The sequence below is a fragment of the Salmo salar genome, chromosome ssa13 (assembly GCF_905237065.1).
Source record: "Salmo salar chromosome ssa13, Ssal_v3.1, whole genome shotgun sequence".
Lineage (NCBI taxonomy): Eukaryota > Metazoa > Chordata > Actinopteri > Salmoniformes > Salmonidae > Salmo > Salmo salar.
Window position 1 is genome coordinate 29,119,068 of NC_059454.1, and position 72,089 is coordinate 29,191,156.

Genomic DNA, 72,089 nt, shown 5'->3' on the forward strand with positions numbered 1-72,089 from the left:
TAGAACTTCAGAAGCCTTTTTAAAACTCAATGCACTACAAGTTTTACATTTCCCAAACAGCGACAAGTCAGCCATGTGTTGAACTGTAGTTAACATCCTGTTCTTCTAGCTTCACAGGAAGTGGCCTCAGGCCCGGCTTCCAGTAGTTCACCTCTGAGGCAAGTATGCAGTGGCTATGTCTTAGTATAGCGCTTAGGCGAAATTCAACTAAATGAAATGGGTAACACAAGGAGATATCTTCCCCCTTACATGTAAATCTAATATTCCCATTACCATTAATGTTTTACCCAAATAGTTATTCATGTTTAATTGAGCGATAATTAAGCATTGTTCAGGGCTCTTGGAAGTGTGCGTTTTATGATTTTGTGAGGTTGCATATTGAAGTAATAAACCATGTGTCAAACTCATTCCTTGGAGGGCCGAGTGTCTGCAGGTTTTCACTCCTCCCTTGTACTTGATTGATTAATTAAGGTCAAGGTCACTAATTACTAAAGATCCCCTCATCTGGTTGTCTAGGTCTTGACTGAAGGGAAAAACCAAAAACCTACAGACACTAGACCCTTCATGGAATGAGTTTGACACCCCTGTATTAAACCAAACTATGAAATTGTGCAAAAAATACCAATCTGGATCATTTCTGTTACAGAAGTCTTCTCAGTCCAAAGCTTAAAAGACAACAGGGCCTGATTCCAAAGGTTACATTTCATGCCAGAATGTGACCCTGATTACTTTGGCCCCATCCATAAACAACACATGCCAGAATGATACCCTGATAAAGACAGCTTGGCTGTCGAAACGTTGGATATTAGATTTTTGCATCTGAGCTCCTAGAGTGTGCGGCTTTCTCTTATTTTTTAGTTTTCTACTCCGCTAGCCAGCACCTCGCCTTAATAGGTGTGCGTTTCTTTTTCTTCTAGATTGTTGATCATTGCTAGACAACCATTTTCAGGTCTTGCCATAGATTAACAAGTAGATTTAAGTCAAAACTGTAACTCGGCCACTCAGGAATATTCGCAGTCTTGTTGGTAAGCAACTCCAGTATAGATTTGGCCTTGTATTTTAGGTTATTGTCCTGCTGAACGGTGAATTAATTTCCTAGTGTCTAGTGAAAAGCAGACAACCAAGTTGTCCTCTAGGATTTTGCATGTGCTTAGCTCCATTCCGTTTCTTTTTTATCCTGAAAAACGTCCTAGTCCTTAACGATTACAAGCATACCCATAACATGATGCAGCCACCACTGAGCTTTAAAATATGGAGAGTGGTACTCAGTATGTGTTGTTTGGGATTTTTCCCAAACATAATACTTTGTATTCAGGACAAAAAAGTGAATTGCTTTGCCACAGGTTTTGCAGTATTACTTTGGTGCCTTATTGCAAACAAGACACATGTTTTGGAATATTGTTATTCTATAAAGGCTTCCTTCTTTTCACTCTGTCAATTAGGTTCGTATTATGGAGTAACTACAATGTTGAATCATCCTCAGTTTTCTCCTATCACAGCCATTAAACTCTGTAATTGTTTTAAAGTCACCATTGGCCTCATGGTTATTCGTCGCCAAACCCACTGGCTTCAGGTCATCTATAAGTCTTTGCTAGGTAAAGCTCCGCCTTATCTCAGCTCACTGGTCACCATAGCAACACCCAACTGTAGCACGTGCTCCAACAGGTATATTTCACTGGTCATCCCCAAAGCCAACACCTGCTTTGGCCACCTTTCCTTCCAGTTCTCTGCTGCCAATGACTGGAACGAATTGCAAAAATCTCTGAAGTTGGAGACTTATATCTCCCTCACTAACTTTAAGCGTCAGCTGTCAGAGCAGCTTACCAATCACTGCAGCTGTACACAGCCCATCTGTAAATAGCCCATCCAACCAACTACCTACCTCATCCCCATATTTGTTTTTGTTTTTCTGCTCTTTTGCACACCAGTATTTTTACTTGCTCATCCTCATCTGCACATATATCCCTCCTGTGTAAATTGCTAAATTGTAATTTCTTCGACCACTATGGCCTATTTATTGCCTTACCTCCTTACTTCATTTGCACACACTGTATATTGATTTTTCTATTAGAATTGACTCTACATTTGTTTATCCCATATGTAACTCTGTGTTGTTGTTTTTGTCGCACTGCTTTGCTTTATCTTGGCCAGGTCGCAGTTGTAAATGAGAACTTGTTCTCAACTGGCCTACCTGGTTAAATAAAGGGGAAATTAAATTGAAAATTGTTTTAAATGGTGAAATCCCTGAGAAGTTTCCTTCCTCTCTAGAGTTAGGAAGGACGCCTGTGTCAGGCGGCTCAAGGAAGCAGGAGGGGTGAAGTCAAGCGCAGGAGACACAAGTCCGTGAACACGTTAATAGGTATCCACTCTTGTCCAAAAACTAGGTAGGGCAGGGCGACAATACAAAAAGCCCAAAATACCAGCCCGCACACAATGTAGGGACGCAGCCCACAATATACTCTGCAACTGGGGCAACTGGCAACAATATACTCTGGACTGGGGAGACTTACAGGAGATTGGGTGCGCAGAGCGGGCACGGGGCACACTGGGCCGTGGAGGCGCACCGGCGGTCTGGAACTCAGGGCTGGCACACCCCGTCCTGGCTGAGTGGTCACTGTAGCCCGGCACGGGCGGAGCGCTGGTACAAGGGCGAACTGGGCTGTGCTGGAGAGTGAGGGCTGCCGTGCGTAGAGCAGGCGCAGGGTAAGCTGGACCGAGGAGACGCACTGGCGGTCTGGAACTCAGGGCTGGCACACCCCGTCCTGGCTGAGTGGTCACTGTAGCCCGGCACGGGCGGAGTGCTGGCACAGGGCGAACTGGGCTGTGCTGGAGAGTGAGGGCTGCAGTGCATAGAGCAGGCTCAGGGTAAGCTGGACCGAGGAGACGCACTGGTGGTCAGATGCGCACTTCTCCCTGGCTGCCGGCCAACTCTCGCCCGGCAACACTGCGGAGCCCTTATTGGCCGCACCGGACTGCGCGTGCGTATGGGCGACACCGTGCGCATTTCTGCATAGCTTGGTGCGCTCCTCATCACCCGCTCCCCACGGTAAGCACAGGGAGTTGGCTCAGGTCTCCATCCTGACTCTGCCCAACTCCCCGTGTGCCCCCCCCAAAAAAACATTTTGGGGATGCCTCTCGGCCTCATGTAGCTCCCTTAATTTCTTCTCCCAGAAACATTGTTCTGCCTCCCACGTCCATCCTTCTCCTCGGTGCTCCAATCCCCGCTGCTTGGTCCTTGTTTGGTGGGTGGTTCTGTCATAGGTGTCGTAAGGATTGGACCAAGGCACAGCGGGTATAGTGCTCATCTTCTTAATTTATTTAAAGATCACACTTAAACAAAATAAACAAAACGACGAAACAGTTCCGTAAGGCAACACAGGCTATACAGGAAAACAACCACCCACAAAACACAAGTGAAACAAACCTCAACTAAATATGGCCTCCAATTAGAGACAATGACAACCAGCTGTCTTTAATTGGAGGTCCTACCAAAAATCCAACATAGAAATAGAAAACTAGATTTAAACATAGAAATAGAAAACATAGAACCTAAACCAAAAACACCGAAACACACAAAACAAACACCCCCTGCCACGCCCTGACCAAACTACAATGACAAATAACCCCTTTACTGGTCAGGACGTGACAGTAACACAACAAAATGTGGAAAAGGTCAAGGGGTGTGAATTCCTTCTGAAGGCATTGTAGTTAATGGAATTGGCCATATGTGTGAAATCTTAGAGGAACTCCAGCCTTCCTGATTTTTGTGGAACACTTCTTGTGGAAATTCTGAAATATGGGGCTGGTTTGTGAAAGTAGTCATATTGTGGAGATTCATACGTATGAAAATTATGCCTTTCCTATGCACGACTTTCCTACGCACTTCTCAGTATTTGGTGTTCAGACTTATTCAGTTGTGTAACGCTCTCTGTAAGTGTTACCTTGCGCTCTCTGAATACATTTAATTCATCCGATGAAAACCCTCCCACTTGCTGGACAACAGATTTTCTCATGGAGTTTTCATTCAATAGGGTTTTCCGTACATTTGTCTTAAGCCATCCCTTTAAATACAGTGTACCTTTTAGTTATTTTGTGAATGTTGTGAAAAATAAAAGACAGAACATGCAGATCACAGTAAAGACATTTCTCGATAAATACTGAAAACCATTCATATTTATTGAAAATAGAATATCATAGACAATAGTGCCATGTCAAACACAAAATGTGCTTACCTTTATACCACAAAATGTGCTTACAATTTCTTCAAGAAACTCAGCCTTGTCCTTCCTAAACATTAATTCAGCTTCCCAAATGGGCTCTGAGATCCTCTTGCTTCCCAATATTTGACTTTATTAAATAGTTTTACCTAAGTCTCCATTATACAAATCATTGCAATCAGGGACTCCAACATGCTGCATTGCATGACTGACTATCTGGACAGACTGCCCAGCAAACCAAAATTGGTTCTGTGAACATTCCCAAAACATTCATTAGTTTGCCCTGAAAGTTCTAATGACACTTAAACTATCCAGTTGTGCTCATGATTATATATTTGTATAAAACATTCCCCTGATGATGCAAGAACACATTTTGTTATTGAACTACCTGGAAACCTAATTAGAACCTAAGGAGAATGTTTTGTGGTGGTTGCTACAGATGTTGTGCACAACATTTTAGTGAATGTTAGGAGAACATTTCAAGGGTATTTCATAAAAGAAAATGTAATTTTTTGGGGGGGGATGTTATCATCCTAATGTTATATAAAACCCGAACTAGAAATTAATGGGAATGTTAGCTAATGTCCTGGGAATGTTCTCGGTGTGCTGGGTGTACTGTATTTGTCAAATAAGACACACCTGAATGCCATCCTTCAGTTTTTATGGAACTTGCTTCTTCATTTTTGCCTTATTGATTTGTTGGATGTCAAGTATACATAGAAACTATTGCAGACTACCTGGGTCGTTCCACTAATTAGCAGCCTTTTGAGAAGTGTAACTTTGTCCAAAAAAACTTTTGATTTTTGTCATAAAGAGCACGTTCAACTTCATAAGAAACACATTTTCCCATCTCAAGAGGTTTTTAAAGACTATAGTAAGAGCCAAATAAAGTAACAGGGTTGACCGTAACAGGGTAGACGATTTCATCTTAAATCAGCCATAAATCCCCTCGTGACAGGGGGAATGGAAGCTTGTTGTGTGCAACAGGAAGTGGCAATTGAATGTCTGTCTATCTATGGGTAACAGGGTTGACTTGTTATGCTCGATCCGCTCAGTTTTCCACCACAAAATGACCAAAAAGAGTAGAACCAGCTCACCTGCTTTTACACTATGATTTGACTATTAGATGTACAATGTTTCTTTTGGAAAAAATATTTAAAAAGGAATAGTTTTAACATATTTAAACGAGAGTTCTGTTCACGTAACAGGTTTGACATTAAAATGAGGGACAGACATAAATGAATCACTAATCACATTAAATAAGTGAAAGTCTTCAGACATGACTTTGTCAAAGCAACAAAATAACTAGGGCTTTACAATGATGGTGAAAAGTTGGAGAAATGTTGAGGTTAAGTGGGTTAAAGTCTTCCTAGAAGTGCATAAAGTCTTAATTCATATAATTTTGTTTTTATTTATTGAATTCTCCATGTGGTCTATATTAAAGGGCACTCCATGTGGTCTATATTAAAGGGCACTCCATGTGGTCTATATTAAAGGGCACTCCATGTGGTCTATATAAAAGCACTTCATGTGGTCTATATTAAAGGGCACTCCATGTGGTCTATATTAAAAAGCACTTCATGTGGTCTATATTAAAGGGCACTCCATGTGGTCTATATTAAAAAGCACTTCATGTGGTCTATATTAAAGGGCACTCCATGTGGTCTATATTAAAAAGCACTTCATGTGGTCTATATTAAAGGGCACTCCATGTGGTCTATATTAAAGGGCACTCCATGTGGTCTATATTAAAGGGCACTCCATGTGGTCTATATTAAAGGGCACTCCATGTGGTCTATATTAAAAAGCACTTCATGTAATATAACATGCTTTTAAAATTCAATATTGGTGCATAATTTCAACTTAAAATATCAAAGGGATGCAAAAGGCACTCTTTTCGTGGGAACAACCCACCTATTTCAATAGCACCAGCATAAAAAATGTCACAAATGAAGAAAATATGATAATTATATTGTTCAAGGTATTTTGGGTTCATTTCCCAGTTGTTTTGATCTCTTGATGTGTTTAGAAATGTGTGATTTAATAGTTCAGAATATTGTGGTGAAAATGGATACCGAATTGAAACCATACTGTCCAGCATATTTAAAAGCCAAACTTGCAATAAATTGAAGACACTGATTCTGCAGAAGGATTCTTATAGAGATACAGAGCTCCTGCACCTTAAAGACTGCTGCCCTATGTAAACAGAGTCATTGAACACTGGTCATTTTAATAATGTTTAAATACTGTTTACCCACTTTATATGTATATGTATGTACAATTTATATGTATATACTGTATTCTAGTCATGGCTCATCATATATAGCTACTGCTGTACACACTTTTTCTATTCATATACTATCCATACTGTCTTTACACACAATTTACATACATATACAGTACCAGTCAAAAGTTCAGACACACCTACTCATTCCAGGGTTTTTCTTTATTTTTACTATTTTCTACATTGTAATAGCGAAGACATAAAAACTATGAAATAACACATATGGAATCATGTAGTAACCAAAAAAGTGTTAAACAAATCAAAATATATTTTAGATTTTAGATTCTTCAAAGTAGCCACCCTTTGCCTTGATGACAGCTTTGCACACTCGTGGCATTCTCTCAACCAGATTCATGAGGTAGTCAACTGGAATGCATTTCAATTAACAGGTGTGCCTTGTTAAAAGTTAATTTGTGGAATTTCTTTCCTTCTTAATGCTTTTGAGCCAATCAGTTGTGTTGTGACAAGGTAGGGGTGGTATACAGAAGATAGCCCTATTTGTTAAAAGACAAAGTCCATATTATAGCAAGAACAGCTCAAATAAGCAAAGAGAAATTACAGTCTATCATTACTTAAGACATGAAGGTCAGTCAATGTGGAAAATTTCAAGAACTTTGAAAGTTTCTTCAAGTGCAAAAACCATCAAGCACTCTGATGAAACTGGCTCTCATGAGGACCGCCACAGGAAAGGAAGACCCAGAGTTACCTCTGCTGTAGAGGATAAGTTCATTAGAGTTACCAGCCTCAGAAATTGCAACCCAAATAAATCCTTCACAGAGTTCAAGTAACAGACACATCTCAACATCAACTGTTCAGATGAGATTATGAGAATCGGGGCTTCATGGTCGAATTGCTGCAAAGAAACCACTACTAAAGGACATCAATAATAAGAAGAGACTAGGTTGGGCCAAGAAACACAAGAAATGGACATTAGACAGGTGGAAATATGTCCTTTGGTCTGTTGAATCCAAATGTGAGATTTTCGGTTCAAACTGCCGTGTCTTTGTGAGACGCAGAGTAGATGGTTCCCACCGTGAAGCATGGAGGAGGAGGTGTGATGGTGTGGGTGCATTGCTGGTGACACTGTCAGTGATTTATTTACAATTCAAGGCACACTTAACCAGCATGGCTACCACAACATTCTGCAGTGATACGCCATCCCACCTGGTTTGTGCTTAGTGGGACTATCATCTGTTTTTCAACAGGACAATGACCAAACACACCTCCAGGCTGTGTAAGGGATATTTGACCAAGAAGGAGAGTGATGGAATGGAGCATCAGATGACCTGGCCTCCACAATCACCCAACCTCAACCCAATTGAGATGGTTTGGGATGAGTTGGACCGCAGAGTGAAGAAAAAGCAGCCATCCAGTGCTCAGCATATGTGGGAACTCCTTCAAGACTGTTGAAAAAACTTTCCAGGTGAAGCTGGTTGAGATTATGCCAAGAGTGTGCAAAGCTGTCACCAAGGCTGCTTTGAAGATTCTAAAATCTAAAATATATTTTGATTTGTTTAACACTTTTTTGGTTACTACATGATTCCATATGTGTTATTTCATAGTTTTGATGTCTTCACTATTATTCTACAATGTAGAAAATTGTAAAAAATAAAATAAAAAAAATACCTTGAATGAGGTGTGTCCAAACTTTTGACTGGCACTGTATATTTATTTATATTCCGGACTCTGACATTGCTCGTTCTGATGTTACTCGTTATGATATGTTTAGCATTTTTTAAACAGCTGAAACAGCTTTTTTTCCTGCAATCTACAACCATAATGTTTATGCTTAATTCTGTGTGGGGGAAAATGTGTATGTTTTTCTGCATATCTAAGCATACCTCTTGAGCTGTTTTTTTAAGAAACTAAATATGCTTCTCTGCATATCTGGGTAAAAGATTGAAAGGAATGTGAGTCTTATTCAGTACAATGAGTTATTGCTTGCTTTTTTTAAGTCTACCAACCTTGCCAGCAGGCATACCAGTTAAGCTATTTAGACAAGCTAGCTAATCTAACTAGCTAGTTATAAGTTTAGGACATGGGGAACCTATATGGTCTAGCTAAGATAATAAAATCGCTAAGTGGCTGGTAGTATTAAAAAAAATAAAAAATAAAATAAACATTTTTAAACAGGACAAATCTGAGAGGGCACACACCTCTGGTTATTGTACTGCTAGATATTGCTGCGTAGTTGGAGCTAGAAGCATAAGCATTTCACTGAACCTGTGATAACATCTGCAAAACTGTGTACGTGAACAATAAACTTTGATTTGATAACTGGAGAAGGTGAGTAAATACATTACTTGGCATCAAGCAACATGGTCAAATATAAATAGTTAGACCATGCTGAAAAGTGATTGATTTATCATTCATGGCTCATTTTGTTTTTAAATGGTCTGCAGCTTCTGAGAAAAACTGTACACTACCAGTCAATTACGGTACCTCAAGAAATTTAGCTGAAATTACCTTCAATAAACAAATCTACGCATAGTGTAATGACATAAAAGTAAATCCATTTTAGAATAACATTTTCTTCTCTTCTCCTTAAAGCTGGTTGATTAAACCACTGTTGATATTTGATCAAGAAACAACAGTGGGGTGAATTGTTTGGCAGTTGGGTCGCGAGGGAAGCCCGACAGTTCAAGAGATCCAGTCTCTTTGCATAGAGAAAATGAACCCCTCCCATCTTCTTCTATCTCTGTCACTTTTGTTTTACACCAGATGCTCTTCATTCGAGGTACTAGCTTAATGGATTTTGACGCACGCAGCAAGTAGTGGTTTAGGGGTTTCCATGGGCAACACCCTCATCAGCACCTCTGACACTGCCTGGGTGACATCTCTGACTAGAACTTCCACAAAGAAAGTGACATCACTGGATTCCTCAAAGACTAGCCTCCATGGAAGAGTACATGTCCTTTTGATGTGAATTGGTGGGTAAGCGGTCTTACCATGACGCAGGTATGGGTAAGACTCATGATGATGTGGGTCCAGCCTTTCGACCGTGTTTGATCTTTCTCACAATCCAGACGTGATCAAGAAGTGGCACGGCGACAGGGCATGCTGCTGTGTGGCGTTTGGACCCCTACGTCAACGGATGTGCTCTAATGGCCACCTCCAGCTCGTTTCTCTCCGGTCGTCCAGTCGATGATGATGAACGTCAGGCTCATAGACATGAAGATGAAGCCCATGGCTGTAAAACAGGCAGCCTGAAACCAGCCAGAGAAAGAGTTGTTGGAATTCACCTTACAGTCATGAACATTTAAAAAAGAAAAATCCTGACACAAACCGGGGTTTCGGAAGTTCTTTCCAGAACCCATTGTGATACCACCCAAACACTCCGAAAACCTGAGGATTGTGTGGAGAGTTTTAACAAACATGTCTAGACAATGGCAGGAAAATGAATGTCATGTGAAAACCTACCGTGATCTTTGGTCTTGACTTCATTGGTTCTTGTTCGGTGGGAACAATGCGGAGGTAGAATAATCCTGGGAGGATGAAGATCAGACTAGGTGCAGTGGTGGCCCCTGGACAGCCAAATGAGACAATGAGTTAGTCCACTGGTAGGTACTCTTGTATGAGGCATATGTATTGTAAACTGTCCTTCCTGTAGTGTTAAGGGTGATGATGAGACATGGCATGTCAGGTTGATTGGTGAGTATGTAGAGAAAAAGCATCTAAGGCTGGATGGCAAGAACTGTTGTAGCCTATACTCATGAGCATATGAGTGCTTTTTTTCCAGAGTCTCACCAATGATGCCAAAGATGTCTCGGATATTGGGCACAATGATTACAAGAACGTTGACCACGAAGAGGAGACACAGGGCGATGGTGATGTGGCGTGCCCAATGGAAGGGTTTCTCTGGGAACAGGAGCTGGAGAATGGCTCTGCGAATCTGGAGAGAAAGAGGACTCAGGGGAGTATCTACAGTGAAACTTGCAACATGGCTGTCGAGTGTCAGTTATGAGGTATGTTTAAAGTCAATCAAACTAAACTAAAGACCCAATTGATGAAATTACATTCCATACACTTTCCTACCAATACCAACTCTGGGTTAAACAGAGAGTATAGGATGTACTGTACAAGCTAGCATCAGTTATTCTAAGCATGACACAGTAGCTTAACATTTAGAGAGAAATTGATATATACAGTATCTAGGCTATGTTGGTTTTGAAATGCAAACAATATTTAAAATGCAAACCATTGGAAGCGTCCTTAGAAATACAGTAATAATAGCAGGGGTTCCCAAACTTTTTGGGGCCGGGGACCTCTTTTGTGATAGCAAATTCATCAGGGACCCTCTTAAAATCAGAACACAACTCCGACTTTCGAGTGCGATAAAAATAACCAACCTCGGGCCCTGGGAAATAACATTTTAAAGGCACCCCTCTTCGCATCGGAGAGAAAACGGAGGAGTTTTCAAGGTCATTTCCTGCAATTCTACACATATTGTCCCATGGGGCAGAGAGACAATTTTGCAGTTTTAAAGCTTAAACTACAGTGCATTTATGTTCAAAATGACAATTTTACGAAATACAAGAAACTTGAGTTGAAAACTGGATCATTGATGGAGTACTGTGGATCCCTGTGAGCCTCCCAGGCCCCATTGTGCATCTAAGGGTAGCCTATATTGTAGATTAATAATATTGCAGTGTATTGTATTGTATTGCACCCTCTAAACTTGTTTCACAGACCCATTAGCCAAATTTGTTTCATCTGTTGTTGCTAGCAATATTTATTTAGAAAAAAAGGAGATCTTAGCGCAGAACCCCCAGGGTGGTTCCCAGTTCAGGAACCACTGAATTAGAGTACGTAATTAGAGCTAATGAGAGGAGGCTCTTACAGGAAAGAGGACCACGGGGACAGTAAGGGTGACTGCCACCAGCACGGCCACACGCACACACAGGATCAGGGTGTCCAGAGGGTCCACTTTGCTGTAGGTGTGCAGGAGCTCAGATTCCGTGTTCACTACATAAATATATATATGCACACAGACACAAACTGAGTATCTTTTGAAATTCTGAAATCCATATTTTTTTCTGTAGCGTGAATACGACTAAAGCTGTCTTGAAGCCCTGGTCTTACCGTAGAAGGTGAGGTAACCAAAGATGGCAGTGAGGAGGTACATGACGAACATGCCCATGATGGACACATTGGCAATACCCTGCATGCGCCTCTTGGTTGCGCTTTGGTGGAAAAGAAAGCAGGTTTTTTTTGTCTATTAATGAGGTAGAGGGATTACACTACTAATGTTACATTTATTATATTAAAAATGTCCCTTGACTTAATCAAAAGCCAACAGGTGTAGGTACATGTGTACAGTTGAAGTCGGAAGTTTACATACACCTTAGCCAAATAAACTGAGTTTAAATGTTTCACAATTCCTAACATTTAATCCTAGTAAAAATACCCTGTCTTAGGTCAGTTAGGATCACCACTTATTATAAGAATGTGAAATGTCAGAATAATAGTAGTGTGAATTATTTATTTCAGCTTTTATTTCTTTCATCACATTCCCAGTGGGTCAGAAGTTTACATACACTCAATTAGTATTTGGTAGCTTTGCCTTTAAATTGTTTAACTTGGGTCAAACGTTTCGGGTAGCCTTCAACAAGCTTCCCACAATAAGTTGGGTGAATTTTGGCCCATTCCTCCTGACAGAGCTGGTGTAACTGAGTCAGGTTTGTAGGCCTCCTTGCTTGCACACACTTTTTCAGTTCTGCCTACACATTTTCTATGGGATTGAGGTCAGGGCTTTGTGATGGCCACTCCAATACCTTAACTTTGTTGTCCTTAAGCCATTTTGCCACAACTTTGGAAGTATGCTTGGGGTCATTGTCCATTTGGAAGACCCATTTGCGACAAAGCTTTAACTTCCTGACTGATGTCTTGAGACGTTGCTTCAATATATCCACATCATTTTCCTTTCTCATGAGACCATCTATTTTGTGAAGTGCACCAGTCCCTCCTGCAGCAAAGCACCCCCCACTACATGATGCTTCCACCCCCGTGCTTCACGGGTTGGGATGGTGTTCTTCGACTTGCACGCCTCCCCCTTTTTCCTCCAAGAGGACATTTCTCCAAAAAGTACGATCTTTGTCCCCATGTGCAGTTGCAAACCGTAGTCTGGCTTTTTTTATGGCGGTTTTGGAGCAGTGGCTTCTTCCTTGCTGAGCGGCCTTTCAGGTTATGTCGATATAGGACGTGTTTTACTGTGGATATAGATACTTTTGTACCGGTTTCCTCCAGCATCTTCACAAGGTCCTTTGCTGTTGTTCTGGGATTGATCTGCACTTTTCGCACCAACGTACGTTCATCTCTAGGAGACAGAATGCATCTCCTTCCTGAGCGGTATGATGGCTGCGTGGTCCCATAGTGTTTATACTTCCGTACTATTGTTTGTACAGATGAACGTTGTACCTTCAGGCATTTGGAAATTGCTCCCAAGGATGAACCAGACTTGTGGAGGTCTACCATTTTTCTTCTGAGGTCATGGCTGATTTCTTTTGATTTTCCCATGATGTCAAGCAAAGAGGCACTGAGTTTGAAGGTAGGCGTTGAAATACATCCACAGGTACACCTCCAATTGACTCGAATTATGTCAATTAGCCTATCAGAAGCTTCTAAAGCCATGACATTATTTTCTGGAATTTTCCAAGCTGTTTAAAGGCACAGTCAACATAGTGTATGCAAGTTTCTGCCTCACTGGAATTGTGATACAGTGAATTATAAGTCAAATAATCTGTCTGTAAACAATTGTTGGGAAAATTACTTGTGTCATGCACAAAGTAGATGTCCTAACCGACTTGCTAAAACTATAGTTTGTTAACAAGAAATTTGTGGAGTGGTTGAAAAACGAGTTTTAATGACTCCAATCTAAGTGTATGTAAACTTCCGACTTCAACTGTATGTGTTGTACTGCAAATTAGTATCGGTAAAGAATGGTAAAGGTTGTCATATCAACATGGTGATGTGTGAAGGGAACAAATTGGGGGTTCATATTGTTTTGTGAACTTACTTTTTGAGTTCAGTGTAAATGGGAAGCACCTCGGGGTGACAAACAAAGGCGAACGCCAAGATGGGGATGGTATACGCCGTCTGGAAACCATATAAAGGATAAGTTAAATTAGCAGCATTGCACAAGGAGTGTTTGAGTAAACTCACAAGACGCTCTGCTTCAATACACATGGACAACCAGTTGCACTGGCTGTAACATGATATGTGCATGGATGCACAAAGTCATTAGCATATTGAATGACATGTGCTCCAACTGCAAATAGCTCCTAACTTTATGTGGTTGTATTGAAGCACAGTAAGAGCACAGGTGATGTGGAATAAACACTAAAACATATATTTTAACCTCCTGGTTAATGGTGAACATTTTGCCTTCACACTGTCCCTCCTCTTCCATAGTGGTGTTGATAATTGTTGTGTGATTGCTGCCATTTGGCACCAGGGGGCAGGGGATGTTGAATTTCTTGTATATGACCTTGAGCGAGAGAGAGAGAAAGAGAGAGAGAGAGAGAAGCGAGAGGTAGAGAGGAGAGAGAGAGTGGTGAGATGTCAGCAGAAACATATCAATCCTCTATAGCTGACAACCATGATCACATTTTTATTTATTTTTTATAACCTTTATTTACCTAGGCAAGTCAGTTAAGAAAAAATCCTTATTTACAATGTGTGCCGCCCTATGGGACTCCCAATCACGGCCGTTTGTGATACAGCCTGGAATCGAACCAGGGTCTGTAGTGACGCCTTCAGCACTAAGATGCAGTGCCTTAGATCGCTGCGCCACTCGGGAGCCCTAGACATATCTCTAGTTAACTTGTGAATTCCTGTCCAAAGCCTCATTCATCATTCTGCTTTTGCTAATTGATCAAGGTCAACGATAGAATTTGTCACGATAACAATGTACCTTTCTGCAGTAAGGCATTTTAAAAGCAATGCCCAGAATTGTATCAACACCATGCACAGTAGTGTAATCTAGGATTGTGCTCAAGTATTCAAGCAACATTGAACAGTTTCAAACATTTTAACTATAGTTTTAACATATTACAATATTAAAATAATAATTTGGCCAAATGTGGTTAATTTATGATGTTGCCCCATCCCCTTTTCTTTGTATGTCAACATAATCAGACAATAACCCATTTCAGAAAGTTAACGTATCCATGTTCTTAGCTAATTTCACCATTGTACAACAAGGCCTGGCTGGCTGTGAGTATACAAAACAGGAGCTAACATGAAATGTCATGTGAGGTAGAGTGGCACAAGATATAAATATCTCCTCATAAATTGTCGAGGGCACATCAGTACCACAGTCTTTAGTCATGACTCATGCCCTAAGCTGTTAACACATTTAACACATTAACAATGGTAAATAATCACTAAAAACAGAGCATGGACAATGGAAGTCCAATCATCAGGAGGTGAAAAGCATATGCCACATCAGAATATAATATTGAAATGTATGATTGCTTGTATAATATATATTGTAATATAATACAGTATAGACATCCATCATCAGATGTCATCAGATAGTCACTCACCGAGGAAAGGAAAAAGACCATGCAGGTGAGGGAGAAGCCACTGGTGTAACCCAAATACCCTGCAAGATGCAACCAAGGATTGTTACTACAACAAAAACAACAACAACCATCCCACATCCCAGCTGACAATGTTTGGTTTCCAGAACACGTCTGCTCCTGGCCTAAAATATATCCTTAACAGAGCAGAGTCTATAGTCATTCAAATGCTTGGTTTTATGAATAAAGAGGTGCTGACTGAAAGATTGACAGCCAGTGAGGTCATTAGCAGCCATGAGGAAAAGTCAAAGGTCATTATGAGGTCAGTCACATACCCAGTTGTCTCATCAGGGCAAGTGGGAGGATGACGCATACACTGACGATGATGATGAGGTAATTCCCATTCAGGAACCAATCTCTAATTTAAAACATAAGCAAAAACCAAAACATAGCCAGACACAAAAGTTAATTACTTCTAGGTTCATTATGGCATGCAATGTAGACTATACTAGGAAACATATTGTTTAGGGGCAATTGATGCAATGTTAGGTAAAAATGGCTTGTGGTTCTGGTGGGATGGCTAACACAGTTTAGGGACCTGGGGGTAAGCACTGGAGACCTGGGGGTAGGCATAGGGATCGTAAGGTGCGGCATATTTTGCTGGGTCCATATATAATGCATTAGCCAATCCTGGGTTTTAGCACCAAGTATTGGGAGGGTTGACTAGTTTGGGTTGGCAGTGAAGAGGAATGAGGATGGTACAATGGACAGATAATAAAGATTGGATGGGGGTGAAAGTCCAGTCCTAACTATAGGAGTTTAGATCTGATTGGTTCCAGAGAGGGATCAATCAGGAAAGAGTGATCTGGGCTTATGGGGATTTTAACAGCTAGCTTGTTGCATGTTACACCCCCTAAATATTTTTTACTAATTTTATTTATTTAACTAGGCAAGTCAGTTAAGAACAAATGTTTAATTACAATGACGGCCTACACCGGCCAAACCCGGACGACGCTGGGCCAATTGTGTGCCGCCCTATGGGACTCCCAATCATGGCTGGTTGTGATACAGCCTGGAATCGAACCAGGGTGTCTGTAGTGACGCCTCAAGCACTCAGATGCAGTGCCTTAGACCGCTGCGCCACACAGGAGCAGTGTTTTCGTGGACAAGTAACGTTGTCAAGAAAAACTCCTGGCCTTAAACATACATCAGTAAGTGTGCCGAAGACAATAGTCCTCATGTTAGTTTGCTACACTGAAAGGTGTGGAAAGGTGCTGCTCCACTTACCCAGTGTTTGATGACAAGCCCAGAAAGGCTTGAATGACCAGAGGTAACTCATACTTCACAATGAAGAGGTAACTGGACATTGCTGGAGGGGGTTAAACATATTTCAGAGTTGTTAACTTCTATTATCATAAGAAACACAGACACACCCTGCCCATTTTACCTGTATTTTAGTCTGCCTAAAAAGGCTTAGCAATATCACACAAACATTGGAGGAAAACTTTCTGTCATGAACCACTAAAACTTTTATGAGCCATGAAATCCATGAGTGCAGTGAAGCCATGAGTGCATTTATATTTACCCATGTGGTTCTCTTCAAAACAGATACTATGTGTTAGTGCCAGTGGGTGAATATATTACTGTATTAGAGGGGCAAAATGTTTTTGCACTTTTATGGACAGAGGGTCCTATTCAATCAAACTCAATGACCCAATTCCTCCTCCTAGGTACTTACCACCAATGTTGTGAAAGGTTATAATGACACCCGCTGCTATTTTTCCTGGGTGTCCAAAAGCCCGGAAGCCCAGCTGTTCATACGCACGAATACCTGAACAGACAAACAAGACATTAGTCTGTTAAAGAGTAGACATGGGACAGGATCTATATGCCATGACATTAGAAGACACTTTTATCTAAAGTAACAGTGAGTGCATACATTTTTGTATATGTGACACCAGCGAACCAACAACTACCAATTTACAGACAGCTTGGTTCATATGGTGGATCCCTACTTTAGGTTTGTCTATAAAAAAAAGCTGTCATTTCTGTCAGGCATTTGTGGAGGGGTAAAATCACAGGTTTCTCAATGGTCCAAATGCAGAGGGAAAGTTTGTTGACAGAAAAGTCAGTTCACTTTTCTCACCTTGTTATGATAAACTTTGTGATTCAGCTTTCAATTTGTCTTTGATTCCTAAGGGTGATCCTTAGTAACACATACTCACCCACAACTCCAGCACTCTTAAGCAGGAGGTGAACCGAGTAGCTGGACAGACAGGCGATACATGTCAATAGGATTCTGCAGAGCACAAACAACTGACTTAGAGATTTTGGAAAGGTAAACAACATAATTAATTTCATGTGGATTCAGCCAATGTTAAAATAATGAATCCCATGGTCAGCCCACCGCTTCACAGATGCATCAAACAAACAAAGTAAACTCTACAAGAATAGACTGCCCTCCTGTGACAGCAAATTGATTGGCACAATGCACAAATTATTTATTCATAAACATTTAAACAATTCTTGACTTCTGACTGGACCTGACGTGAATGTGAGCAACCCAAAGTGCAAAGAATGCTGGGGAGCCATATCTGTGGTGTGCTCACTCACACCCAAGCTACGATTCATTAGCCAACTCTTTGCTATATTTAACTCCTGAAATCTGATTTAGGAGTCCAATGTGTCTCAAATCTCACCATATAAATGACATATGGACACACCAACACACACCACTCTTCGCCACTGTTCTTTTAACCATTTGAGAACCGTAAATGTTAAACATCAGATTGACTACTTTTTCATATCATTTTTGTCAGGATTCCACTGTAGTGTTTTGGTAACATTGTTGCTATGTGTTGTGCAGTAACAGTGTGTATCAAACCATATTGGGAGGATCTGTGACCTTTTGACAACAACAAAAAACAAGACAAATAATCCTTCCCCCAAAAATGTTGTCTTGCCAAGAGCTGTGTAATATTTAACTTGTTGGGGGTGTGTGTACTAATTTGTCTGTTGTCACATCAAGGAATCACATAGGGACATCATGTGTTGCTGTACTTACATAAAGAGAATGACGCCTGTGTTTGACATGGCATACGACAGTCCTAGAATTCCACTCCCCATTATGGCATTACTGAGGTTAAAGACGGACATTCCGAAAGAGGTTTTCCCCTCAAACTGCCAAGGACACAAAGACATGAATGTCCGTTGTTATAACTCCTCATGATGCCATTTCATGACATCTCAGCATAAAAAGGATGACTGCCAGCTCCAAAGCTGTTGCCATAGTTCTTCATACTCACATCTGTAAACTGGGGCTTCTTGGTCCCATCACTCTTATGTGGTAACATCTCCTCTTCCTCTTCCGCCTGCGGGATACTATGAAGTCAATCAAACCAAGGAAATATAAAAACTATACGGTTAAACAACACTCAATTTCTTCAATGTCCAACTTCAGCCAAGCAAAGTATAAATTATAATCCATTGTGTGCTTGAAAATGCTGTCCATGAAAGAGTACTGTATCCATTTAAATGTTTAAAATGCATCTGAGGTAAACTAGTGTTTACAAAAAGCATGTTTTCACTGGTATTTTTCCAGGTTTTCAACAGAAATATGATACATTTTCTGCAAAACCATAATGACAGTGGATTTCATTTAACTTGTTTAATCTGCTCAAAATAGCCGAACAAACATAACAATACATTTCTGTGCTAAAAAAAAACAGGGCAAAAAACTAGTTGAATGAACATTGTTTCCACGTTATTTCAATAAAATAAATCAATGTGATGATGTTGAATCAACGTGGAAAATGTCGTCTTTTTTTCTCCCAACTTTTAACCTAAATCCAATGTCATGGTGAAATGTTTTTTGTTGTTGAATTTGCATTAGTTGACAACCACCACAAGACCATGTCAAACTAGACTGTAGACAATTCATCTACACAAACAGTGACAAATATAGGGTGGTAATAGTCTTGTCTGTCAGAAAACAAACACAAATATCCTTGGAATTTGTGGAATCTTGGCGGCCTTTTTGAAATCAAAATACTATCATGCACACAACTGGCAGAATGATAATATCATGCATGCCAGGTAGCAATATGTGCAGTCAAAGAGGACACATACCCATTTTCCAAAGGGACGAAGCCATGGTGGTGACCATTTGATAGTTTTTGGAGTTCCATATTGTTTTTTGCTGATACAAAGAGGGCTGGGTGTGACTTATGGTTCTTCACTGACTGGAGGAAAACATTGAAGGATTCACAAGGAGGCTAAAGTTCCAATCTGAAAAAAGAGAAAAAGATGCACCTTAGCTAAATGAACAACTTATCTTTTGGATGTCATTCCAGATGATAGATTGAAAAATGTAAACAGTCAGGTTTGACATACATTGAAAATGGTTTGGGAAATTTGCACGTTGCAAAGTGAAGCCTAGACTCTAGGGTAACTGTGGGAGTTGTCAAGTTGTCTTTCACTATGGGACCACATGTCTGCTTCCCACCAGAGAAATCCATAGCACCACTCTCTCCCTGCATGTGTCATTTCATTTGACGGCTCAGGTTGCATTGCCAGTAATGAGACTCCTGGCTACTTTTGAATTCCTTCCAATAGAATTCCTTCCAATATAAGTCCTGTCAATAGCATTTGAATGAGGACAACCATACTGTAAACAGGTGAAATCAAATCCCCTTGCTCAATGTTTCTGACACAACAGGATTTGGAAAAGTGGGCTGTTACCATTACTCTTTCAGTAGGGTTTGGTTTACTTGGCAGATCTACCTTGAAGTCCTTCTGCATACAACTCAAAATTGATGTAACACTTTCCTCCATTACAAAATGAAGTACAGACTGTTAGGGCCAGTTCTTTTTTTGTTTCAATCAACTCACGTTTCCCAGAAAAGGGATGTAAATCTGATATAAACTAAACCTGGAAGCACTGTGTTGCCATCACAGACTTTGTTGTGAACACAAACTTTGTTAACTCTGTTATTTATCAATATTTTATTTATCCAGGTGAGTGCCATTGAGGTAGGAATCTCTATTTAAGGGATCCCTGGTATTGGTTAAGGATTTCACTCTTGTACATCTACACTGCAGTGTTGCTAAAGTGTAAGATACCTACCAGCCCTATGCCAACTGGTGTGCCAGCTGGGATTTGACGTCATTACAGACGAAACTGGCAAACAAGAAATGTCACAATTTGCTGAACAAATAGAGTTATATGAGGCTGCTTACATAACGCCTTCTGATACATTGACACAAGAATTACAGTGCCTTAAGAAAGTATTCACACCCCTTGACTTTATCCACATTTTGTTGTGTTACAGCCTACATTTCAAATGGCTTAAATGTAGATGTTGTGTCACTCATCTATACACCCCATAATGTCAACGTGGAATTATGTTTTTAATTTTTTTGTTTTGTTACAAATTAATAAAAAATGAAAAGCTGAAATGTCTTGAGTCAATAAGTATTCAACCCCTTTGTTATTGCAAGCCTAAATAACTTCAGGAGTAAAAATGTGCTTAACAAGTCAAATAATAAGTTGCATGGACTAACTCTGTGTGCAATAATTGTGTTTAACATTATTTTTTAATGACTAACCCATCTCTTTACCCCACACATACAATTATCTGTAAGGTCACTTAGTCGAGCAGTACATTTCAAGCACAGATTCAACAGCAAAGACCAGTGAGGTTTTCCAATGCCTCGCAAAGAAGAGCAACTATTGGTAGATGCGTAAAAAAAAAAGCAGACATTGAATATCCCTTTGAGCATGGTGAAGATATAAATGACACTTTGGATGGTGTATCAATACACCCAGTCACTACAAAGATACAGGCGTCCTTCCTAACTCGGTTGTCAGAGAGGAAGGAAACAGCTCAGGGATTTCACCATGAGACCATTGGTGATTTTAAACCAGTTACAGAGTTAAATAGCTGTAATAAGAAAAAACTGAGGATGGATCAACAACACTGCAGTTACTCCACAATACTAACCTAAATGACAGAGTGAAAAGAAGGAAGCCGGTACAGAATATAAATATCCAAAACATGCATCCTATTTGCAATAAGGAACTAAAGTAAAACTGCTAAGAATGTGACAAAGAAATGTACTTTTTGTCTGAATACAAAGCATTATGTTTGGGGCAAACACAACACATCACTGAGTACCACTCTTCATATTTTCAAGCATGGTGCATTATGTTATGGGCATGCTTGCCATCGGCAAGGAATAGGGAGTTTTTTTGGACAAAAAGAAAAAGAATAGAGGCAAAGTCCTAGAGGAAAACCTGGTTCAGTCTGCTTTCCAACAAACACTGGGAGTCAAATCCACCTTTGAGCAGGACATTAACCTAAAATGCAATGCCAAATATACATGAGTGGCCTAGTTACAGTTTTGATTTAAATCAGCCTGAAAATCTATGGCAGGACTTGAAAATGACTGTCTAGCAATGATCAACAACCAACTTGATAGAGCTTGAAGAATTCTTTAAAAAATTATGGGCAAATATTAGACCATCCAAATTTGCAAAGCTCTAAGAGACTTACCCAGAAAGACTCACAGCTGTAATCGCTGTCAAAGGGGATTCTAACATGTATTGACTTAGGGGGATGAATACTTATCTAATCAAAATATATTTGTGTTTTATTTTCCATTAAAAAAAAAAGTAAAATATAATTTTGTGTGGATCGTTGACAAAAAAATGTAAATTGAATCAATTTTAATCCCTAATTGTAACACAACAAAATGTGGAAAAACTTAAAGGGGTGTGAATACTTTCTGAAGGCACTGAGTACAACAGGATAAGGCATGTGTCCCTTTATCAAGCCTTGTCAGTTGTGTTTGCCCACTGACAAGGCAATGCTGTATTTTGTTATCTTATAGCTAGGCTACTTTTGTTCTCAGTGTGCTGTATTACAGACAATAGTATTTTCATTCAAAAACATGGTCTGACTAGCCAAAGAAAATATCCAAGTATGTCTGAACTTTCAACGTGTAGGCCTATGCTTAACTCATGACTAATGTTCTTTGTTACCCCCACACAACATTTTTGTCTATTTTATTATGGCATGAAAGTACAACCAACATACAGTATCTTGGATAAAAGCAGCCATATATCATAGTTGCTGCTTTTGAAAGTAAGCTTTTCTGTTTGACCTTTACCATAGAAAACATTACTGCTTCTTGCAACTTTAAGAAACTGTGTTGCACTGCTGAACCCAATGACCCTCTAGAGGAAAGATGTGTTTTCTAGTACAAGTGATGCGGGATGTTGGAATTCACATTTAAATGCACGCCAGAAGTTTTTCTTAAACCCTGGGATGGATACGTGGCTCACTGGGTCCAAAGATGCAGTTTGGAGTAAATCCAGGTTTTTACTCGCTGCAACTCCCCACCAGTTGCTAGAGACCTCAGCCTTGTAACCTATCATGTCAACTGTGAGTTTGATAAGGTTCGACCACTCTGACATCACATGACACATCATGCGCTTTTCAAACGTGACTCAGGTAGCGGGTTCCCTAACACGTATTAGACTTTTTCTGAGAGACACATGATTATTGGATATGATTGGATGATTTGTCAGAATGTGACATCTGATGACACATACTCAGATCACACTTTATTTGGATAGTCCGGATAGTCCATCTGTAGATGCTCTACAGATGGTCATACTATCAACAAACTATCTGTTGATAAGCAACTGTTGATAAGAAACCTGTTAAGGTTACGGTTAGGGTTAGGATTAGAATAAGGGTTAGGGTAAGGGTTAAGGTTAGAGTTACAGCTAGGGCTAGGGTTAAGGTAAGGGTTAAGGTTAGGATAAGAGTTAAGGTTAGGGATAGGGATAAGGTTTAGTAGCTAGTTAGTTGAAATGTTACTGATAGTCTGTAGAGCATCTACAAATGAACTATCCAAATAAAGTGTTACCCTTTGATATGGGTAAATTGTACTCCAATGATGTCCTATGGGGCAACTCTAGTTTCTATATCAATAATACCCAACAACTTTCATCATCAGCCAAATGTAAAGTGATAAATGTTACCTATATAACATATACAACAATGTAATCCCGCACATATCATACTACACACAAAATAAAATACTTGCTACAGATTTGTGATTGGTTTGGTTATGCAGTTTGTAATAGAAATATCATGTAGCAGCTCGGTTTGAAGGCCAGTGAGATTTGTGGGAGCCTGTGTCTCATGTGTTCTATCGACAGCGATGCCAAACCATAATTCAGGAAATAATGTATTGCGAGGAAATGTGTGAGAAAAGAACGTCAAGGTCTTGATATAACTATTACTGTGCTATTACATTTAGATAAGGATTAAGAAAAAAGTTGAATATATTTGCAGAGCCTAAACCTTGATGGAAAGGACACCAACATTTAGAAAAGCCATATGTGAAATCACACCAGTTCAATGGAAAAAAGAACTCACAAACATACATTTTATGTCTGCCGCAGAATGTCACCCTTATTTTCTAAAGGTCCAATGCATCTGTTTTTATCTAAATGTTAAATCATTTCTGGGTAACAATTAAGCACCTTAATGTAATTGGTTTTAATCAAAATTGTCAAAAATTAACAAAAATAGCTTCTTCGCAAAGAGCAATTTCTCAAGAAAGAATTTTGCTAGGACTGTCTGGGAGTGGGGAGGGGTAAACTGAAAACTGGCTGTTAATGGCAGAGAGGTTTGGAACTCTCTTTCTTATTGGTCTATTAAGTAAGCAGGCCAAAACTACATGCCACAAAAACAGGCTGAGATTTCAGACTTCAAAAAAGCTCTGATTTCAAACAGCTCTTAGACTAAAGAGCTTTATCATAATTTTCACAATTTCACAGTATTATTCCAACCTCATAGTGTGGAAATATATATAAAACACAGGAAAATCTAGTTTTTGACTGCACTTGGTCTTTAATGAATCTACTAAACCCCCAACACATTTTTCATTCTGAACTCATAGACATTAGACCAGAAGAGGTCGTGTTCTTTAGACTAGCTGTCGCCATTGGCGTCGGCTAATGGGGATCCTAATAAATCAAAAACTCCTTACACACACCTCCCCTGAGAGAACTGGTTATGCTAATGCAGATAATGTAGCTCTTAACCTTTACCATACAGATTTTATGAACAACTTACCCCTTTAAAAACAGTTCATTTTTCAGTGAAGTATCTCCCTCTAATGTACTAAGATCCGATTCAGGTAACAATCTATCCACACTCTCTAGTGAGTCAGTCAGTCAGTCCGTCTATATATTATTTACTTAACCTTCTCAGCACCCAGTTGAAGCCCTTCGGAAAGAGTGAGTGTAGCAAGAGATAAAGAGAACAATAGAGAAGAGGAGATAAAGGGAGAGTGGGAGTTTTCAGTTACAGTTTATTTAGTAATACCACTTAACTATTTATTTTCCATAAATCTTTAATGCTCAAAATATTGAAAGTCTGTGTGTGTGTGTGTGTGTGTGTGTGTGGGGGGGGGTAGGTGTCTGCAGTTCCCACACCCATTCCACCAACATTCCTTTCTCTGTCTCTCTTCCTTTTCACATTTCTACATTGCTACGTTACATGTGTGATTTTTCTCCTCGCTAAGTTGCTCCCTCTTCAGCTAAAATCTTTATTCTAATACATGAAGAGCCCCTGGCAAGAAAGGGTCGGGCATGCACATTCTTGCATTGCGTCTTGGGAATCAAACTCCAGAATGCCTTTCGACTGTGTTCTCTCTTCACACCAACACAATATGTTTCCCAAAAAAATCAACACCTAACCATCACCGCTACTACAAACAAACACACACATAAATGCACTGGTGACCCATGCACACACACGCACGCACACAAACACACATTATCTATTTCTAAACACATTATCTACATTGCAATGCTCTTTCGTTGAAATGTAGTCTTTTCTGATGTTTATGTTGGATGTTTTAGGAAGTTGAGTGCTTTTCCAGCCACAGTGGTCGGCAACCAATACAGCCAGGAAATCCTCTCTCAGTGAAGAAGGATGATCTCAGGTTAAAAAGGTCTAAAATGAAAGCGGTGTTTCTGATAAAATGTCTGTTTTAATATTTAGCTAAAAAGCCAAACAAGCTAGGTTTCTTATATGATGGATTATTGACTGCCATCAGAAAACACAGCTTAATCTGTAATGGGAAGAAAAAGTTAATAGTGGGAGATCCATCAACCATCAACCAAAGCCTGTTGAATCGTGCTTTCGGCCCACAGAAGAACCACAAATATGTACCACCATGTGACGGTAGTTTGAAATGGTGGAATGACATTGCAACTTCCCTGTATTACTGAAGCTAGTATTCAGCTATTTATATGTTTCCAATGCTTAGTTGCTGAGTGAGTGAGAGAAACAAATATGCCTGAAGAAAAAAAGGGAAAGTATTAGGCACAGCAGAGAACAGCACATAAAACACCTTCTGACCCCATCTTTTCTGTGCAATAGAGGGGTGTATACATTACATATTACGCAATAACCTTCCATTTTTGTCTTGCTTTCTATTGGCTGATTAAGAGGTTGCTATGCAGATTATGTAAATATAATTTGAGGAAGAGCTATAAATTATGTTCTCTAATGGTAGGATCAACTGATTCTTGCATTTATTAGACAAAGTGAAAAAATTGGTTTCTTGCTCAAACAACTGAAGTAGCCAGTTAACCCGCTTGCTTATAGTTGCACTAGGGTCGGTAGCAGAAGCCAAAGCAACCATTTTGGAATGTTTGTGTTAGCTAATCAGCTCCTTTGTTGTTCAAAGGAGCTGACGAAAACAGCAGTTTACTTCAAAATGTTCAATCTTCTTGGTGTAACAGTTGGGATAATGGGACAAAATCAGAGTACAACACATTTGTCATCCCTTGATTAAAGTACCTTTTCCGAGCCATACTTCGCCCCGGGCTCCGTGTTGTCTTATTATACACAGGAATGCTGTCAGACCCCAGTGCAGCTGTAAGGAAGTGGGTTGGATCTGCTGGCTAACAACTGAAGTAGAAGGCATTCCATTGGACACTAGAGTCCAGTAGACACTCAATTATAAAAATAGAGTTTATTACAGATCCACACAAACTGTGACATTTCGGTCCGAGACTTTCGCATTTACAGACAAAGAATGAGTTCAGGATCCATGAGTGGTGGGTTTGATTCACATTAAAAAACAGTCAGACCAGAAAAATATTAATCAATCATTACACTTAACTATAAAACATGCTGTTCTGCGTAATTCCCTAAATACATTGTCAGTCACACAAAGGAGACAGTGGCCACTGAATCTGTTTGTCAGTTGGTGCAGTTACTCCTGTGAGCTCACTACTTATCACACTGTGTCTGTCTTTGACCTTTCTGAATTGACTTATTCAGACCAGTGTTCCAACAATTCATATATATATATATATCCACATACATGACACTGCTCAGGAAAAAACTGAATCATAAAACTGAATTATTCAAATAATGTTGTGGAAATCAAATCATGTCGTACTACTGACAATGACAAGTTCCACTATGCTACCTCACAATGCTACCTCACTGACAATGACAAATTACACAATGCTACCTCACAATGCTATCTCACTGACAATGACAAATTCCACAATGCTACCTCACAACAATCCCTACCGATGTCCACCAGTGGAATTTCAATGGTATTTTACCCTTCTTGTCAAGTTCCTGCTATGACCCCCACGTGGCAATGCAATACATAGAGCAGAATAAAGGAATGTTCTATTACCTTCAAATGCAGAGAACGTAGAGTTTCAAAGACAGAGAGTTAGTGAACTGTGTCCTGAGAAGAAGAGATGTTTTCTTGGCCACGGTGTTGTTTTGCCCAATTGTAATTGGCCTGAGTTTATAGCCAAGAAGAAAGAGCAGAGTGTCTGCTAAGAGTAAGGGAGAGGGTTAGGGGGCGAGCACATATAGAGGAAAAGGCACTAAAAGGGAGGGTTGTTCAAAATGATGGTCTCAAGTTTCTTATGATGTCACACATGCTCACTACTTTGCTGCTGTCAAAAGCAGGCGGTCAGGGGCCTTTTCTCGCAACAATTGCTCCATTGGGAATCTATCACATTTGGAAGAGGCACACTCAGATACACTAGACCCATTGACTTGTTGTCCTATCAGCATACTTCATTCTTACATGCCCCCCTTTTCCAAAAAAAACTGGCAACATTGGAAATAAATATGGTGAGGTGATCAACCTCTGGTTGCTTTAGAGTCCGGCCCAGTGGTATGAGTTACATCAGGCCCCCTTATGAAATACAGTCGAAAGGAAAGGTAAACCCCAAGGCTACATGAAGCTCAACTCAGAACTGCTGAAAGCAGTCAAACGTTTTAAACTCAATAGAGTCGTTAAGACAAAGCTGCATCCAAACACCAGATGGCAGAAAAGGAAAGTACTCCCATGGTTGTCATTCTGATTCTGATGAATCAGGGATAGTGACTTTTGTAAATGTGTTTGTTACTAGAAATCTCTGCATTAAAAAATGTATATAAAATGTAGGACCTATAACATCTGAGATTTGCTGAAGAAAAAAAATACACTGTTTATAACTGTTTAGGGGTGATGAGGGTGCTGTAGCACACTCTGAACAATCAGAAGAAAAAAAATATATAAATAATTTGTGGTCACACCCAATGATGTGTATAAATCCCGGATGACTGACAGGGGCACCATATTGGCAGACCTCCATTCTAAAAAAAGATTTTGGAAGCTATAGAAATACATTTATTAATGTCTACATTCGTTTTTTGACACATTTATTATATTACGCACACCTTAATCCATACTTTTAAATGATATTATGTGAGCTAAACATAAAACATATATAAAACATTTTCCTTAAAGTATTTGTTTTAGAGAATACTAATGTTACGGTCCCCACTACAACAACAAAAATACATGTAATTTTGTCCTTGAAACATTTAATTTAAATAGTGTAGAATTCCATTCATTCCTATGGAGGACTGCTCCAACTGGGGAGTGCCAATATGGCCGACAGGTGGCTTCAAAGCCTCACCACCTCCCTTCCAGACACACTCGACCCACTCTAATTCGTCTGACAGATCAACGGATGACGCAATCACCATTGCACTGCACACTGCCCTCACCCACCTGGACAAAAGGAATGCATATGTGAGGATGCTGTTTCTTCAAATGCAGCTTGACCTTCAATACCGTAGTGCCCTCTAAGCTCACCACAAAGCTCACAGCCCTGGGACTGAACTCCTCCCTATGCAACTGGGTCCTGGACTTCGAATAAGAAAAAAAGTGTTAAGAAAGTATTTACTAAAATAAACTGAAATAAAAAATAAATAGACCAAATAAAAATCTATTAAACAAATACGAAAAATAACTGATAATTAAGGAGCAACAATAAAATAACACAGAGTCAATGTGCAAGGGCACCGGTTAGTCGAGATAATTGAGGTAATATGTACATGTAGGTAGAGTTAAAGTGACTATGCATGGATAATAAACAGAGAGTAGCAGCAGTGTAAAAATGGGGGGTGTGGACAATGCACATAGTACGGGTGCCATTTGATTAGCTGTTCAGGAGTCTTATGGCTTGGGGCTAGAAGCTGTTAAGAAGCCTTTTGGACCTAGACTTGGGGCTCCGGTACCGCTTGCCGTGCAGTAGAGGAAAGAACAGTTTATGACTAAGGTGGCTGGAGTCTTTGGCAATTTTTCGAGCCTTCCTCTGACATCGCCTGGTATAGAGGTTCTGGATGGCAGGAAGCTTGGCCCCAGTGATGTACTGGGCCGTACGCACTACCCTCTGTAGTGCCTTGCGGTCAGAGGCCGAGCATTTGCCATACCAGGCGGTGATGCAACCAGTCAGGATGCTCTCTATGGTGCAGCTATAGAACTTTTTGAGGATCTGAGGACCCATGCCAGATCTATTCAGTCTCCTGAGGGGGAATAGGCATTGTCGTGCCCTCTTCACGACTGTCTTGGTGTGTATGGACCATGATAGTTTGTTGGTGATTTGGACACCAAGGAACTTGAAGCTCTCAACCTGCTCCACTACACCCTCGTGAGACTGGGGGTGTGCTCGGTCCTCCTTTTTCTGTAGTCCACAATCATCTCCTTTGTCTTGATCACGTTGAGGAAGAGGCTGTTATCCTGGCACCACACCGCCAGGTCTCTGACCTCCTCCCTATAAGCTGTCTCATCCTTGTCGATGATCAGGCCTACCACTGTTGTGTCGTCGGCAAACTTAATGATGGTGTTGTAGTCATGCTTGGCCATGTAGTCATGGGTGAACAGGGAGTAGAGGAAGGGACTGAGCACGCACCCCTGAGGGGCCCCTGTGTTGAGGATCAGTGTGGCAGATGTGTTATTACCTACCCTTACCACATGGGGGCGGCCCGTCAGGAAGTCCAGAATCCAGTTGCAGAAGGAGGTGTTTAGTTGCAGGGTCCTTAGCTTTGTGATAAGCTTTGAGGACACTATGGTGTGGAACGCTGAGCTGTAGTCAATGAATAGCATTCTCACGTAGGTGTTCCTTTTGTCCACGTGGGAAAGGGCAGTGTGGAGTGCAATAGAGATTGCATCATCTGTGGATCTGTTTGGGCAGTATGCAAATTGGAGTGGGTCTAGGGTGTCAGGTAAGATAGAGATGATATGATCCTTAACTAGCCTCTCAAAGCACTTCATGATGACAGAAGTGTGTGTTACGGGTCTATAGTAATTTAGTTCAGTTACCTTTGCTTTCTTGGGTACAGGAACAATGGTGGACATCTTGAAGCAAGTGGAGACAGCAGAATGGGATAGGGAGAGATTGAATGTGTCCGTTAGCACTCCAGCCAGCTGGTCTGCGCATGCTCTGAGGACGTGCCTAGGGATGCCGTCTGGGCCGGCAGCCTTGCGAGGGTTAACACGTTTAAATGTCTTACTCACGTCGGCCACGGAGCAGTCCTTGGGAGCGGGCCGCGTCGGTGGAACTGTGTTATTCTCAAAGCGTGCGAAAAAGGTATTTAGCTTGTCTGGGAGGAAGACGTCGGTGTCCGCAACGTGGCTGGTTTTCCCTTTGTAATCCGTGATTGTCTGTTGACCCTGCCACATACGTCTCGTTTCTGAGCCGTTGAATTGTGACCTTTGTCTCTGTACTGACGTTTTGCCTGTTTGATTGCCTTATGGAGGGAATAACTAAATCAAATCAAATTGGTAACATACACTTGGTTAGTAGATGTTATTGCGAGTGTAGCAAAATGCTTGTGCTTCTAGTTCCGACAGTGCAGCAATATCTAACATGTAATATCTAACAACTCCGCAACAGATAACTAATACACACAAATCTAAGTAAAGGAATGGAATAAGAATATATAAATATAAATATATGGATGAGCAATGACAGAGCGGCATAGGCCAAGATGCAATAGATAGTATAGAATACAATATATACATATGAGATGAGTAATGCAAGATATGTAAACATTAATAAAGTGGCATTATTAAAGTGACTAGTGTTCAATTTATTAAAGCGGCCAATGATTCTACAAGTCTGTATGTAGGCAGCAGCCTCTTTGTGCTAGTGATGGCTGTTTAACAGTCTGATGGCCTTGAGATAGAAGCTGTTTTTCAGTCTCTCTTTCCCAGCTTTGATGCACCTGTACTGACCTCGCCTTCTGGATGGTAACGGGGTTAACAGGCAGTAGCTTAGGTGGTTGTTGTCCTTCATGATCTTTTTGGCCTTCCTGTGACATTGGGTACTGTAGGTGTCCTGGAGGGCAGGTAGTTTGCCCCCGGTGATGTGCTGTGCAGACCGCACCACCCTCTGGAGAGCCCTGCGGTTGTGGGCGGTGCAGTTGCCGTACCAGGCGGTGATACAGCCCGACAGGATGCTCTCAATTGTGAGTCTGTAAAAGTTTGTGAGGGTTTTAGGTGACAAGCCAAATTTCTTCAGCCTCCTGAGGTTGAAGAGGCACTGCTGCGCCTTCTTCTCCACACTGTATGTGTGGGTGGACCATTTCAGTTTGTCAGTGATATGTACGCAAGAACTTAAAAATGTCCACCTTCTCCACTGCTGTCCCATCGATGTGGATAGGGGGGTGCTACCTTTGCTGTTTCACGATCATCTCCTTTGTTTTGTTGATGTTGAGTGAGAGGTTATTTTCCTGACACCACACTCCAAGAGCCATCACCTCCTCCCAGTAGGCTGTCTCGTAGTTGTTGGTAATCAAGCCTACTACTGTTGTGTCGTCTGCAACTTGATGATTGAGTTGGAGGCTTGCATGGCCACTCAGTCATGGGTAAACAGGGAGTACAGGAGGGAGTTGAGCACGCACCCTTGTGGGGCCCCAGTGTTGAGGATCAGCGAAGTGGAGTGGTTGTTTCCTACCTTCACCACCTGGGGGCGGTCCAGCAGGAAGTCCAGGACCCAATTGCACAGAGCGGGGTTGAGACCCAGGGCCTCAAGCTTAATGATGAGCTTTGAGGGTACTATGGTGTTGAATGCTGAGCTGTATTCATTGAACAGCATTCTTACATAGGTATTCCTCTTGTCCAGATGGGATAGGGCAGTGGGCAGTGTGATGGAGATTGCATCGTCTGTAGACCTATTGGGGTTGTAAGGAAATTGAAGTGGGTCTAGGCTGACAGGTAAGATGGAGGTGATATGATCCTTGACTTGTCTCTCAAAGCACTTCATGAAGACAGAAGTGAGGGCTACGGAGCGATAGCCATTTAGCCTCTCTGGGCTAGGTGGGACGCTTGCGTCCCACCTACTCAACAGCCAGTGTAATCCCGTGGCGCGATATTCAAATACCTCAAAAATGCAAAAACTTCAATTTTTCATTTGACTATTTTACACCATTTTAAAGACAAGACTCTCGTTAATCTAACCACACTGTCCGATTTCAAAAAGTCTTTACAACGAAAGCAAAACATTAGATTATGTCAGCAGAAATAATCAGACACCCATTTTTCAAGCTAGCATATAATGTCACATAAAACCAAACCACAGCTAAATGCAGCACTAACCTAACCTTTGATGATCTTCATCAGATGACAACCCTAGGACATTATGTTATACAATACATGCATGTTTTGTTCAATCAAGTTCATATTTATATCAAAAACCAGCTTTTTACATTAGCATGTGACTAGCATGTGACTAGCATTCCCACCGAACACTGATGGTGAATTTACTAACTTACTCACGATAAACGTTCACAAAAAACATAAACATTATTTTAAGAATTATAGATACAGAACTCCTCTATGCACTCGCTATGTCCGATTTTAAAATAGCTTTTCGGTGAAAGCACATTTTGCAATATTCTCAGTAGATAGCCCGGCATCACAGGGCTAGCTATTTAGACACCCAGCAAGTTTAGCACTCACCAAAGTCAGATTTACTATAAGAAAAATGTTATTACCTTTGCTGTTCTTCGTCAGAATGCACTCCCAGGACTTCTACTTCAATAACAAATGTTGGTTTGGTCCCAAATAATCCATTGTTATATCCAAATAGCGGCGTTTTGTTCGTGCGTTCAAGACACTATCCGAAAGGGTAAATAAGGGTGACGAGCACGGCGCATTTCGTGACAAAACATTTCTAAATATTCCATTACCGTACTTCGAAGCATGTCAACCGCTGTTTAAAATACATTTTTATGCCATTTTTCTCATAAAAAAGCGATAATATTCAGACCGGGAAAGCGTGTATACGTACAAAGAGAGAGAAAATAAAAACATGAGTCTCAGAGTACTCTGACCGGCCACTATCCAAACGCGATAATGTGTTTCAGCCTGGGGCTGCCTCGATATCATTCAGCTTTTTCCCGGGTTCTGAGAGCCTATGGGAGCCGTAGGAAGTGTCACGTTACAGCAAAGATCCTCAGTCTTCAATAAAAAGAGCCAAGATGAACAACAACTTGTCAGACAGGCCACTTCCTGTTCAGAATCTTCTCAGGTTTTTGCCTGCCATATGAGTTCTGTTATACTCACAGACACCATTCAAACTGTTTTAGAAACTTTAGGGTGTTTTCTATCCAAAGCCAATAATTATATGCATATTCTAGTTACTGGGCAGGAGTAGTAACCAGATTAAATCGGGTACGTTTTTTATCCGGCCGTGTCAATACTGCCCCCTATCCCCAACAGGTTAGTTCAGTTACCTTTGCATTCTTGGGTACTGGAACAATTGTGGCCATCTTGAAGCATGTGGGGACAACAGACTGAGCCGTTGAACTGCAACTCCACTTTGTCTCTATACTCACATTTTGTTTGTTTGAATGCCTTGCGGTGGGAATAACTACACTGTTTGTATTCGGCTATATTCCCAGTCGCCTTTCCATGGTTAAATGCGGTGATTCGCACTTTCAGTTTTGCGCGAATGCCGCCATTTATCCATGGTTTCTGGTTAGGGTAGGTTTTAATAGTCACAGTGGGTACAACATCTCATATATACCTCCTTATAAACTCACTCACCGAATCATCATATACGCCAATATTGTTCTCTGAGGCTACCTGATACATATCCCAGTCCGCATGATCAAAACAATCTTGAAGCGTGGATTCCGATTCGTCAGACCAGCGTTGAATAGTCCTTAGCACGGGTACTTCCTGTTTGAGATTCTGCCTATAGGAAGAGAGGAGCAAAATGGAGCCGTGGTCAGATTTGCCGAAAGGAGATCGGGGGAGGGCCTTGTATACATTGCGGAAGTTAGAGTAACAGTAGTCCAGCTTTTTTTTAGCGCGAATGCTATAGACGATATGCTGATCGAATTTAGGTAGCCTTGTTCTCAAAAGTCCCCAACTACAACAAATGCAGCCTCGGGATATATGGTTTCCAGTTTGCATAAAGTCCAGTAAAGTTCCTTCTGGGTCGTTGTGGTATCGGCTTGAGGTGGGAGACACACGGTTGTGACAATAACTGAAAATAATTATTTTGGGTGATAATACTTATGATTGTGAGGAATTCTATGTCAGTTGAACAAAAGGACTTGAGTTCTTGTATGTTGTTACAATTACACCATGAGTCGTTAATCATGAAACATACACCACTGCCCTTCTTCTTCCCTGAGAGATGTTTATTCCTGTTGGCGTGACGCACCGAGAATCCAGAAGGCTGGACCGACTCCAACAGCATATCCCGAGAGAGCCATGTTTCCGTGAAACAGAGTACGTTACAATCCCTGATGTCTCTCTGGAAAGCAACCCTTGCCCTAATTTTGTCTACCTTGTAATCTAGGAACTGGACATTAGTGAGTAATATAGTCGGAAGCGGTGGGTGGTGTGCGCGCCTCCGAAGTCTGGCCAGAAGACAGCTCTGTCTTCCTCTTCTCCAGCGGCATTGTTTTGGGTCAGTCTTTTGGGATCAGTTCAAATGCCCTGGGTGGTGCGGACAAAAGATCCACATTTTTGGAAAGTCGTATTCCTGGTCGTAATGCTGGTTTGTTGACGTCTCTGATATCCAATAGTTCTTCCCGGCTGTATGTAATAACACTTAAGATTTTCTGGGCTAACAATGTAAGAAATAATACTTTAAAAAAAAATACTGCAAAGTTTCCTAAGGACAAGATGCGAGGCAACCCTCTCTGTCGGCGCCAACTTGTTCGGACTACATTGTTTGTATTTGACCATATTCCCAGTCACCATGGTTAAATGCGGTGGTTCGCGCTTTCAGTTTGGTGCGAATGCTTCCATCTATCCACGGTTTCTTATTTGGGTAGGTTTTAATAGTCACTGTGGGAACAACATCGGCTATACACTTCCTGATGAACTCAGTCAACGTGTCAATGTATACTTCGATGTTATTCTCAGAGGCTACCCGGAACATATCCCAGTTCGCGTGATCAAAACAATCTTGAAGCATGGATTCCGATTGGTCAGACCAGCGTTAAATAGACCTTAGCACGGGTACTTCCTGTTTGAGTTTCTGCCTATAAGAAGGGATCCAGGCTGTATCACAACCAGCCGTGCTTGGGAGTCCCATAGGGCGGCGCACAATTGGCCCAGCGTTATCAGGGTTTGGCCGGTGTAGGCCGTCATTGTAAATAAGAATTTTTTTTTTTAAAGTAACCTTCATTCAACTGACTTACCTAGTTAAATGAAGGTTAAATAAAAAATAAATAAAGGGGATGAACAAAATGGAGTCATGATCTGTTCTGCCAAAGGGATGGTGGGGGAGGGCCTTGTAGGCATCCCGGAAGTTGGAGTAGCAGTGGTCGAGTGTTTTAGCAGCGCGAGTACTACAGTCAATGTGTTGATAGAACTTCGCTAGGGTTTTCCTCAAATTTGCTTTGTTAAAATCCCCAGCTACAATAAATGCGGCCTCAGGATATGTGGTTTCCAGTTTGCACAATGTCCAGTGTAGATCCTTGAGGGCCGTTGTGGTATCGGCTTGAGGGAGAATATACATTCACACTTGTATCGGGCTGCATCACAGCCTGTTGCAGCAAGGCGCTAAAGAGGGTGATACGGCTCAACCAAACGTACCATTGGGTACACACTGCCTATCCCCAACCCCACCCCAATGGACATTAATCATTGTTGACCTCCACACAGACATGGCCACATGGTCTGCTTATCTCGCGTGGACAGATTTGGGGTGGAGTAATGCCGCGTTCCAATACTAGTCGGAACTAGGAAACTCAGAAATGTCCGACTTGCTAAATGGTTGTAGTTGTACCGTGCCGCGTTTACCAGTTGGCAAGTCAGACATTTCCGAGTTTCCTAGTTCTGACTAGTATGTGAACGTGGCACAAATCCTTTCGCTTCGCCTCTTCCTCGACGCAGTACCCAGTCATGCGACTCTAGAAGCGGGGGTTTGCCGGGAATCATAGTTTTACTTTGCCAACTCTCCAATTTTTTTACAACACTGCTGAAGAATGTTGAAACTCAGCATCCCATAGAACACTGCTATCATATCTTCCTCCCATGTGACTTCATGTGTTTATAGATGCAACATTTTAGCTATCACTAATTTGTTAGTTAGCTGTCTCTCATACGATAAAAAGCTATTTGCAAGACATTTAAGGGAGCACAAAAAAAGTGTTAAGTGGAACGGTTGCTGGAATAGCTACTGTCGTGCCCCTTGTTCGTGTGTTGAGAAGTGACAACGTAATAGCTAGTTCCCCAGCTAAAAACAGGCGAGCTAGCTTGTTTTTTTTAATGGACCAGCCTGTGAGACCGCTAACGTTATCTAGCTAGCCAAAAGAAGCATATTGAAGCCTAATGATTGGAATTTAGGGGGCTTTTTGCTAAAGGAATTGCAAGGCACTTCATCTTCTTACAGTGATGGAGGAAGTTGATAAGATTTTAATTCACTCCCTTAGACAGACCGGCACGTAAGTAGTTATCCAACATTATCAATAACATTTTGTTTCTAGTTAGCGAACGTTTGCCATCTGGCTTGCTACTGTTGCTTGTTTGTGTCTAGTGAGTTTTGGATAGCTCGCTACCTCTAGATACATAGCTCTTTTCTTTGATTTAGTGACTGACACCCAGGTCTTTCTACATTCAATTACTTATCAGAGCCATTATCTCAGCTGATGTTTTCCTTGGGAAGTGAAGTGCAGAGAGCTAGCTAAGTTAGCTAACTTACATTCATTCACACTTGTACACGTGTGTTCTAACAGCTGGTTCTTTTGATTTTAACTCTGCAAATCTTTGAGCTAGTGTAATGACCAGAATTCCTCCATGTCGGTCAAGTTAGCAACTCTAACGGTACACACTTTTCAATGTCGTTTAAAAGAGTAACTTGCTGATTACATGACTAGCGAGGTGTGAGACACATGAGAAGTTAACCTCGTGCACCTGCATCTCATGCTCTGTGTGTTTGCAAAGGGACGTGGGGGAGGATGTACAGAGTGTGAAGCGCTTCTCCAGTGAGCTCATAGTGGAGGCGGTAGTGAAATGTCTGCGAGTGATCGACCCGGCCCTGGGGAGCAGCCTGTCCCACTCCTTACCCCCCGGCATGTCTGCCCGCTTTCGAGTGGGCATGAGCCTGGCACAGGCCTGTCAGGTGAGGGATCGAAAAGGGATAGTGCTCCCCCTCCTGTTGCGAAGTGAGGCTCGTGACTCTCTCCCCACAAGACTATGTTGATCAAATGAAGAAGATTAAGATATTGTTGGATCTAAAATAATAACCATGCACGACTTCTTGATGTAGAGTAGCCATATGACCTATACCCCCTTTGCATGACACTCAGTCCAGGGTCTTTTTATACTCTAAAATGAATTGACTTTCATTAGATCAAGCTCAGTTATTAATGGTCCCAACTACATGCATGCAGTCTGGACCACTGATGTCTGAATAGAAGTAATTCAGCAACCAATTTGACCGCCTGCGACAATGTGAAGTCATGTCATATCCTAATGCCATTCCATCTCGTTGAGCACTGCTTTTAACTATCTTTATTTCCTCACTCGATTGGCTTTATTGAATAGTCCATTTGCTTGCATAACTTCATTGAAGTGATCTTCTGAAATGTAGTTTTATTACAAGATTTAGAATCTCCCAAGTGTGAATACATTTGGTTTGCTCATTTTGTGAAGAAGGCTACATCATTCCACATGTTCATAATGGTCTTCATACACAATGTCATGGACTGGTTCCATTTTCACCCTTAATGACCCTCATGCTCTACAGTTGTGGCCCAAATTTTTGAGAATGACACAAATATTCATTTTCACAAAGTCTGCTGCCTCAGTTTGTATGATGACAATTTGCATATACTCCAGAATGTTAGGAAGAGTGATCAGATGAATTTCAATTAATTGCAAAGTCCCTCTTTGCCATGCAAATGAACTGAATCCCCCCAAAAATTTCCACTGCATTTCAGCCCTGCCACAAAAGGACCAGCTGACATGTCAGTGATTCTCTAGTTAACACAGGTTTCAGTGTTGATGAGGACAAGGCTGGAGATCACTCTGTCATGCTGATTGAGTTCGAATAACAGACTGGAAGCTTCAAAAGGGGTGTGGTGCTTGGAATCATTGTTCTTCCTCTGTTAGCCATGGTTACCTGCAAGGAAACACGTGCCGTCATCATTGCTTTGCACAAAAAGGGCTTCACAGGCAAAGATATTGCTACCAGTAAGATTGCACCTAAATCAACCATTTATTGGATCATCAAGAACTTCAAGGAGAGCATTTCAATTGTTGTGAAGAAGGGCGCCCAAGAAAGTCCAGCAAGCGCCAGGACCGTCTCCTAAAGTTGATTCAGCTGCGGGATCGGGGCACCACCAGTACAGAGCTTGCTCAGGAATGGCAGCAGGCAGGTGTGAGTGCATCTGCATGCACAGTGAGGTCGAAGACTTTTAGAGGATGGCCTGGTGTCAAGAAGGGCAGCAAAGAAGCCACTTCTCTCCAGGAAAAACATCAGGGACAGACTGATATTCTGCAAAAGGTACAGGGATTGGACTGCTGAGGACTGGGGTAAAGTCATTTTCTCAGATGAATCCCCTTTCCGATTGTTTGGGGCATCCGGAAAAAAGCTTGTCCGGCGAAGACAAGGTGAGCGCTACCATCAGTCCTGTGTCATGCCAACAGTAAAGCATCCTGAGACCATTCATGTGTGGGGTTGCTTCTCAGCCAAGGGAGTGGGCTCGCTCACAATTTTGCCTAAGAACACAGCCATGAATAAAGAATGGTACCAGCACATCCTCCGAGAGCATCTTCTCCCAACCATACAGGAACAGTTTGGTGATAAGCAATGCCTTTTCCAGCATGATGGAGCACCTTGCCATAAGGCAAAAGTGATAACTAAGTTGCTCGGGGGAACAAAACATTGATATTTTGGGTCCATGGCCAGGAAACTCCCCAGACCTTAATCCCATTAAGAACTTGTGGTCAGTTCTCAAGATGCTGGTGGACAAACAAAAACCTACAAATTCTTACAAACTCCAAGCATTGATTATGCAAGAAGGGGCTGCAATCAGTCAGTATGTGGCCCAGAAGTTAATTGACAGCATGCCAGGGCGGATTGCAGAGGTCTTGAAAAAGAAGGGTCAACACTGCAAATATTGACTCTTTGCATCAACTTCATGTAATTTTCAATTAAAGCCTTTGACACTTATGAAATGCTTGTAATTATACTTCAGTATTCCATAGTAACATCTGACAAAAATATCTAAAGACACTGAAGCACCAAACTTTGGGGAAATTAATATTTGTGTCATTCTCAAAACTTTTGGCCACGACTGTAGACTGGTTGAGGCATGTGACACAAAGGTCAATGTCATGTGTATGAGCAGACTGCATAACCAGGTTGACATGTGTTTCTATGCAGGACCTTGGCTACAAGGGAGAGATTGGCTACCAGACCTTTCTTTACAGCAATGAGCCAGAGATCCGCTCCCTGCTCATGTTCCTGGTGGAGAAGCTGCCCAGAGAAAGTGCTGAGGCCTTGGACCAACCAGCAGGTACAGACACATTGTCCCACCATTGTACTTCTTGTCATTAATGAGTACCATTCATACCTTAACTTTAGCTATCCCCTTATACATTGGTCATTTATTTTGCTTTATAATCTGATCAATAAAAATACATTGAATGTTTGTGAATCTCTCAAAATGACAATTATTTTATCTATAAGTATTTATTTGTCTCGCATTCATTGTACCCCTTAACAGGTAAATCGGTCCTCCTCCAGAAATTGATAGCTGCCCAGATCAAAGCTCAGCTGGCCTTGCCTTGGCTCCCTCCATCTTGCAGACTACCCCTCCTATGTAAAACACAGGTAGGTATGTCCTGCTGGCAATATCACAAAGCATTATCAATGACATGGCAGCTAAAGCTAAGAAACACTGACAAAAAACTGTTGGTTTCCTAGATCATAAAGGAAGCTGGATTTCAAGGCTGGTCGGTGAAAGTAGTGAGGCAATAATGCAATGTCTCTCATGTTTACCCAGTTTTTTATGACCTGGATATTTACTGAAGTCAATATACCAAAATGATGCACTATACAAACTTCCTATTTGAATGTCTTTGTGTCAAGTGTTCTCACTTAACATTTCATTATTTTTAGAACCCAGGACCGTCCCACAGTTTCCACTCTCAGCCCCTTAGTGTACTGCACTGCCTCAAAGTGCCTGGGAAAAAGCAATTGAAAGGTAAACCCCAGAATACACAGGGCCCTCTGATATGCAATGACAGTAAGTACATTCTGTAATCCAATTCTTCCAATTATGTAGGGTTCTGAATTAGTAGCCTATATATATTAGCATGTGGTACAAGATATTCTTTGCCAATGAAATAAGAACCTGTGGTGAGAGTTAAATCGCAGTGTAACACGTCATTCTTTTCACCCCCTCTCCAGAGGAAAATGACTACCACAGGGAATTTCTTCCCCCTGTGACTGCTCAGCCGTCACAGCATGCCTCAGTGCCGGCCTCCCTGCTGGAGCTGCATGCAGGGGAGCTTAGTGCCGCCCAGGAGTGGCAAAATGAGTGGAACAGCCAAGGCCTTCTTTCCCGCCTCACACCTGAGGTACACTCTTAAAGGGATAGTTCACTTAAAGGGAAAGTTTTTCAAGATTTTGGACAATTTCAATTTGAGCACAAGAAGAATATTTTTGTGTTCATTGCAGTGTTTTAATCTCTGAACTCCACTTTGTCTCCTCTCGTGGCCACCCAGGAATATCGCTCCAGGAAGCGTTCCCGTCTGCAGAAGCGGATCGAAGAGCAGCTGCGCACTGCGGCCCAGCCTCACTCGGACACCCTCGGTGCCCACAGGTCGGGCTCTGATCTCACAGAGCTACTGCAGTCCTTTGGGGGCTCCTCCCTCGGTGGTGACATCCTCGCCAAGGGCACCCGCTTCACTCACACTGAGAAATTCACTTTCACACAGGTGATTGAAGAGTTAACAAAGCCTGCCCCAAAGACATTGAGCAACATCTACAAATGTTACCCCTTTCATTGCCAATCTGGATCTAGCCGTGTGTGTGTGTGTGTGTGTGTGTGTGGCAGGAGCCTGCGAAAGCCTCCCAGCAGATGGCAGCAGCGGCCAGCTCCCTTCCCAGCTCGCATCAGTCAGAGGAGGAACTGCAGGCCCGACAGCAGGAGGAGCTGGCCTCCCTGCAGCAGCAGCTACAGCAGCTCTCCCTCAGCCTAGAGGAGGTGGGCGGAGACATGAGGCAGCTCACCGTATCCATACTTCAGGTAACTGGAGCCTCTGATTTAAAACAGATAAACTCTGTATTTGTGTAAACCTCAGACTAGGGATGTGCGTGGTTATTCGAATATCCGAACTGACATTTGTATTTTGGATTACTTGTGTGCTTAGTTTTTTTGCAGGGGGAAGAAATCAATTATAGCCCTATTTTAACACTGGAAAGTATTTTAAGTTTCATTAAAATATCCATATGGCAGTGTTACATGAAAGAATATACCATGACATTTAAACATGAAAAGGCCGGTAGCTGACCGGTGGTCTTCACATGTGTAGCTTGTTGTTTATGTTGGCCAATCAAAGCGACAGACATTCAATGTGTAGAAAGAGAGTGAGTTCACTAATGCAATGCAAGATGGAATAAAATTATGGAATGAAAAGTTAGCTAAATGAGGAGTAGGCAACAATGAGCAACCAACATATAGGCAGTTGTTTTATCTAACTAACTTGCTTCTCTAGGCTTTTCCAGTCAAGACTGGCACTGTTATATGCAACGATAAATAACATTGTGGCTGCAACAAGTTAGCTAGTCTTGGCAGTAGCTGAGTTGCCTTGACGTCTCTCTCGCCGTCTGCTCCTTCACATACTCCGCCCCCTCCACAGCTGCAGCAATGAAGGGCCAGCTTCTCTCCATCGCGCCGCAGTGCTCAGGTTAACTTAAGTAAAAAAAATACAAAAAAGACGTACATTTCCTATATCCGGATATCCGACAAATTCATGATACTATTTGAATAGTGAAATGATTACATACCCCCATCCCTACCTCCGACCAGAGTTACCACAGTCAAATGAACTGTGACATATAAGATGTAGTCACCCCGCGAGACTAACTTGTCTCCTGTCTGTGTGCAGGTGTCAGATGAGCTGAAGCAGAAAGAGCTGAGCAAGGCGGAGAAGGAGGACTCTGTGCGGGTGAAGAAGCAGACCATTGACCTGATGCCGGACGCAGAGAACAACCTGGCCAAGCTGCAGGCCCTGGTGGAGGGAAGTGCCAAGCGAGTGGTCAACCTTGCCGCGCAGTGGGAGAAACGCAGAGCTCCGCTCATCGATGAGCACCGCAGGCTCAAGGAGCTCTGCAGCAACCAAGAGGTAGCGTTAATCTCCTTAGATATCACCAAATGGGTGTGTTTGACTGTGCAAGAGAGAAATTATTATTTCAACTTCCATTCTTTTTTGTAGATTGAGTCCTCCAGAAAGCTATCTGAAATCAAAGAGCTTCACAACAAAATCCGTCAATCTGCGGAGGAGTCCAAGAAGAAGGAGGCACTGTATAAACAACTGGTATTAGAATACATTTTAAATGTATTTGGGATGAGTTACTTCCACACTGTGTTTATTTGGGTTCCAGTCCATGCATTGTATGTCAGACACAATTTTGGGGAATCTGACTTCTCTTTCAGATAACAGAGTTTGAGAATCTCCCCAAAGATGTCTCCCGCTCAGCATACACTGCGAGGATCCTGGAGATCGTTGGCAATATCAGGAAACAGAAGGAAGAAATTACGAAGGTACACTGTTTGAGACACCTCTCAACAATACAGTCCTGAGTATCTCCTCAAAAACAAAGGAATTAAAAACTAAATTTGAATCTGAGTAGTGCTATTTCAAGTATGGCATTTGTGTGTCCGACTCTCGGTCTCTGTAGATTCTGTCTGACACTAAGGAGCTGCAGAAAGAGATTAACAATCTGACTGGAAAACTGGACCGAACGTTCGCTGTGACTGATGAGCTGGTCTTCAAGGTAGAGCACCTAGCAAAATAACTCATGCGTCTACTTTTTGCAATTATAGGTCAAGGAAATCCCTTCTAGATCACCTGATAATGCTCAACTTGCTACCAAGGACCCATGCTGTCAGTTTGCTCATGCCTTTCATTTCAATTGTTCTATACTACAGTTTGAAAATTTCAGGAAAGCACACCAATGATGTTCTTTCTTGCCTAATCAATACTTTCCCTAATACTGTGTAGGATGCGAAGAAAGACGAATCTGTCCGCAAATCCTACAAGTACCTGGCAGCCTTACATGAGGTAAGAGCTTGTTTGCAGAATAGAACATTTTCTTAGAAATTGAAGAGCAGGACATACCGTATATCCTTTGGTCTGGTGCTCTGTGTTAATTTTACGTGCCTATAGCTACATTTCTTAGTTGTGTGACTTCATTATCTTCCTTGGTATAGAACTGCACTCAGTTGATCCAAACTATTGAGGACACAGGCACAATCATGAGAGAGATCAGAGACCTGGAGGAACAGGTATATATGGCCCTCTTTCTTTTATTCCAAACCACTAACTTGCTCTGCTACTGTACCACATGAGTCAGTTTGTCATTTTATTGACATAGTGATATAGGGCTGACTTGGTAGAGCAAACTTTTAAGTTTCCTTCTCTCCATAGATTGAAACTGAAAATGGTAAGAAGACTGTAAGCAACCTGGAGAAGATCCTGGAGGACTACAAAGCCATTCGCCAGGAGAACTCTGCTCTGGCTGCCAAGATCAGAGAGGCCTGACGTGAACCTCCGCATGATGCACCGTAGTGGCCACCTGACGTGTCTGCTGGTCAAACTGACTGGTAGCATGCCCTCGAGACTGCCTGTCCTGTGTGTGTGGAACCAAGAAAGCACACTCCATCTGGTCTCAAGACTTTCAACGCTGTCCTATGTCCACTGTCTTGTTGCATTGCCTTCTGGGAGCACTGACGGCATATGGGGAAGGGGAGATAGATTTTTGTACCATTTTTATGCACAAACTTTAGCTTACCCAAAAACTATACTGGATAAAGAAAAGAAGTGTGATGTGTAACAACACAGCGATGAATTATACTGGCCTTGCATCCCTGGTGTCCATACACTGGTTCCATATTGATTCCACCCAATCAAAAAATAAGTTTGGAAAATGATGCTCTGACTTTTTCTATTATAAATTTGTAGTAGTTCTTCAAAATTGCAGTAGTTCTGATAGTGAATGTCTTAATGATCTACTTTGAAGTTCACTGCAATTCAGGTGAATTTCTTCATGTTGGCCCTCATTCCCCAGAACAATGCAGTGGTTAGGTACGGCCTAAGATTCCATTCATGCCATATTTTGTCTTAACTGGAGTCGATTTGGAGATTACTAGGTTTGTCCTTTCTAGTTCATTCTCATGCCTTGAAATCAAATGCTGCTTTTGTCTGTCTCATTGGCTCAGTGTTATTTGGATTAGGGAGCCTTGGTGCAAAGTAAATGGCCTCACCTTTTGAGCACTGATCTCCTGAAATGGTCTAGATTAGGTAACAAACCACATTGATTGATGTAATGAATCATGCGAAACTTGTATAAAAACAATAACAAATATTTGTCATAGCATAAAATGAACATGTTAATGAAGTCCTGTGCGGTTGTTTTCTTTCACATGTTTATTTTATTTGAAATGCTGAAAGGTCCTTAGTGTTGTTCGTATACTGTCCTTTTTTTTTTTTTGCTTGATCCTGGAAGGGGATGCCTGTTGAACTGGCTCTCAAGTCCCGTTTATACCTGGTGCTAACATTCGCCCTTTGTCCTAATCTTGTCAACATTCTTGACTGTGCCCACATTTTTAGACTGGTGTAGACTATTATTAAAGACACGTGATCTGATTGTTATCAGATCTTCCTGACCAACTCCGGAGGTAGTCAGGTATGTGTGGTGTCTGGATATTAATCAAGTGTAAACAGATCTGGATGGTCAAACTATCTGAATTATCATTATACTGGCCTCTAAAGTCACTGGCTGTGTTCTAGTGCATCAAAACCGTTATGTGTCATGGGTAAATTGTGACTGACTGATCTACAAATAATGAGTTATTTATGACGTAAGGTCATTTGTACACAATGAAAATTTAAATTCAATATGCAACAATTTCAAAATGTAATATAAGAATCAGTCAATTACAATGTATTAATTAGGCCCTGATCTATGAATTTCACATGACTGGGAATACAAATATGCCTCTGTTGGTCACAGATACCTTTTAAAAAAGGTAGGGGCATTGATCAGAAAACCAGTCAGTTATCTGGTGTGACCACCATTTGCCTCATGCAGTGTGACACATCTCTTTCGCATAGAGTTGATCAGGCTGTTGATTGTGGCCTGTGGAATGTTGTCCAACTCTTCAATGGCTGTGTGAAGTTGCTGGATATTGGCGGGAACTGGAACATGCTATTGTACGTGTCAAGCCTTAGCATCCCAAACATACTCTATGGGTGACATGTCTGGTGAGTATGTAGGCCATGGAAGAACTGGGACATTTACATCCTTCCAGGAATTGTGTAAAGGTCCTTGTGACATGGGGCTCTGCATTATCATGCTGAAACATGAGGTGATGGCGGCAGATAAATGGCACAACAACGGGCCTCAGGATCTCATCACAGTATCTCTGTGCATTCAAATTGCCATCGATTAAATGTAATTGTGTTCGATGTCCGTAGCTTATACCTACCCATACCATAACCCCACCACCACCATGGGGCACTGTTCACAATGTTGACATTAGCAAACCCCTCTCTCACATGAAGCCATATATGCTATGCTCTCTGCCATCTGTCTGTTACAGTTGAAACCGAGATTCATCCGTGAAGAGCACACTTCTCCAGCTTACCAGTGGCCATCGAAGGTGAGCATTTGCCCACTGAAGTCTGTTCAAGACCCTGGAGATGACGCCAAGCATGCAGATAAGCTTCCCTGAGACTCTTTCCGACAATTCTCTGGAAACAGCTCTGGTGGACATTCCTGCTGTCAGCATGCCAATTGCACGCTCCCTCAAAAGTTGAGACATCTGTGACATTGTGTTGTGTGACAAAACCTCACATTTTAGAGTGGCCTTTTATTGTCCTAAGCACAAGGTGTACCTGTGTAATGATCATGCTGTTTAAACAGCTTCTTGATATGCCACAACTGTCAGGTGGATGGATTATATAAGCAAATGACAAATGCTCACTAACAGGGATGTAAACAAATTTGTGCACAACATTTTAGAGAAATAAGCTTTTTGTGCGTGTGGAACATTTCTGGGATATCTTATTTCTGGTCATGAAACATGGGACCAACGCTTGTGTTCATATTTTTGTTTAGTGTAGAAAAGGCAGTCGGCTGCAATGTTGAACACGCCCATTGACACTGAGCACCATTTACTTATGACCTCAGCAATTGTCTTTAAAAAATGCATTCATATTATTTTGAAAGAATGGGCGTGTTCGAGTGGATCAATTTTACCATTTCACTTTCAAAGTATGTTGCATATGGGGATAAAAATGGTCCGACTTGCGCCTACATGTCGACTGCATGAACTTTACAAAAACTATGAAATCGCCGTCAAGTCCCTGCAGTTGCTTCTCACCCAAGCGAACGGGACAAAAGACCTGCGTGAAACTTTGCTACGATTCATGTCTACAGTGGATATTTACAAATTAATGTGATATTTTTAGGCTCTCTCTCACCAATTGATAGTTCAATGTACACATATTTACATGTTCATTTTGACATTCCATAGAAAAACTTTTTATAAACAATGGCAACACTGCCATATTGGACAGAGCCTTGCTGTAGGTAAACCATAACAGTGTCCGACTTTCGGCTGTCGCAGATACACATCCCCCGACTTCACTCATCAATGTTCAGCCATAGCAGGCTGCGTTTGCGTTAATGCGGGGTGCGTTCGAGTGGATCTCTTTTTTTCAACGCCTTTCAAAGTGTGTTGCATTCTGGGGATAAAAGTTGTCCGACTTTTGCGCCTGCATGTCAACTGCATGAACTTTACAAAAATCATGTGATCAAAGGACATGAAGTTTTGACTGCAGGTTTTTGCAGTCAACAACTTCATCCTGCGGCCATCGCTTGCACTGTGGGAGACTGTTGTCTACCAATCATTAAGGTGTTTTTGTTTGAACCACACGAACGTGACCAAAGACATGACTGAAAAAGGAACCAATTTGTCCTGACTTATTTGTACAGTGGAAATATACATAGAAATGTGATATTTGAGGCTCTCTCACTAATTGATTGTACAATGTGTACACACATAATATGATTTCAGTTTGTGAGTGTGTGATATGAGGGTTAGTTACATGTTTATTTCGACATAAAGAAACCCTTTTACAAACAATGGGCTTGATCAACAGTGCAGGCGACTGACTGCGCTACAAATTTGCATCACCTTGCATCATAATTAACTACTCATTATTATTTGTAGATCAATCAGTCAGTCACCCACCATTAACCCACAATGCATCATGGATTTGATGCTCTCGAAACCAGCCAATGGCCCCACTGCCATGTTGATCTGAGCCTTGCAGTTGCAAAACTACATTAGTGTAGACTCTCAGCTGTCGCAGATCAATGATTTATATATACACTAGACGACTATATATACACTAGACGACTGAAAGGGAGGGCTAGAGGCCAACTTGCCTCCATCTTGGAACTTCCCCACCGTTGTAAAAAATATTTTGGAAGCTATAAAAATGCATATATTAATGTCTACATTTGCCACACTTATTCTATTACAGACACCTTAATGCATACTTTAAACATATTATTATGTGAGCTAAAGATAAAACAAATAATATATATATATATATATATATATATAAAAACATTTTCCTTAAAGTACGCTTTTTAGAGATTGCCAATGTTACTGTCCTTACTAAAACAACAAAATTACTTAAATACATGTAATTATGTCCTTGGAACAATTAATTGAAATACTGTAGAATTCCATTTATTCCTATGGAGGACTGCTTTTGCTGGGGAGTGCCAATATGGCCAACCAGTGGCTTCAAAGCCTCTCAATGGTCAATACATAGCATTAGCAATCCAGGGTTTATATACATCATTGGTTGCAGATGCACCTCGCCTGACTTCACTCCTTGACTTTCGTCTATAGTCGGTTGCTTTAGTCTTATCACTCAAACACACCCGATATCTGTCAAACAATTTGCACACAGGGAGGCACCCGCTAATCTGGTCACAATGCAGACACAAGTAGGCTGTTTACACAGGCAGCCTAACTCTTTCTTCACCAATAATTGTGCAAAGGATCAGAATTAGACTTCCTGTGTAAACACAGACACATTTTAATACTATGTGTAGACATGACAGACAGATAGTGATTGGGTCATATTGATCAGATCACAAAACTCGCATGTTACCGCAAGGTGTAAACAAGGCTTCTAAAACAGTTATTATTTTTGAGACATTTGCATCAGGTACAAATATACATTAGCAACCAGTTATCAATCAGTATATCCACACATAGCCAGTGAAAATAACTGTCATCATGTACGTCTCTTGGACCCATTGTGCTGTGTTATTTTCAATAATATACTGTATCTTCTATATTGAATTGCATTTATGAATACATTTTTTATATTTGTATATAATTGATCATGCGTTACAAAATGTAGTCATGCAGTTACAATATTACACATGGCATTGCTGGACATGGCTGATCTCTGGCTGTAATTTTCACTAGAAGGGCCTACAAACCTTAAATTACAATGTGTATCTTGTTACTGGGGAAAATAAGATATGACCCAGGTTTTATAAATATTTAATCCATGAGGACTGCTGTAAAGTTTGACTTTTTTGAAAATATGTGAAGAAAAAGACCTGAGGAGATGCTGGCGTAGCAAGGCTATATTATACACTATGAAAGTCCTTCCTACTTCCTGGATCATGTCCCATACTGTTTTTGAATGGGATTCAATATTATAGAATCAAATTAGTGAAAACTTGGTCATTTAAAATATATGTGAAATTATATTAATATTTGCCGTTTAATTTACTTTTACCCAATGCCTTTTATAAAGGTTTTCGATTACGAAAAACAAAATGCAGTAAAAAATATAATGAAAGGCATCAGGTAAAAGTAAATTAATCCAGAATATTTTAAATGACCACGTTTTCATGAATTTGACAATATAATCTTGAATCCCATTCAAAAACAGTATGGGACATGATCAAATCAAATCAAATTGTATTGGTCACATACACATGGTTAGCAGATGTTAATGCGAATGTAGCGAAATGCTTGTGCTTCTAGCTTCTGACCCAGGAAGTAGGCAGGACTTTAATGGGAGAGACCATAATGCTGCGTTCACGTGCTATTGTAGTTATCTGAAATTCCTAGTTCGACTTAAACAACCCTCCAAGTGGGAATTACAAGTGGCCGGGAAACTCTGTTGACCGAGTTGTGACCAATGATGCATTTAAACCCTGGATTTCTGATGCTATGTATTGGCCATTGAGAGGCTTTGAAGCCACCGGTCGGCCATATTGGCACTCCCCAGTAGGAGCAGTCCTCCATAGAATTGAATGGAATTCTAGTATTTCAATTATATGTTTCAAGGACATAATTATATGTATTTAAGTATATCTTTTTTTGTAGTGTGGACAGTAACACTAGTAATCAAATAAATATATACTTTAAGGAAAATGTTTTAAAATATGTTTTTATTTTTATGTTTAGCTTACATTATATAATTTAATAGTATCCATTAAAGTGTATGTAATATAATAAATGTGGCAAAAAGAATTATGCAGACATTAATAAATACATTTCTATAGCTTCCCCCCAAACATTTTTACAACGGTGGGGGAGTGCCAAGATGGAGGCTTCAACACAGCGCCCCCTATCATTCTTCTAGTGTATACATAAATCATTGGTTGTGACGTTGTGGCCTTGTATGCTGATGATAGGGCTGTATGGAAGAGAGATGGGAATGTGAAGTATGTTGTTATGGGTGTAAGATGACACAGTTATGCCATCTGTTGATAAATGTTAATTACTGCAACGTGTTTTTACCGGTGCGTTTGAGATACCCGGATGTATTGTAATGTACTGAACAAGACTGGTTACTCGCATCAACGCCTCTGTCTCATCATTTAACATTCAAACATATGTGATGAGGAAGATGCAAGAAGCTGTTGGAGCTGTGGAAGATTGGTCTCTAACATGGGGGTTTAGGATGTCTGTGGCCAAGTCCTTCTTTATGGTGTTTTCTAGGAGGAAAGTTAAAGATGTTAGTCTGCAAATATATGGTCAGGATATAGGTAGGGTGTCTGAGTTTAAGTATTTAGGTATGTGGTTTGATGAGAGGCAAAGTGGAAGAGACATGCTGAGTATATTGAAATTAAGTGTAGGTAGGTCCTGAACCTCACGAGGGCAGTGGCAGGATGTGATTGGGGGTCGAATAGATAAACACTGTTGTTTGTGTATGTATCAGACATTGATCAGGTCATCTTTGGATTATGGGTGCTTTGTATATGGATCAGCATCCAAAACAATGCTACAGCACCTGGATAGGATACAGTCAAGGGCCCTGAGATTGTGTGTGGGTGCCTTCAGGACAATACCTGTTTAAGCATTGCAGGTGGATAGTGGAGAACTGCCACTAAAGATAAGGCAGGACAAACTTGCATTAGCGTACTGAGCGAGGTTGAAAGGGAGTTCAGAGGGACATCCTGCGGCAACTGGGAAATGTTGGGAGCAAGGAGTAGGTAAACAGAGGCCGTACGGGTGGACAATTGGGCAGAAAGTGGTAGAATATGGGCTGGGGGAGAGCGAGATAGGGCCGGCAATTGCATTGGGGAACGTTCCTCCATGGCTGTTTCTGAAACCAAGTGTAGATGTGGATATGATTGAGGGTAGGAGAAAATGGAGTTAGGACGTGAGACAGGATGCAGAGAGATATATACAGTGGGGGGAAAAAGTATTTGATCCCCTGCTGATTTTGTACGTTTGCCCACTGACAAAGAAAGGATCAGTCTATAATTTTAATGGTAGGTTTATTTGAACAGTGAGAGACAGAATAACAACAAAAAAATACAGAAAAACGCATGTCAACAATGTTATAAATTGATTTGCATTTTAATGAGGCAATTTTATCACGTGCACCGGTCAGTTAGGGAAGAGATGGGGAGTATGGGATGTAGGATAGAGGAAGTTGTGTGTAGTAGACTACGGTTTGGACACACAGGTTTGAATGCTATGTTGTGGATGATAGGGAGACATGAAACAGGTCTGTGTGATGAGTGTTTAGTGGAGGAAACGGTAGAGCATATGTTGATATTTTGTGAACTGTATGACGTAGATAGGGAGACACACAATCGTGTGAAAGGGTTAGAGAGGCTGGACAGGGTTGGGATTTGGGTGGTGTAGTGGGGGGAAGGAAGTGATGTCTAGGGATTTATTTCATTTTCTTAGAGGAACAGGACAAATGAAGAGAATTTAATGTACGTAGGCTGTGACTGGCCTCACACTCCAGTAGAGTAGGTGGCGGTGTATGCACCTTAAAAATTGGATATGATACGCCAACCCAATCTCAAAGAAGAAGAAGATCCCCCCCCCCCCTCTCCTGTGAGCATCCCAGATACTATGGAGGAACCGTGAGCTCACTCAGAAAAAGTATGCTCACGCGAGAGCGGGAACGCCCACTTACACAGAAGAACCATAACAATTTCTTCCAATGGTAAACGGCCTAAGTAAACGTATTTATCCATCATCTTTGACAAAGCGTATAGAGGTCAATGGGAGCACTGGGGAATATATGAACTACTAGAGACAGCATCCGTTTGTTTTCAACGTAATCTATTCCTGTTCGCATCACTAAGGTATACACTGAGTGTACAAAACATTAGGAACACCTTCCTAATATTGAGTTGCCCCACCTTTTGCCCTCAGAACAGCCTCAATTCGTCGGGGCATGGACTCCCCAAGGTGCCAAAAGCATTCCACAGGGATGCTGGGCCATGTTGACTCCAATGCTTCCCACAGTTTTGTCAAGTTGGCTGGATGTTCATTGGGCGGTGGACCATTCTTGATACACACAGTTGAGGGTGAAAAACCCAGCAGCATTGCAGTTCTTGACACACTCAAACCAGTGCGCTTGGCAGCTACTACCATACCCCATTCAAAGGCAATTGTCTCAAGGCTTAAAAAACGTTCTTTAACCGGTCTCTTCCCCTTCATCTACACTGATTGAAGTGGATTTAACAAGTGACATCAATAAGGGATCATAGCTTCCACCTGGTCAGTCTATGTCATGGAAAGTGTTCCTAATGTTTTGTACACTCAGTGCATAATGAACTAGACAGCGTCCAAGATGGACGGTCGTTCTTTTATACGTTTTCAAACTTTTCAAACTCAAGTTTGCATACCCTGTTTTGTCAAAGATAGTTTAAATAAAGAGACCTTGAAACTGTTTCTCCAATAGAAATCCCTGATTACACTTGTAGGCGATGTCATGGCGACCCTTACGAAACAATATTGCAGTCAGAGAGCAGTTTAACTGCAGAACACTGCAGTATAGCTGCAGTATGCTGCAAAACAACAGTTTTTTTACTGCAATCATTTTGCAGTGTAACTGCAGTTAGAGTGCAGTATAACTGCAGTTCAACTGCACTACACGGCAGTTATTCTGCAATTACTGCATCCAAAATATCACAGTCGACTGCAGTTACTGTACTTTTACTGCAGTTTTAAAACTGCAATCATTTTTTGAAAGGGGACTTTAGCTAGCTAAGCTCAATGGTCATGTCGCGCCGAACTGTGCATGTGCTCTCAAATCAAAGACATTTCTTCAAGTTATTTTTGATGAAAATCAAAACATTTCAGGTTTGTCACTTTCACACAGTTGTAGTAGGCTAATTACAGTTTCAGCTGCTTAAGACATTGGCTCAAATGTAGGTTTTGCCTTTAGATTTAGAAAAATGTAACAACTTGATGGCACATTTTTCACTTCTCCCATTGACTTGCGAAACCCCAAACCAATGGTCTTGTGGAGTCTGCTTCATGAAGCGTTCCAGGAAGTATCTGGAAGTTAGGCCTCTGGGTTTAGAAACTATGTGTAAGCGGCCATCTTTCGATATGCAGTTTTACTGGGAGGAATCCACTTAGTGCGCACTGGACAGACCGCATTGTCGGGCGAACACGCTCCTGGAACCAATGAGCTTCCCCTGGCCTGGTTTGCACACCTTTGAAGTTCAGATGGGAACAGTAATAGTTGGACTACTAACTGAAGTCTGGACACTGATTGTAGGCCTCACATGTTGCCAATTTTTTACATTAACACCTTTTTACATTCTTGCAGTGTCTACCCTGGCCATACTTCAATTCGCATACCGTCCCAACAGATCCACAGATGACACAATCTCAATTGCATCTCACACTGCTCTTTCCCACCTGGACAAGAGGAATACCTATGTGAAAATGCTGTTCATTGACTACAGCTCAGCGTTCAACACTATAGTCCCAGCCAAGCTCATCACCAAGCTCTGGACCCTGGGACTGAACATCTCCCTCTGCAACTGGATCCTGGACTTCCTGACGGGCCGGCTCCAGGTGGTGAGGGTAGGCAACAAGTAATCCGCCACGCTGATCCTCAACACTGGGGCCCCCCAGGGGTGTGTGCTTAGTTCCCTCCTTTACTCCCTGTTCACCCACGACTGTGTGGCAATGCACAACTCTGTAGGGTCCTCCCCCGCCATCCTCCAAAGTGAGCCGCTGCCACCCTCCTAATTGACTCTCATCAACTGCATGCAAGAGGGTTTGCTCTCAAACCCCCATTCTGTCTCAACTCTAGGTAGCAGAGGTTCAGTTGCCTTTACATCCTGTTGGTCTGATATCTGATTGGAAGTTAACTCAACAGTAATGCTATACAACTCAGATTTTATAAAAGAGATTTGTTGTTCTCGCTCTCTTTGTTCCTGACCTGTGCTAGTAAGATACTCTCTCTCTTTTTCTCTCCACCCCATGGACTCTTGTGGCATGGCCTTTCAGGCTTCTCTCTCTCTCTCTCCCTCTCTGATCATGCCTAGAACAATGCTTGTAAAGCTTGTTAATGCTTTGTACCTTAAGCTTTATGTCTTGTATGTGAATTCATTCATTTTACAAAGTTATTAAATAATACACTTGATTTAGAATTCCATTCTCAGACCTATCTTGATTGCTATTACTGTAACTCAACTATAGTCTATTATAGCATATTGCTAAATCATATTTATGGAGTCAGATTAAGATTTTAATAGGCTAATTGCATAGTCTTATCATGGATCGCATGTGTGGTATACACTGAGTATATAAAACATTAAGAACATCTGCTCTTTCCATGACATAGACTGACCAGGTGAAAGCTACTTGTTACTTGTTAAATTCACTTAAATCAGTGTAAATAAAAATGTTTTTTTATCCTTGAGACAATTGAGACGGATTGTGTATGAGTGCCATTCGGAGGGTGAATAGGAAAGACAAAACAATTGACTGTAAGTGCCTTTGAACAGGGTACCAGACGCACTGGTTTGTGTCAAGGACTGCAACGCTGCTGGGTTTTTCATGCTCAGCAGTTTCCCGTGTGTATAAAGAATGGTCCACCACCCAAAGGACATCCAGCCAACTTGACAAAACTGTGGGAAGCATTGGAGTCAACATGGGCCAGCCTCCCTGTGGAACGCTTTCGACACCTTGGAGAGTCCATGCAGTACAACTACAGTATGCTGCAAATACTGCATCCAAACAATAGTTTGTTGACGAATTGAGGCTGTTCTGAGGGCAAAAGGCAGGGGGTGCAACTCAATATTAGAAAGGAAGGTTTTCGTAGTGTTTGGTATACTCAGTGTATATGTTACACACCTCGGACTGAGTCGTGGTCAGCAGACAATAGACCTGAATTAACAGGGTGGAATGAGGAGAGAGAGAAAAGTTGGTAGTGTTCAGTATTAGGCATTCTTAAAAATGTATGAAAATGTTTTATTATTTCTCTTTTTTTTTCTGTTGTCAAAATTAATTATACATTACAACTGCATTGTAGTATTAATATTAAGTCTTTTCACATTCCATATTGAATATCAAAAATAAAGGTCTCAAGTTCAAAAAGCTATCTCCCTACATCTACACATTCAAACACATTCACCTTTCACTAATAATCAAATGAATAGTGCATATAACTATTTTCACAGTAGTTTTTAGGCTATTTTATCAGTAGTATTTAGCATCTAACAGCAAAAGCTATTTAGCATGTAAAACCATCAAATTGTACATTATATAGATCTGACTGTACTAGCAGTGTCAATTTCCATAAAGCTAGCAGAAGCCTGTGCTACACAATGCTACAACCATTACATTCTAAACCATCAACATGTGAGCTAACAATAGCTGAAACCCAACAACCTAGAGCTAGCTACATTTGGTTAGCATAAAGCTAATGATCTGTTAAATGCTATTTTCTTATAAATATAAACACTTTCAACACATTCTACCATCGCATATTTACATATATTACCTGACGTAAACTGAGCCTTTGTTCATAGAAAATAAACCAAATAGCAGCTAAAACATTATTGAAAAAAATAGAAGTTTGGACGCCATCTTATTCCCTTTTCTAATATACAGTATATATATCTTTTTAGGGGGTATTATTCCCAGTGTTTCACTTGGTGTTTCACTTGGTTAAAACTGCCTTCAATTTCCTTCAAACATCACCAAACTCATGGACTATGTAGTTAACCATTTTATCTCAATATTGCACTTTTGCGCATTACATACTTGAATTAACAGGGTGGAATAATGAGAAGATACATCCAAGACCTCACGATCCCGCTAACGCTCTCCATTGACATCACAACTCCCACTAGCGGCTGTAATCATATACAGTTGAAGTCGTAAGTTTACAAACGTCATTAAAACTAGTTTTTCAACAACTCCTCAAAATACTTGTTAACAAACTATAGTTTTGGCAAGTCGGTTAGGACATCTACTTTGTGCATGACACAAGTCATTTTTCCAACAATTGTTTATAGACAGATTATTTCACTTATAATTCACTGTATCACAAAAGCAGTAGGTCAGAACTTTACATACACAAAGTTAATTGTGCCTTTAAAGAGCTTGGAGAATTCCAGAAAATAATGTCATGGCTTTAGAAGCTTCTGATAGGCTAATTGACATCATTTGAGTCAATTGGAGGTATACCTGTGGATGTATTTCAAGGCCTACCTTCAAACTCAGTGCCTCTTTGCTTGACATCATGGGAAAATCAAAAGAAATCAGCCAAGACCTCCACAAGTCTGTTTCATCCTTGGGAGCAATTTCCAAACACCTGAAGGTACCATGTTCATCTGTACAAACAATAGTAAACAAGTATAAACACCATGGGACCACGCATACCGCTCAGGAAGGAGACGCGTTCTGTCTCCTAGAGATGAACGTACTTTGGTGCGAAAAGTGCAAATCAATCCCAGAACAACAGCAAATGACCATGTGAAGATGCTGGAGGTACTAACAGGTACAAAAGTATCTATATCCACAGTAAAACGAGTCCTATATCGACATAACCTGAAAGGCCGCTCAGCAAGGAAGAAGCCACTGCTCCAAAACCGCCATAAAAAAGCCAGACTACGGTTTGCAACTGCACATGGGGACAAAGATCGTACTTTTTGGAGAAATGTCCTCTGGTCTGATGAAACAAAAATAGAACTGTTTGGCCATAATGACCATCGTTATGTTTGGAGGAAAAAGGGGGAGGCTTGCAAGCCCGAAGAAGAACATCCCATCTGTGAACCACGGGGGTGGCAGCATCTTGTTGTCGGGGGTGCTTTGCTGCAGGAGGGACTGGTGCACGTCACAAAATAGATGGCATCATGAGAAAGGAAAATTATGTGTATATATTGAAGCACCATCTCAAGACATCTGTCAGGAAGTTAAAGCTTGGTCACAAATGCGTCTTCCAAATGGACAATGACCCCAAGCATTCTTCCAAAGTTGTGGCAAAATGGCTTAAGGACAACAAAGTCAAGGTATTGGAGTGGCCATCACAAAGCCCTGACCTCAATCCTATAGAACATTTGTAGGCAGAACTGAAAAAGCGTGTGAGAGCAAGGAGGCCTACAAACCTGACTCAGTTACACTAGCTCTGTCAGTAGGAACAGGCCAAAATTCACCCAACTTATTGTGGGAAGCTTGTTGAAGGCTACCCGAAATGTTTGACCCAAGTTAAACAATTTAAAGGCAATGCTACCAAATACTAATTGAGTGTATGTAAACTTCTGACCCACTGGGAATGTGATGAAAGAAATAAAAGCTCAAATAAATCATTCTCTCCACTATTATTCTGACATTCTTAATATAAAGTGGTGATCCTAACTGACCTAAGACAGGGATTTTTTACTAGGATTAAATGTCAGTAATTGTGAAAAACTGAGTTCAAATGTATTTGGCTAAGGTGTATGTAAACTTCCGACTTCAACTGTACATTACTTTCAATGCAGATACCTGGGAAATTTGGATGACTCCAAAGATAACAAATTAAGTAAAACATCAAAAATATGATAGTAAGTACATTACGTGACCCAAACTATGTGGATACCTGCTCGTCGAACATCTCATTCCAAAATCATGGGCATTAATATGGAGTTGCTGCTATAACAGATTTCACTCTTCTGGGAAGGCTTTCCACTAGATGTTGGAATATTGCTGCGGGGACTTGCTTCTATTCAGCCACAAGAGGATTAGTGAGGTCGGACACTGATGTTGGGCGATTAGGCCTGGCTTGCAGTCGGCATTCCAATTCAAGTTCTCGATCTTGTCAAACCACTTCTGTGTGGACCTCACTTTGTGCACAGGGGCATTGTCATGCTGAAAACAGGAAAGGGCGTTCCCCAAACTGTTGGCACAAAGTTGGAGGCACAGAATTGTCTAGAATGTCATTGTATGCTGTAGCGTTAAGATATTCCTTCACTGGAACTAGCCCAAACCATGAAAAACAGTCCCAGACCATTATTCTTCCTCCACCAAACTTTACAGTTGGCACTATGCATTAGACCATGTAGTGTTCTTTTGGTATCCACCAAACCCAGATTTGTCCAGATGTTGAAGTGTGATTCATCACTCCAGAGAACACGTTTCCACTGCTCCAGAGTCCAATGGTGGTGAGCTTTACACCACTCCAGCCAATGCTTGGCATTGCGCATGGTGATCTCAGACTTGTGTGCGGCTGCTCGACCATGGTGACCCATTTCATTAAGTTCCTGATGAACAGTTATTGTGCTGACGTTGCTTCCAGAGGCAGTTTATAACTGGGTAGTGAGTGTTACAACCAAGGACAGACGATTTATATGCGCTACGTGCTTCAGCACTCAGCGGTCCTGTTCTGTGAGCTTGTGTGGCCTTCCACTTTGTGGCAGAGCCGTTGTTGCTCCTAGACGTTTCCACTTCACAAGAACAACACTTACAGTTGACTGGGGCAGCTCTAGCAGGGCAGAAAATGTGATGAACTGACTTGTTGGAAAGGTGGCGTTCTAAGATGGTCCCACATTGAAAGTCACTGAGCTCTTCAGTCAGGCCATTCTACTGACAATGTTTGTCTATGGAGATTGCATGGCTGTGTACTCGATTTTATACACCGGTCAGCAACCGGTGTGGCTGAAATAGCCAAATCCACTAATTTGAAGGGGTGTCCACATACTTTTGTATAGTGTTTTTGTGTGCGTCACATATATAATATATACTCATCAAATATTACAACATTACAATGCCAACACCATCATCAAGTTTGCTGATGACACAATGGTGGTGGGCCTGATCACCGACAGCGATGATACAGCCTACAGGGAGATGGTCAGAGACCTGCCAGGACAACAATTTCAACGTCAGTATGACCAAGGAGCTGATCGTGGACTACAGGAAACTGGGGCGAGCACGCTCCCATCCACATTGGCGGGGTTGTCGTGAAGCTAGGGCTGGACAATATGGATGGCATATCATATCACAGTATTTTTTTGTATTTTTAATATGAACAATTCTACATTTGCTTTATGAGTAGTGCGTGACCCTAGAGTGGCAACACATACATTCTGATTGTTTTATACTGTTCAATTAAACTTCAACCAATACTTTTCTGCATTTCCCCAAATTTCTGCATTTCCTGCACTAATTTCATATCCATACTGTTGGGCTGCACGATATTGACAAAAACCTAGGCCTTATTTTTAACCAACTGTTGTAATTGCGATTTGACTTGCGATTTAGCTCAAAACACTTGGGAGAACTGTCGGAAAAAGAATGATTATTGTTATTCTATAGTTATAATATAATAGTGGGCACAGTGTTGTTTGACATGACAATGAATGAAAATGCCAGAGAGGAGTTATTGTGATATGGTCGGAATCAAAGTGTTGGTCAGTGTTTCCTAGGGGACCCTGTCATCTATGTCTACATTAAATGTTTTCTTCTAGACACTTTATGTAGCTAACATATTCATGCTTCACCTAATCCTTTCTGGTTTAGAAGATAGCATGCTGATTTAGACAGACACCATCACTGGTATCAGGCTGTATAGCTAGCTATGTTTGTTTTGACTTTGTACATTTTTCTGCTAGTGTCACGACTTCCGCCGAAGTCGGCTCCTCTCCTTGTTCGGGAGGCGTTCGGCGGTCAACGTCACCAGCTTTCTAGCCATCGCCGCTCCATTTTTCATGTATCCATTTGTTTTGTCTTGTTCCCTGCACACCTGGTTTTCATTCCCCAATCAATTTACATGTATTTATTCCTCTGTTCCCCATCATGTCTTTGTGAAAGATTGTTTGTGTTACATGTTTATTGTTGACGCGCCAGACTGGTTAGTTTTTTCCGTGGTATTTTTCATGAAGATGTTTATTGTTAAACATAATTCTTGTGACTGTTTTGCGCGTTTTGCCTCAATAAAGTGTGCGCCTGTTCACAAATCTCTGCTCTCCTGCACCTGACTTCGCTACCAGTACGCACACACCTGACAGCTAGCTTGATTTGATTTTTTTTTTTAAATCTCTTTTAGTCCTCATTTGGACTAATCTTCCAAGAGTCCTTAAACATTAAAATAGAATTTATAACACAAACACATTTTCACATATATACACACTGTTACAAACAGACATAATACACTAACATATTGACCAGATAAATACTCAGTCTAAAAATATATTGATTCTTCATCTACTATAGTCCAAAACAACATTTCTATGTATTATATTTAAATGGTTTTAAAGTATTGTTTAAATTTATATATTGAGAGGTTTCTGGTTTGCTCAGTTAAATTATTCAATTTCTTTATTGCTCTAAATCAAAATGTTATTTTGCCTATTTCTCGTTTCTGTCTGGATAACACATACAGTGGGGCAAAAAAGTATTTAGTCAGCCACCAATTGTGCAAGTTCTCCCACTTAAAAAGATGAGAGAGGCCTGTAATTTTCATCATAGGTACACTTCAACTATGACAGACAAAATTAGAAAAAAAATCCAGAAAATCACACTGTAGGACTTTTAATGAATTTATTTGCAAATTATGGTGGAAAATAAGTATTTGGTCAATAACAAAAGTTTCTCAATACTTTGTTATATACCCTTTGTTGGCAATGACACAGGTCAAATGTTTTCTGTAAGTCTTCACAAGGTTTTCACACACTGTTGCTGGTATTTTGGCCCATTCCTCCATGCAGATCTCCTCTAGAGCAGTGATGTTTTGGGGCTGTCGCTGGGCAACATGGACTTTCAACTCCCTCCAAAGATTTTCTATGGGGTTGAGATCTGGAGACTGGCTAGGCCACTCCAGGACCTTGAAATGCTTCTTACGAAGCCACTCCTTCGTTGCCCGGGCGGTGTGTTTGGGATCATTGTCATGCTGAAAGACCCAGTATCGTTTCATCTTCAATGCCCTTGCTGATGGAAGGAGGTTTTCACTCAAAATCTCACAATACATGGCCCCATTCATTCTTTCCTTTACACGGATCAGTCGTTCTGGTCCCTTTGCAGAAAAACAGCCCCAAAGCATGATGTTTCCACCCCCATGCTTCACAGTAGGTATGGTGTTCTTTGGATGCAACTCAGCATTCTTTGTCCTCCAAACACGACGGGTTGAGTTTTTACCAAAAAGTTATATTTTGGTTTCATCTGACCATATGACATTCTCCCAATCCTCTTCTGGATCATCCAAATGCTCTCTAGCAAACTTCAGACGGGCCTGGACATGTACTGGCTTAAGCAGGGGGACACGTCTGGCACTGCAGGATTTGAGTCCCTGGCGGCGTAGTGTGTTACTGATGGTAGGCTTTGTTACTTTGGTCCCAGCTCTCTGCAGGTCATTCACTAGATCCCCCTGTGTGGTTCTGGGATTTTTGCTCACCGTTCTTGTGATCATTTTGACCCCACGGGGTGAGATCTTGCGTGGAGCTCCAAATCGAGGGAGATTATCAGTGGTTTTGTATGTCTTCCATTTCCTAATAATTGCTCACACAGTTGATTTCTTCAAACCAAGCTGCTTACCTATTGCAGATTCAGTCTTCCCAGCCTGGTGCAGGTCTATAATTTTGTTTCTGGTGTCCTTTGACAGCTCTTTGGTCTTGGCCATAGTGGAGTTTGGAGTGTGACTGTTTGAGGTTGTGGACAGGTGTCTTTTATACTGATAACAAGTTCAAACAGGTGCCATTAATACAGGTAACGAGTGGAGGACAGAGGAGCCTCTTAAAGAAGAAGTTACAGGTCTGTGAGAGCCAGAAATCTTGCTTGTTTGTAGGTGACCAAATACTTATTTTCCACCATAATTTGCAAATAAATGTATAAAAAATCCTACAATGTGATTTTCTGGATTTTTTCCCCTCATTTTGTCTGTCATAGTTGACGTGTACCTAGGATGAAAATTACAGGCCTCTCATCTTTTTAAGTGGGAGAACTTGCACAATTGGTGACTGACTAAATACTTTTTTGCCCCACTGTAGATGTCGGACAATCTATTCCTAGTATTTAATGAATGTCTGTCTCTTACCAACTGAATACCGTTGTGAATAGAGTTTGGCCGTTTTAAATGGTGTATAGCTAGCTAGTGATTAGCATTAGCGGCTAACACAATTTAGCCACAACTTCCTAAGAAAAGACAAACTAGCTGTTTGCAGATGTAAGAAACAAAAACAGAGTATAATTATAGAATGCTTGTGGATTTATATTAAGATGCAAAGTGAAAACAGCATTGTCGTCATCAACATTGTTGCATGTGCTGCATTAACCATGCAGACTGAACACAAGTATCTTGTGGTTGAGCCACAATAAATGCGCTCCTTGAGTGATGGGGCGGGGCTAGGTCTGTGTGTGGAAAGCAGCATGGAAAGAGAGTGGAGAGAGATGACTCAAATAGCAGAGTAAATTATAAAAATGGACGTTACACACGGCTTATCAAATTTAACAGACCAAAAATTAAAATACTGTTATAGAAGGTAAAGTAAAAACCCAAACCGGTCCGTGCATCAATACCGGTATATAGTAAAATACGGTATACCGCCCAGCCCTAAGTGGAGCGGGTCGAGAGCTTCAAGTTTCTCGGTGTCCACATCACTAAAAACTTAACATAGTCCACACACACCTGCACAGTTGTGAAGAGGGCACAGCAGCGCTTCTTCTCCCTCAGTAAGCTGAAGAGATTTGGCATGGGCGAGGAGATCCTTAAGAGGTTCTACAGCTGCACCATCGAGAGCATCTTGACTGTTTGCGTCACTGCCTGATACGGCAACTACACTTCCCTCAACCACAAGGTTCTACAGAGGGTGGTGCGGACGGCCCAGTACATCACTGGGGCAGAGTTCCCTGCCATCTAGAACCTCTATATCAGGTGGTGTGTGTCAGAGGAAGGCCAGTAAAATTGCCAAATTCTTCAGCCACCCAAGCCATGAACTATTCTATCTGCCATCGTCCGGCAAGAGGTACCGGAGCGTCGGGCCTTGATCCAACAGGCTCCGAGACCGCTTCCATCCCTAAGCAATAAGACTGTTAAGTAGCTAACCATTGGCTACCTGGACTATCTGCACTGACTTTATGCACACTCACAGAACTCTATCCACACACTCACACATGACACTTTCACAAAAAATACACACACACAATGAATCAATCAAATGTATTTTATAAAGCCCTTTTTACATCAGTAGTGTCACGGCTGTTTGAAGGATCAGACCAAAATGCAGCGTGTTTGTAGTTCCACATCTTTATTTATTTGTGAAACCTAATGCAATACACCAAATACTTGAAATAACAAAACAACAAACCGTGACGCAGAGAGAAAACACACTACTCAAAATATAATAACCCACAAACACAGGTGGGACAAACATCAACATAAATATGACCTCCAATTAGAGGTAATGAGGATCAGCTGCCTCCAATTGGAGATCAACCCAAACAACACCAACATAGAAATACAAAACTAGAAACTGAACATAGAAATACAAAAACAGACAAACACCCCCTGTCACGCCCTGACCTACTCTACCATAGAAAATAACAACTTACTATGGTCAGTTTCTAGTTTTGTATTTCTATGTTAGTGTTTGGGTTGGGGGCGGGTCAGTCTTCTTTTGGCTGTGCCGTGTGGAGATTATAAGAGTACATCGCCATTAAGGCTCAATCATTCTTCAAGACATTCAAACATTCTTAAATGACCAGCAGTGTCAAATAACAAACACAGTGGTTTTAGAGGGTGCAGCAGTTCAACACCGAAGGAGTAAATGTCAATTGGCTTTTCAAAGCCAAGAATTAAGTGGTCAAGGCAGCCGGTCCGTGAGAGAGAGAGGGGTGGTGTAAAAGAGAATGAGAGAGAGAGTGGGAGATATCAACTTCCGTGAGTGTAATGTTTACTGTAAATGTTTGTTGTTTATTTCACTTTTGTTTATTATCTACTTCACTTGCTTTGGCAATGATAACATATGTTTCCCATGCCAATAAAGCCCTTGAATTTAATTGAGAGAGAGAGAGAGAGAGAGAGAGAGAGAGAGAGAGAGAGAGAGAGAGAGAGAGAAACAGAAATAGAAATAGAAATAGAGAGACAGAGACAGCTGGTTCGTGTGAGAGTGAGAGAGAGAGAGAGAGAACAGACAGACAGACAGACAGACAGACAGACAGACAGACAGACAGACAGACAGAGACAGCTGGTCTGTGACAGGTATCACGTCTGGGGAAACAGGTTGGGGTTCAGTAGCCGTAGGCAGAACAGCAGAACTATATCAGCAGCATGACTGGGGACAGGGACAGCCAGGAGTCATCAGGCCAAGTAGTCCTAAGGCATGGTCCTAGGACTCAGGTCCTATCTGGAGGTATGAACATAGAGAGAAAGAGAAAAAGAGAGAGAGAGAAAGAAAGAGAGAGATAAAGGAGAATTAGAGGGAGCATGCCTAAGATCATACAGTACACCAGATTGGACAGATTGACCCGGCACATAGGCTATTGCAGCATAGATACTGGGGACTGAGACGGGGATGGGGGGGGGGGGGTCAGGGGACACTGTGGCCCGTCCTAAACTACCAACCAGGCAGGATATAATCCCAGACACTATGCCAAAGCACAGCCCCCAGACCACCAAAGGGATATCAAAAGACCACTCATTTACTATCCTGAGACAAGGCCGAGTACAGCCCGTGGAGATATCCCCCAACACACAAGCACGAGGGGGGCGCAAAACCGGACAAGAAGATCACTTCAGCAACTCAACCAAGTAGAGTATAGCAAAGAAAAGTCTGGCATGACGTGATGCGCCCTCTTAGAGACGTCATGGGAGAGCGTAAGCAAGCCAGTGACTCAGCCCCTGTAATAGGGCCAGAGGCAGAGAACCCCAGTAGAGAGTGGGTAGCCGGCCAGGAAGAGACAGCAAGGTTGGTTCGTCACTGCTGTGCCTTCTTGTTCACCTTCGCATCCCTGGGTCAGACTACACTCAATAATAGGACCTACTGAAGAGTCTTCAGAAAAAGACAGTAAACTCCCCAAATACAGGTGTGCCAAGTTTGTAGCGTCATACCGAAGAAGACTCAAGGCTGTAATCGCTGCTAAAGGTGCTTCAACAAAGTACTGATTAAAGGGTCTGAATACTTATGTAAATATGATATTGCCCCAAAAAAATACATCTGTTTTTGCTTTGTCATTATGGGGTATTGTGTGTATTTTTATCCATTTTAGAATAAGGCTGTAACATTACGAAATGTAGAAAAAGTCAAGGGGTCTGAATACTTTCTGAATGCGCTGTATATAGAAGAGAGAGAGCCTTCCCTGTAGCTCAGTTGGTAGAGCATGGTGTTTGCAACACCAGGGTTGTGGGTTCGATTCCCACGGGGGGCCAGCGCAGAAAAAACAAAATGTATGAAATGAAATGTATGCATTCACTACTGTAAGTCGCTCTGGATAAGAGCGTCTGCTAAATGACTAAAATGTAAAAATGTAAATGTAAGAAAGCCCTGCCTCCAGCTGTTTGCTTAGAAATTATAGGAACAATATGGAGGCCTGTGACCGTAGAGTATGTGTAAGTATGTATGGCACGACCAAATCAGAGAGATAAGTAGGAGTAAGTCCATGCAATGCTTTGTAGGTTAACAGTAAAACAAGTTAAACCTCTGTGGCGTCAGTATGCATCACACATACTGACACCAAACACACACACAAAGTTATCATATACGCTGCTGCCACTTTGTTTTTTATTCATATTGCTATCAAGTCGTTTCTATGCGACACAGGCACGGCCACGTGTAGAAGTAGATGACAGCGCATCACACAGTGTGACCAAAACAAAGATCTACACACATTCTCAGAGTTTTGGAGAACCATCTTAATTTATCCACCATCTTTGTTTCCAACTTCACAGTATGGCTGTAAAAAAAAGAGAGAGCTGTAAAAAAAAAAAAAAAGTGTTTATATTATTTTCTCCAGAAATGCCTTCTTGAACAGGTAAACTTTCAATTGTCTTAATAACAAACTGGTATTTGATCTGTAAATATGTTAAATTACGAGCCTAGTTTAGCCAAGGAGAAAGTTCAGAACAAATAGGGAGAACGACAGGATCCTTCCTGGTTTTATTATTATTATTACTATTATTATAATTTTTTTAAGGGGTAGATCAGCTTCAATATTGTAGATAGACTGTGGCCTCCATCAATGCAATGCGTTGCAGCACAGCTATTTTACGGTCTCTCCAGAGATGTTCAATGGGTTCAAGTCCGGGCTCTTGCTGGGCCACTCAAGGACATTCAGAGACTTGTCCCGAAGCCACTCCTGCATTGTCTTGGCTGTGTGGTTAGGGTCATTGTAAAAAAAATTGTTATATATATATTTTTATACATTTAAAATATAAGAATTTGTTCTTAACTGACTTGCCTAGTTAAATAAAGGTTAAATAAAAAATAAATAAAAAATATCCATTTCGAGTCACATAGCAAAGGGTCTGAATACTTATGTAAATAAGGCATTTCTGTAAGTTTTTTTTGTATACATTTGCTAAAATTTCTAAAAAACAGTTTTCACTTTGTCATTATGGGGTATTGTGTGTAGATTGCTGGATACTTTTTTTTTGTTTTATACATTTTAGAACAAGGCTGTAATGTACAATATGTGGAAAAAGTCAAGGGGTCCGAATACTTTCCGAAGGCACTGTATACAGGCTAATCTACTTAACCACTGCATTTAATCATGAACTTGGAACCTGGGTATGAATGAATAGCACATACTGATTTTGTCTGATTCACAGACAAGTAAGATCTATTTAATGACAAAAACAGTTCCTATAAGTTTTGCAATAGTTGAGACCAGAACCAATTGAAACTGGATTGATGATTTTCTAGTGTCTTTCACTATAGGGATAATTATCAGCAAGGTTAACACTGCACTCTTTTTTTACAGCCTTCCGTAAAATCTAGTATCCGCTCATTCCTGTTTATGGTAGCAAAAAAAGTGCATGTTAAGAGTACCTACAACGGCTCATTCTTAATATTGTATTTTCAGTGTATGCAGCCTGGTCGGATAGACTAAACGTAACATAGTAAATGTAAATCCAGGACACTCAAATTATTATGATATGTTACGTTTGGTATAATTAGATAAGAAAGAAGGTTACTTAATGAAAAAAAGAAAGGAAGGTGGTTGGGCGAGCATATAACACGAATGTCTAGCAACCCAAAGGTTATGTGTTCAAGGCTCATCACAGACTACTTTAGCATTTTAGATCATTTTCAACTTTTCAACTACTTACTACTTTTGAACTACTTTGCAACAACTTAGCATTTTAGCTAACCCTTTCCCTAACCCTAACCTTAACCATTTTAGCTAACCCTTCCCCTAACCTTAACCATTTTAGCTAACCCTTCCTTTAACCCTAACTTCTAACCTTAACCATAACTACTAACCCTTAGCCTATGTTAGTCAAAATAGCTAACGTTAGCATTAGCCACCTAGCTAACGTTAGCCACAACAAATTGGAATTCATAGCATATTATACCTTAAGCAAATTGGTAACATATTGTACTTTTTGCAAATCCGTAACATATTGTACGTTTTTCAATTTCTTAACATATCATACGAATTGTAAATCGTAACATATTTTACGAAATGGATGATGGACATCCAGCAATTAATAAATGCCATACGAAATGTAACATATCATATGAAATGGAGTGTCATGGATTTATACTGAACAAAAATATAAATGCAACATGCAACAATTTCAACGATTTTACTGAGTTACAGTTCATATAAGGTAATCTGTCAAATGAAATAAATTCATTAGGCCCTAATCTATGGATTTCACTAGACTGGGAAGGGGCGGAGCCATGGGTGGCCCTGGGAGGGCATAGGCCCACCTGCCTGGGAGCCAGGCCCACTCACTGGGGAGCCAGGCCCAGCCAATCATTTTTTCCCCACAAAAGGGCTTTATTACAGACATAAATACTCCTCAGTTTCATCAGCTTTCCGGTTGGCTGGTCTCAGACAATCCCGCAGGTGAAGAAGCCAGAAGTGGAAGTCCTGGGCTGGCTGGCATAGTTACACATGGTCCGCGGTTGGGAGGCCGGTTGGACGTACTGCCAAATTCTCTAAAATGACGTTGGAGGCGGCTTATGGTAGAGAAATTAACATTACATTCTCTGGAAACAGCTCTGGTGGACATTCCTGCAGTCAGCATGCCATTTGTATGCTCCCTCAAAACTTGAGGCATCTGTGGCATTGTGTTGTGTGACAAAACTGTACATTTTAAAGTGGCCTTTTATTGTCCCCAGCACAAGGTGCACCTGTGTAATGATCATGCTGTTTAATCAGCTTCTTGATGTGCCACACCTGTCAGGTGGATGGATTATCTTGGCAAAGGAGAAATGCTCATTAGCAGGGATGTAAACAAATTTCTGCAAAAAAATGAAGGGAAATACGCTTTTTACTTCAGTTAATGAAAAGTGGGACAAACACTTTACATGTTGCGTTCATATTTTTGTTCAGTTTATGTACAGAATACGAAATTCTCTTAGACCAGGTTGGTAGTTGAGCTTTAGGCATCACTGCTTTGTTGCTAGCATTTACCTCACAAGCTTAGGAATCATGCGGTGCATATGACCAAGAACACACTAGCCTATTCATAGTAACACAAATGTGTGTATGTGTGTGCGCGACCATAGCATAGATAACCTACCTTTAGCTGTAGTAAAGCAAGAGACTGCCACAGACAAACATCTGCATTCTTGAACATGTGACCTTTCATGTGCCTTAATAAATAACTGGTATATGATCTATAAAGAACAAACATGTTATATTATGAGCCTAGTATAGCCAAGGAGAAAGCTCTGAGCTATAAAGGGAGGAAGATAGGATACTTGATTATGGATAATAATGGTGCTTAAAAAACATGTTTAGCTAGCTAAACAAAGGAGACAAAGGAGACCCATTGTCACGACTTCTACCGAAGTCGATGCCCCTCCTTGTTCGGGTGGTGCTCGGCGGTTGACGTCACTGGTCTTCTAGCCATCATTGATCCATTTTTCATTTTCCATTGGTTTTGTCTTGTCTTCCTACACACCTGGTTCCTATCCCATTAATTACATGCTGTGTATTTAACCCCCTGTTTCCCTTCATGTCTTTGTCGCAGATTGTTTGTGGTTATGTGTTCGTAAATTTTGTATAGGTGTGCGATGTGTATGTTCACCCATGTTTATTTTATGTACGTTGGTTTTGGAGTATGTTTTAATATATTAAACTACTCCAGTTACACTAAGTTGGTTTTTCCTGTGCCTGACTTCCCTGCCACCTACACACACAACAATGACACCCATTCACTAAGAGACCCGTTCACGTGAAATCTTAAAGAGATGGGTGAAGCTAAAGGCGTCCACATAGTTCCTAGCTGAAGCAGTGTGTGCATATATTATGACGACATTTGGTGACATTTATGTTCGTTTTGGAATTCGTAAAGTTTTTTTTCAGCTGTTCAGGCACAAAACATTTTTTCTGGAGGCAAGCTGAAGTTGGTAGCTGAAGTCGGTAGCTGAAGTCTACGCCTCTTCATTGGTGATTGATCAACAGTAGAGATTCTTCAATAAAGTCTTTGTTGTCAATCAACGAGAGACGACTGGTTTTCATGCATATTTCTTTCATTGAAAAATACTGCACCAAACATCTTAGTTAGATGTAAAATTGCGTGACTAAGATCTCCTTGCAACAATGTTAACTTAAGAAATCTGTCATTCATTTATCTTAGATTAATTCTGACTATTTGGAGGAAGTACTGACTATGGCATTTCAAAAAGGGACAAACAATACTATTGGTGCTTTTTTTTCTCGTTCGGTAGGAGCCAGCAGAACTGTAGCATGCTGAGGCCTTAAGGCTTAAGAGGGTGTGAACAATGCTGAATGGGCATACACAAAGAAAAGCTCTCCAGCAAGTTTAAAAACCTCTACAAAATCTCTTGGGGGCTTTTTCTCAACAGTGTCAACCAATCGACACGGGATTGATGATTTTCTAACCTCCTTGACTATAGGGATAATTCTCAGCAAGTATAACACAAGTGCCTACGACCGCTCATTCTTAATATCGTATTTTCAGTGTGTGAGCTGCATCACTGCTGTGTTGCTAGCATTTAACTCAAGAGCTTAGGAGTCTATTTGATTCACGCAGTGCATATGACCAAGGACACACAAATGTGTGTGTGTATGTGTGTGTGTGTGTGTTTGTGTGTGTGTGACAATAGCATAGATAACCCATCTTTAGCTGTAGCAGAGAGTAGGATGTGAAGCGGGAGAGTTTACTCTTCCCAAAGTCTGTCTATAAAAATAATACCTCAAAGTAACACATTTTTGTATGGAGGTCAATGAAAGAGTGTGGAATTTGGTCAACAAAAAACGTAATTGCTATTTTCCTACATGAGGCTTATTTGATAAAAATAAGTTTTATAATGGTTAGTATGTTCCTGTTGTTCACACGTGTATCTGCCCTATCATTGGCTAGAATTGTCCCTCTGATCTCGCCTCCTCCCGCGTGCCTTCCATCTTTGAGGACATGTATTTCCATTGTTAGAGCGCACACGCGAGTATCTTGTCACTATAATAGACAATCTTTGGCTGTAGTAAAGCTAGAGACTCCCACAGACAAACATCTGTTTTGGAAACTAGAAATTCTACCCTTACTGATACCAGGTGTCAATGGTCGTCTCTCTCTTGCTCCTACCTTTTTCTATCCCTGTCAAATCAAATCACATTTTATTAGTCACATGCGCCAAATACAACAGGCGTAGTAGACCTTACAGTGAAATGCTTACTTACGATCCCCCAACCAACAATGCAAATAGTCTGGGTAGCCATATGATTAGATGTTCAGGAGTTTTATGGCTTGGGAGTAGAAGCTGTTTAGAAGCCTCTTGGACCTAGACTTGGCACCGCTTGCTGTGCGGTAGCCGATAGAACAGTCTATGACTAGGGTGGCTGGAGTCTTTAACAATATTTAGGGCCTTTCTCTGACACCACCTGATATAGAGGTCCTGGATGGCAGGAAGCTTGGCCCTTGGCTTGTACTGGGCCGTTCGCACTACTCTATGTAGTGCCTTGTGGTCAGAGGCCGAGCAGTTGCCATACCAGGCAGTGATGCAACCAGTCAGGATGCTCTCAATGGTGCAGCTGTAGAACATTTTGAGGATCTGAGGACACATGCCAAATCTTTTCAGTCTCCTGATTGGGAATAGGTTTTGTCGTGACCTCTTCATGACTGTCTTGGTGTGCTTGGACCATGTTAGTTTGTTGGTGATGTGGACACCAAGGAACGTGAAGCTCTTAACCTGCTCCACTGCAGCCCCGTCGATGAGAATGGGGGCGTGCTCGGTCCTCTTTTTCCTGTAGTCCACAATCATCCCCTTTGTCTTGATCACGTTGAGGGAGAGGTTATTGTCCTGGCATCACATGACCAGGTCTCTGACCTCCTCCCTATAGGCTGTCTCGTTGTTGTCAGTGATCAGGCCTACCACTGTTGTGTCATCTGCAAATTTAATGATGGTGTTGGAGTCGTGCCTGGCCGTGCAGTCGTGAGTGAACAGGGACTACAGGAGGGGACTGAGCACGCACCCCTGAGGGGCCCCTGTGTTGAGGATCAGCATGGCGGGTGTTTTGTTACCTACCCTTACCACCTGGGGGCGGCCCGTCAGGAAGTCCAGGATCCAGTTGCAGAGGGAGGTGTTAGTCCCAGGGTCCTTAACTTATTGATGAGCTTTGAGGGAAATATGGTGTTGAACGCTGAGCTGTAGTCAATGAATAGCATTCTCCCATAGGGGTCAAAAGGCAGTGTGGAGTGCAATAGAGATTGCATCATATGTGGATCTGTTGGGGTGGTATGCAAATAGGAGTGGGACTAGGGTTTTTGGGATAATGGTGTTGATGTGATGCGTGACCAGCCTTTCAAAGCACTTCATGGCTACAGACGTGAGTGCTACGGATCGGTTACCTTAGTGTTCAGGTAGGTTACCTTAGTGTTCTTGGGCACAGGCACTATGTTAGTCTGCTTAAAACATGTTGGTATTACAGACTTGGACAGGGAGAGGTTGAAAATGTCAGTGAAGACACTTGCCAGTTGGTCAGCGCATGCTCGCAGTAAATGTCCTGGTAATCCGTCTGGCCCTGCGGCCTTGTAAAT

At 41.3% G+C, this 72,089-nt stretch overlaps 2 protein-coding genes across 10 annotated transcripts; one reads left to right on the top strand and one right to left on the bottom strand.

Moving 5' to 3' along the window:
• Positions 1 to 8,623: 8,623 nt before the first annotated feature.
• Positions 8,624 to 26,989, bottom strand: slc38a5b (solute carrier family 38 member 5b). Of its 3 annotated transcripts, none has more exons than XM_014135281.2 (16): positions 26,769 to 26,989; positions 19,152 to 19,310; positions 18,329 to 18,404; positions 18,088 to 18,203; positions 17,249 to 17,322; positions 16,762 to 16,854; positions 16,311 to 16,392; positions 15,359 to 15,441; positions 15,048 to 15,106; positions 13,859 to 13,987; positions 13,517 to 13,596; positions 11,584 to 11,684; positions 11,342 to 11,466; positions 10,249 to 10,393; positions 9,922 to 10,025; positions 8,624 to 9,707 (listed from the first exon to the last, which is right to left on the bottom strand). In XM_014135281.2, exons 2-16 carry the CDS (start codon positions 19,208 to 19,210, stop codon positions 9,603 to 9,605), a joined length of 1,431 nt encoding a protein of 476 aa, XP_013990756.1. In that variant the 5' UTR covers positions 19,211 to 19,310; positions 26,769 to 26,989; the 3' UTR covers positions 8,624 to 9,602. The 3 variants fall into 3 exon arrangements, with proteins under 3 accessions (XP_013990756.1, XP_013990758.1, XP_013990757.1); XM_014135283.2 differs by having other exon boundaries at positions 18,329 to 18,394; positions 26,769 to 26,960; XM_014135282.2 differs by lacking the exon at positions 26,769 to 26,989 and adding an exon at positions 24,176 to 24,402.
• An 8,801-nt stretch (positions 26,990 to 35,790) lies between these two features.
• On the top strand, positions 35,791 to 44,520 carry ccdc22 (CCC complex scaffolding subunit CCDC22). Of its 7 annotated transcripts, none has more exons than XR_006758351.1 (16): positions 35,791 to 36,331; positions 36,831 to 37,008; positions 39,277 to 39,409; positions 39,620 to 39,726; positions 39,820 to 39,861; positions 40,015 to 40,141; positions 40,306 to 40,475; positions 40,623 to 40,835; positions 40,955 to 41,146; positions 42,009 to 42,245; positions 42,336 to 42,437; positions 42,557 to 42,664; positions 42,947 to 43,007; positions 43,125 to 43,184; positions 43,334 to 43,408; positions 43,551 to 43,695. XR_006758351.1 is itself a non-coding variant. In XM_045692211.1 (16 exons), the coding sequence occupies exons 1-16, from the start codon at positions 36,282 to 36,284 to the stop codon at positions 43,662 to 43,664; spliced, it is 2,004 nt and encodes a 667-aa protein (XP_045548167.1). In that variant the 5' UTR covers positions 35,796 to 36,281; the 3' UTR covers positions 43,665 to 44,520.
• Positions 44,521 to 72,089: the final 27,569 nt, after the last annotated feature.

Bases quoted from the DNA above. Each gene is read 5' to 3' on its own strand.
- ccdc22 (XM_045692211.1), top strand. From the start codon at position 36,282: ATGGAGGAAGTTGATAAGATTTTAATTCACTCCCTTAGACAGACCGGC. The intron at 39,862-40,014 runs GTGAGGCAATAA...CATTATTTTTAG, and splicing joins AAGGCTGGTCGGTGAAAGTA to AACCCAGGACCGTCCCACAG. The intron at 40,142-40,305 runs GTAAGTACATTC...CCCCCTCTCCAG, and splicing joins CCCTCTGATATGCAATGACA to AGGAAAATGACTACCACAGG.
- slc38a5b (XM_014135281.2), bottom strand. From the start codon at position 19,210: ATGGAACTCCAAAAACTATCAAATGGTCACCACCATGGCTTCGTCCCT. The intron at 16,393-16,761 runs GTAAGTACCTAG...AACCCCCTCCAG, and splicing joins AACCTTTCACAACATTGGTG to CAATGTCCAGTTACCTCTTC. The intron at 13,597-13,858 runs GTTAAAATATAT...TATGGTTTCCAG, and splicing joins TGTTCACCATTAACCAGGAG to ACGGCGTATACCATCCCCAT.